The sequence below is a fragment of the Rhinoderma darwinii genome, unplaced genomic scaffold, assembly GCF_050947455.1.
Source record: "Rhinoderma darwinii isolate aRhiDar2 unplaced genomic scaffold, aRhiDar2.hap1 Scaffold_941, whole genome shotgun sequence".
Classification (NCBI taxonomy): Eukaryota; Metazoa; Chordata; class Amphibia; order Anura; family Rhinodermatidae; genus Rhinoderma; species Rhinoderma darwinii.
The window spans coordinates 50,297-122,385 of record NW_027464516.1 but is presented as its reverse complement, the minus strand read 5'-3'; the positions used below and the strand labels follow the sequence as shown (position 1 = coordinate 122,385).

At 47.9% G+C, this 72,089-nt stretch overlaps 1 protein-coding gene across 1 annotated transcript; it reads right to left on the bottom strand.

Moving 5' to 3' along the window:
• Nucleotides 1-12,044: 12,044 nt before the first annotated feature.
• Nucleotides 12,045-56,577, bottom strand: LOC142733365 (solute carrier family 22 member 7-like). The gene is made up of 10 exons (XM_075849531.1): nt 56,200-56,577; nt 44,283-44,386; nt 41,705-41,859; nt 40,759-40,927; nt 38,958-39,081; nt 23,345-23,448; nt 14,839-15,053; nt 14,661-14,763; nt 13,952-14,158; nt 12,045-12,060 (listed from the first exon to the last, which is right to left on the bottom strand). Exons 1-10 carry the CDS (start codon nt 56,575-56,577, stop codon nt 12,045-12,047), a joined length of 1,575 nt encoding a protein of 524 aa, XP_075705646.1.
• Nucleotides 56,578-72,089: the final 15,512 nt, after the last annotated feature.

Below are 72,089 nucleotides of genomic sequence, written 5' to 3'. Positions count from 1 at the left end.
GTGTGGGGGCAGCTATGGGGGCATTATACTGTGTGGGGGCAGCTATGGGGACATTATACTGTGTGGAGGCAGCTATGGGGGCATTATACTGTGTGGAGGCAGCTATGGGGACATTATACTGTGTGGGGGCAGCTATGGGGACATTATACGGTGTGGAGGCAGCTATGGGGACATTATACTGTGTGGGGGCAGCTATGGGGACATTATACTGTGTGGGGGCAGCTATGGGGACATTATACTGTGCGGTGGCATCTATGGGGACATTATACTGTGTGGAGGCAGCTATGGGGACATTATACTGTGTGGAGGTAGCTATGGGGACATTATACTGTGTGGGGGCAGCTATGGGGACATTATACTGTGTGGGGGCAGCTATGGGGGCATTATACTGTGTGGAGGCAGCTATGGGGGCATTATACTGTGTGGGGGCAGCTATGGGGGAATTATACTGTGTGGAGGCAGCTATGGGGACATTATACTGTGTGGAGGCAGCTATGGGGACATTATACTGTGTGGGGGCAGCTATGGGGACATTATACTGTGTGGGGGCAGCTATGGGGGATTATACTGTGCGGGCTGAAGGGTGGGGTTAGAGGCATGGCATCGGTTGTCCCTCTTGGCAATACTTGTTGGGGGCTATGCTATGCTGACGGTACCACCGGTGAATACAATCTATTGCTCCCTGTTATCATCCATTTCTTGCTGGTTTGATGGTGGCGGCAGTTTTTGAGTGACCGGAACTGCAGAAACCTCCTCCCTGTAACCAATACTTTCCTCCAAAACCGTCATAAATCGCAGCAGAATAGCCGCCCCGTGTGTTCACTGCAGATCATTGCGACCTCTCCAGTGATGGGTATGTGGGGTGCGGGGAGACTCGGGGGATTCCTCTGATCATGGACAGGACGGCTGCTGCGATATGTGAGGAGCCACCTCATCTGCCTCTGGATTGTGACGTTCCGGATTATGTAGCAGAGCTGAGCGGCTGGAAATCCTAAACGTATATAATGCAGAGTTATATATCAGGTCACCAGGTCTGAACATGACAGGAAGCGCAAATCATAAACTTCACGCTCAGGCCTCACATCCATAATCAGCGCCCCCGGAAATCAGGACACGCTCCGACTACACCCCTCGGGTCAGGACAGATCATAAATTCCAATGACAGAAAATACCTCCACATGTCTCAGCATGAAGTCAAAAACGTCCAGCGGAACCGTACAAGCCCCGTCCAGACCTATAACAGCCCAGTCCAGACCTATAACCGCCCCGTCCACATCTATAACCGCCCCGTCCAGACCTATAACCGCCCCGTCCAGATCTATAACCGCCCCGTCCAGACCTATAACCGCCCCGTCCAGACCTATAACCGCCCCGTCCAGATCTATAACCGCCCCGTCCATACCTATAACCGCCCCGTCCAGATCTACAACCGCCCCGTCCAGACCTATAACCGCCCCGTCCAGACCTATAACCGCCCCGTCCAGATCTATAACAGCCCAGTCCAGACCTATAACAGCCCAGTCCAGACCTATAACAGCCCAGTCCAGACCTATAACCGCCCCGTCCAGACCTATAACCGCCCCGTCCAGACCTATAACCGCCCCGTCCAGACCTATAACCGCCCCGTCCAGACCTATAACAGCCCAGTCCAGACCTATAACCGCCCCGTCCAGACCTATAACCGCCCCGTCCAGACCTATAACAGCCCAGTCCAGACCTATAACCGCCCCGTCCAGACCTATAACCGCCCCGTCCAGACCTATAACCGCCCCGTCCAGACCTATAACCACCCCGTCCAGACCTATAACAGCCCAGTCCAGACCTATAACCGCCCCGACAAGACCTATAACCGCCCCGTCCAGATCTATAATCGCCCCGTCCAGACCTATAACAGCCCAGTCCAGACCTATAACAGCCCAGTCCAGACCTATAACCGCCCCGTCCAGACCTATAACCGCCCCGTCCAGACCTATAACCGCCCCGTCCAGACCTATAACCGCCCCGTCCAGACCTATAACCGCCCCGTCCAGACCTATAACCGCCCCGTCCAGATCTATAACCGCCCCGTCCAGACCTATAACCGCCCCGTCCAGACCTATAACCGCCCCGTCCAGACCTATAACCGCCCCGTCCAGACCTATAACCGCCCCGTCCAGATCTATAACCGCCCCATCCATACCTATAACCGCCCCATCCATACCTATAACCGCCCCGTCCAGACCTATAACCGCCCTGTCCAGACCTATAACCGCCCCGACAAGACCTATAACCGCCCCGTCCAGATCTATAACCGCCCCGTCCAGACCTATAACAGCCCAGTCCAGACCTATAACAGCCCAGTCCAGACCTATAACCGCCCCGTCCAGATCTATAACCGCCCCGTCCAGACCTATAACCGCCCCGTCCAGATCTATAACCGCCCCGTCCAGACCTATAACCGCCCCGTCCAGACCTATAACCGCCCCGTCCAGATCTATAACCGCCCCGTCCAGACCTATAACCGCCCCGTCCAGACCTATAACCGCCCCGTCCAGACCTATAACCGCCCCGTCCAGATCTATAACCGCCCCATCCATACCTATAACCGCCCCATCCATACCTATAACCGCCCCGTCCAGACCTATAACCGCCCCGTCCAGACCTATAACCGCCCCGTCCAGATCTATAACCGCCCCATCCATACCTATAACCGCCCCGTCCAGATCTACAACCGCCCCGTCCAGAACTATAACCGCCCCGTCCAGACCTATAACAGCCCAGTCCAGACCTATAACCGCCCCGTCCAGATCTATAACCGCCCCATCCATACCTATAACCGCCCCGTCCAGACCTATAACCGCCCCGTCCAGACCTATAACCGCCCCGTCCAGATCTATAACCGCCCCATCCATACCTATAACCGCCCCGTCCAGATCTACAACCGCCCCGTCCAGAACTATAACCGCCCCGTCCAGACCTATAACCGCCCCGTCCAGACCTATAACCGCCCCGTCCAGACCTATAACCGCCCCGTCCAGACCTATAACAGCCCAGTCCAGACCTATAACAGCCCAGTCCAGACCTATAACAGCCCAGTCCAGACCTATAACCGCCCCGTCCAGACCTATAACCGCCCCGTCCAGACCTATAACCGCCCCGTCCAGACCTATAACCGCCCCGTCCAGACCTATAACCGCCCCGTCCAGACCTATAACCGCCCCGTCCAGACCTATAACAGCCCAGTCCAGACTTATAACCGCCCCGTCCAGACTTATAACCGCCCCGTCCAGATCTATAACCGCCCCGTCCAGACCTATAACCGCCCCGTCCAGACCTATAACCGCCCCGTCCAGACCTATAACAGCCCAGTCCAGACCTATAACCGCCCCGTCCACATCTATAACCGCCCCGTCCAGATCTATAACCGCCCCGTCCAGACCTATAACCGCCCCGTCCAGACCTATAACCGCCCCGTCCAGACCTATAACCGCCCCGTCCAGACCTATAACCGCCCCGTCCATACCTATAACCGCCCTGTCCAGATCTACAACCGCCCCGTCCAGAACTATAACCGCCCCGTCCAGATCTATAACCGCCCCGTCCAGACCTATAACCGCCCCGTCCAGAACTATAACCGCCCCGTCCAGACCTATAACCGCCCCGTCCAGACCTATAACCGCCCCGTCCAGACCTATAACCGCCCCGTCCAGACCTATAACCGCCCCGTCCAGACCTATAACCGCCCCGTCCAGACCTATAACCGCCCCGTCCAGATCTATAACCGCCCCGTCCAGATCTTAAACCGCCCCGTCCAGACCTATAACCGCCACGTCCAGACCTATAACCGCCCCGTCCAGACCTATAACCGCCCCGTCCAGATCTATAACCGCCCCGTCCAGACCTATAACCGCCCCGTCCCGATCTATAACCGCCCAGTCCAGATCTATAACCGCCCCGTCCAGACCTATAACCGCCCCGTCCAGATCTATAACCGCCCCGTCCAGACCTATAACCGCCCCGTCCAGATCTATAACCGCCCCGTCCAGATCTATAACCGCCCCGTCCAGATCTATAACTGCCCCGTCCAGACCTATAACCGCCCCGTCCAGACCTATAACCGCCCAGTCCAGATCTATAACCACCCAGTCCAGATCTATAACCGCCCCGTCCAGACCTATATCCGCCCCGTCCAGATCTATAACCGCCCAGTCCAGATCTATAACCGCCCCGTCCAGACCTATAACCGCCCCGTCAAGATCTATAACCGCCCCGTCAAGATCTATAACCGCCCCGTCAAGACCTATAACTGCCCCGTCCAGACCTATAACTGCCCCGTCCAGACCTATAACCGCCCCGTCCAGACCTATAACCGCGCAGTCCAGATCTATAACCGCCCAGTCCAGATCTATAACCGCCCAGTCCAGATCTATAACTGCCCCGTCCAGACCTATATCCGCCCCGTCCAGACCTATATCCGCCCCGTCCAGATCTATTACCGCCCCGTCCAGATCTATAACCGCCCCGTCCAGATCTATAACCGTCCCGTCCAGACCTATAACCGCCCTGTCCAGATCTATAACCGCCCCGTCCAGACCTATAACCGCCCCATCCAGATCTATAACCGCCCCGTCCAGACATATATAGCACTGTCCTAGTGTAATGTTCTGGCATTTAGGGGTTCAGCAGTGATTGTGGGTGTATGATTTTACAGGGGGCTATAATTCTGGGGTGTAGGGTGTCACTGGGGGCTGTGATTGTGAGGTGTCACTGGGGGCTGTGATTGTTGGGTGTCACAGGGGGCTGTGATTGTGGGGTGTCACTGGAGGCTGTGATTGTGGGGTGTCACTGGGGGGCAGTAATGACTACAGACATTTAGTATGAGGCGATTTATTTATATCCACAAGTCCAGCTTTCTGTGGAGAGTGTTCAGTGGACCAGCTGGTTATTCTGAGGCGATGCTGGTTCCTCTGCCCGGAGTGGGTCGGAGTTTTGGTTCTGTGGTGCTTGGCCATTCCCATTAGAAAAGACTTTTGTCACCCGCGGAAGATTCACAACTCTGCAAAAAAATAAAATAAAAAGAATTACAAGCAGCATGGACCTTACAGCAGCCATAAAGTGAGGACACATTGACTTGGTTATTGGGTAATGATGGGTCGGGGCCCCTACTCAGCTGGTCCAGGTCCCTGCAAATCAAACACTGTACTTCTATCCCGGGAGAGGTCCAAGCGGGAGACACAACACCAGCGAGAGACCCAAGATATTAAAGCTTTCCTCTAGGCTCCATTACCACCTCCACCACCCAAGACCACCAGGAATGTCTCTTTTAACCCCTCCACCTCCCAAGATCACTAGGAATGTCTCCATTACCACCTCCACCTCCCAAGATCACCAGGAATGTCTCCATTACCACCTCCACCACCCAAGATCACCAGGAATGTCTCCATTACCACCTCCACCACCCAAGATCACCAGGAATGTCTCTTTTAACCCCTCCACCTCCCAAGATCACTAGGAATGTCTCCATTACCACCTCCACCACCCAAGATCACCAGGAATGTCTCCATTACCACCTCCACCACCCAAGATCACCAGGAATGCCGGTTGTGATGGTGCATTATGTGTGGTTTATTGTGAGTCCTCAGCAGAGAGGGATGACTCTGTATTGAGGTACTATAGGTCGTGTCTCCAGCCTATGGACAATCAGACGAGTCAGAGGTGAAGTCCACAAGACATAAAGTGTTCTCATTGTCTGGGCTCCACAGGGGGTCATCAGGAGGCATCACAGTTATATTCAGCTCAGGTGCAGACCAGCAAACAAAGGTGATCTAATTATCTTCCCCATTGTGTCCTCATCCCGGCTGTGGCAATACACATAATAGAACAAAGGACCATAACTCACTTACAGACAGTAGATATAGAAACTAAAGCCATTATAATGATGGTGACTAGAAACTGCCAAGATGTTCCTCCCCCTGAGTGGATATAAGGGCTTGTCCTGGGGAGGATGGAGATCTTCTGGATTTAGACCTGAAGGAGAGCTGAAGCTGAGGCCAGCACTCTGAAGATGTTCCTGTGACTACCTTATTTTGTGGACTGTGTGTTGTTCCTGCATTGAACGTGACTTGTTCTGTCAACATTGGATGAAATAAACCCTGTTGGAGTTGCCCTGTCGTCTCTGGCTCTGTTGATCGTGTATTAACGTAACGAACCCCATGACAACTGGTGTCAGAAGTGGGATCAACAGAGTGCAGGAGAGATGGACAGAGGTCTGAACACCAGGATGTCTATCGTGAGGAGAGCAATTGTGTTTTACCAGGAGGCAATGGACTGCCTTGGACCAAAGGTTACAGAAGACATTGAATGTTGGGCTTGGGATAAGTCTCTGACTATGGCAAGGAAGGAACAAGTTCTTGTGCGAGCTCGGGAGTTGCACCAGGAGACCATGGATGCTCTGGGATGTTTGGCCTCCAACGATGATAAGTTCTGGGACTGGGACTGGAATTGGTGTCTGGCAACAGCGGAGCGAGAGGTGCCGCAAACATGGTGTGAACGGCCAGCACAGTGTTATAAGGATTGTGCTGCTGCTCCAGGCTCTGATCGCTACAGATCTCCAGAGAAAGCTCCAGAGTGTCCTGAGGTGAGTGATGTGACGTCTGTGGGCAGCTTATACCATAAGACATGGGAGCACCAGGAGGAAGTAAAGGATTCTGGGCTTGATTCAGGACCGGAAGGAGTGCATACAGGGGATGTCAATGTATCTGCAGAAACGGGTCCTGTGGATGATGAAGATGCAGGAGATGTGGCTAGCACTGGTGTGGATGATGAGGACACAGGCGATATAACTAGCACTGGACCTCCTGAAACCTTTGGCACTGAGATCACCAGTGCCAGTTCTGAAAGCCCAACTGAGGTTAAGTCACACGATACAGCCCCACTAGTGAGCAATGATGTTTGTGCTTCTCCTGGCGATGTGTTTCCTGCATTCCCTTCACCCCAGGATTTCCAAGAGGTTGAGGAATCCAGCTGTATTATTACCTTGAGGTCTGATTTGTCTTTGTCCAGTGATGTTGTGGATATTACGGTCAGTATGGCCTCTCCAAGTGCACAGTCTTCCAACATGGATGAGGATGACACTGGAGTGTCAGCGAGTTCTATGGTGGAAGGAGTGTTGGAGGAGCAAGGCTGCGAAGGACAACAAGACACTGGTCCCAACAGCAGTGATGACCTTCATGATGGTGAGACTTCAGACCCTTTTCAAATATGCCCATGGCCCTTGTTTTCTCAAACCGATTGGACTTCTATCTCCCCATCTTCTGCCACCAACTTCTCTGGACTCACTACAATTCTGAACAGTGACTGTATTTTCTGGAATGATCTTTGCCTGGGTGATGGGTCAGATAGCCGGCCAGCATTACCCAATATATGGTGGTGGGATGCACTGGGGAGGAAAGTGTCTGGATGGGAGATTCGGAGCCTGCAGAAACCTGTAAACTGGATAAAAGGTCCCAAGAAACCTCCAGACCCCAGAGACTCCATCTCACGAGCTGGACTGTCCTGGAGGCCACCGGATCAGCTCTTTCAAAGCGAACAGATGACGTGGAACTTTTGTGGAAGTGTCTTGAACTTCGTGGTTGTGTTTCCAGACATTGCTCTTGGCCCCGGATGTACATGTGCACTGGACTTTCTTTACAGCCTGTGGACTGTTCTTATTGAACTGTAATAAGTGGTTTATGAGTGAGGTGGCCAGCGGCCTGTGTAGGCCACATGGCCAGCTCACTTATTATATGAGGGGAGAGGTTGTGATGGTGCATTATGTGTGGTTTATTGTGAGTCCTCAGCAGAGAGGGATGACTCTGTATTGAGGTACTATAGGTCGTGTCTCCAGCCTATGGACAATCAGACGAGTCAGAGGTGAAGTCCACAAGACATAAAGTGTTCTCATTGTCTGGGCTCCACAGGGGGTCATCAGGAGGCATCACAGTTATATTCAGCTCAGGTGCAGACCAGCAAACAAAGGTGATCTAATTATCTTCCCCATTGTGTCCTCATCCCGGCTGTGGCAATACACATAATAGAACAAAGGACCATAACTCACTTACAGACAGTAGATATAGAAACTAAAGCCATTATAATGATGGTGACTAGAAACTGCCAAGATGTTCCTCCCCCTGAGTGGATATAAGGGCTTGTCCTGGGGAGGATGGAGATCTTCTGGATTTAGACCTGAAGGAGAGCTGAAGCTGAGGCCAGCACTCTGAAGATGTTCCTGTGACTACCTTATTTTGTGGACTGTGTGTTGTTCCTGCATTGAACGTGACTTGTTCTGTCAACATTGGATGAAATAAACCCTGTTGGAGTTGCCCTGTCGTCTCTGGCTCTGTTGATCGTGTATTAACGTAACGAACCCCATGACACCTCTTTTAACCCCTCCACCTCCCAAGATCACTAGGAATGTCTCCATTAAACCCTCCACCAACCTAGACCCCCAGGAATTTCACCAATAACCCCTCCACCCCCCAAGACCAGCAGAAATGCCGCCATTAACACCTTAACTACTCTAAACCACTAGGAATGTCTCATTTAAAGGCTATGTTCACCTGAAATCATTGAAAAAAAATAAAACTGTATAAGTGTGATTGGTGCAACTTTCAAAATAATTTTTATTTTTTGAGCTACAGCTGCTTTGTGTCCTGTATATAGAACAGCTGTATCTTGCGCTGTATCCGTCTGGTCCTGTGGGCCTTTGACATGGAGGATCCATCTGGTCTCGATCACATCTACGTTATGAACAGTCAGTGACCCGTCGACAATGAACCCGTTGTTCCCGCGGACCTGAGGGTTATAGGATTCAGTGCAAGTAACTACAAACTGCACTATATACAGGACGCAAAGCAGCTGTAGCTCAAAAAGTAAAAATAATTTGGAAAGTTGCACCAATCACACGGACTGACCTGTTTATTAAAAAAAAATAAAAAAATGATTTCAAAGGTGAACATATCCTTTAACCTTTTGACAACCAGACATTTTTGCATTAATCACTTCACTATCAAGGATATTTGGAATGAACTGGAGGGAGCTGCTCAAGTTCTAGTCTTATGGAGGGGTGCTGACATTTTGGCCAGTTACAGCTGGGTGTTGAGTTGGTTTCACTGGTTTGCAGTGTTTGCTGCCGGGATCACATTACGCTGTAAAACATCAGTTCATTGTAGATGAAGAGTCACCGACAGGACGAAATATTGAGAAAGAAAACCTCAAAAAGTGAAGAATTCCTTTTAATCCTCGGCTAAACTCGCTGGAGGTAACAGCCACATGTGCTATTCTCTCCTCTTCACCACCCCCCCCCCTTTATTGGTGTAGGTAGTATTGTTGAAGGTTGTGGTAGTTGTGTAGGGAGTAGTGGTCTTAATGGTGGTGGTAGTGTCAGGGATCATTACCATGTATATTGTTTGCAAAAATATTATCCTTACATATATATGTATATATATCAGTATATTACACAAAGAACTGGAATGTAGCAAAATGGACCATGTATCAGGGGCACGCCTATAGAGACACCGCCCCTGGAATGCAAGAGGAGTGTACAGAAGAACTTACAGCTGAGGAGCCAATGGGGCTTAAGCACGTCCCACATCTCTAGGGAGGAGATTGTGATTATTTTCTTTGTTCAAATAAAGTTTAGTTCTGACTTCCTACTTGACTGAGGGAGGATATCTACCAACTTGTCTGCCTGGTATATTTTCTCCATGCATGCCCTCAGATTCCAACTTACGGTGGTGGTTATTCGGTGTGAAATAACAGGGAAAATGAAGTTTGCCCTGACAGTAGTAGTTGTACAGGGTGTAATGGTGTAGATAGTGGTATTAATGGTGGTGGTGGTAGTAGTAATGGTGGTGGTGGTGGTAGTAGTAGTAATGGTAGTGGTAGCAGTAATGGTGGTGGTGGCAGTAGTAATCGTGGTGGTGGCAGTAGTAAGGGTGGTGGTAGTAGTAAGGGTGGTGGTGACTGCTTTATTCTAATTTATGTGCTAGAGTTGGCAGAAAAAAATGGTCACTTCTCTAGAACTCATCTTCTGTAAGTTTTTCCACACTGATGATGTTGCCTGACTAACACTGACACACTGCCTGCCTATCCCTACCTAACACTGACATACTGGTAGGCAGGCAGTGTGTTATTGTTAGGTAGGGGTAGGCAGGCAGTGTATTAGTTAGGGGTAGGCAGGCAGTGTGTTATTGTTAGGTAGGGGTAGGCAGGCAGTGTGTTAGTGTTAGGTAGGGGTAGGCAGGCAGTGTGTTAGTGTTGGGTAGGGGTAGACAGGCAGTGTGTCAGTGTTAGGTAGGGATAGGCAGGCAGTGTGTCAGTGTTGGGTAGGGGTAGACAGGCAGTGTGTCAGTGTTAGGTAGGGATAGGCAGGCAGTGTGTCAGTGTTGGGTAGGGGTAGACAGGCAGTGTGTCAGTGTTAGGTAGGGATAGGCAGGCAGTGTGTCAGTGTTGGGTAGGGGTAGACAGGCAGTGTGTCAGTGTTAGGTAGGGATAGGCAGGCAGTGTGTCAGTGTTAGGTAGGGATAGGCAGGCTATGTGTCAGTGTTAGGTAGGGGTAGGCAGGCAGTGTGTCAGTGTTAGGTTGGGGTAGGCAGGCAGTGTGTTATTGTTAGGTAGGGGTAGGCAGGCATTGTGTCAGTGTTAGGTAGGTGGTGTCAGTGTTAGGGGTAGGCAGGCAGTGTGACAGTGTTAGGGGTAGGCAGGCAGTGTGACAGTGTTAGGGGTAGGCAGGCAGTGTGTCAGTGTTAGGGGTAGGCAGGCAGTGTGACAGTGTTATTGGTAGGCAGGCAGTGTGACAGTGTTAGGGGTAGGCAGGCAGTGTGACAGTGTTAGGGGTAGGCAGGCATTGTGTCAGTGTTAGGGGTAGGCAGGCAGTGTGTCAGTGTTAGGGGTAGGCAGGCAGTGTGACAGTGTTATTGGTAGGCAGGCAGTGTGACAGTGTTAGGGGTAGGCAGGCAGTGTGTCAGTGTTAGGGGTAGGCAGGCAGTGTGACAGTGTTATTGGTAGGCAGGCAGTGTGACAGTGTTAGGGGTAGGCAGGCAGTGTGACAGTGTTAGGGGTAGGCAGGCAGTGTGTCAGTGTTAGGGGTAGGCAGGCAGTGTGACAGTGTTATTGGTAGGCAGGCAGTGTGACAGTGTTAGGGGTAGGCAGGCAGTGTGACAGTGTTAGGGGTAGGCAGGCATTGTGTCAGTGTTAGGGGTAGGCAGGCAGTGTGTCAGTGTTAGGGGTAGGCAGGCAGTGTGACAGTGTTATTGGTAGGCAGGCAGTGTGACAGTGTTAGGGGTAGGCAGGCAGTGTGACAGTGTTATTGGTAGGCAGGCAGTGTGACAGTGTTAGGGGTAGGCAGGCAGTGTGACAGTGTTAGGGGTAGGCAGGCAGTGTGACAGTGTTAGGGGTAGGCAGGCAGTGTGACAGTGTTATTGGTAGGCAGGCAGTGTGTCAGTGTTAGGTAGGGGTAGGCAGACATTGTGTCAGTGTTAGGCAGGTGGTGTCAGTGTTAGGGGTAGGCAGGCAGTGTGACAGTGTTAGGTAGAAATAAAAACAAAAAACACGGCGCCACATAGTGCAGGTCAATCGGGTTAGGTAAACTACCGGTAGTAATATATTATGCTCACCAGGTAATACTTGGATAAAGTAATAGAAAAGGTGATCTGTAAGAAAACCCGCAAGTGCTGCTGCCGGGATCCAAATCGGTAAACCATACGGTCAACGCTTGATGAGATAAAGGAGGAAAGGTAGAAAAGGGAGGATCTTGCAAGGCGCTGCTGCGTGGCTGTTGGAATATACTGGCGGTGGTAGATGAAATGATCTGAAAAATATCTGTTTATTGTAAAACAATAGTGGCTACGCGTTTCAATGCTGTACCAGCGTCTTCCTCAGGCCGTTAACATTCCATACAAAGAATGCTTCTTATATATCAGCGGGAATTTGGGTTCACAGGAAGAAAAAAGCCGCCAAGAGGAGAAAGGTCAAAGTGTGACCGTGACGTCATGAACAGCATTTGTGATAAGAAATTTTAAAACAAGTTAGTTTTCATCAAATCTAAAAGAAAGAATGACAGTCAATACAATACCTTATAAAAAATGATAGAAACGAAATCAGGTTGTAAAAGAAGGTAACAATTATACACGATTCGAAAAGTGACCAGACAGGAGATGGATAGAAAAGCATACGTTACGTCTATACTTGTAGAAATCCATTTGTAGCAGCGCGTCTTGTGCCGTCATGTTCTTTATCACAACATATTGAAGTCCAAGCAGAGGAGCCGAATCAAATGAGCTGTAGTTCAATATGTTGTGATAAAGAACATGACGGCACAAGACGCGCTGCTACAAATGGATTTCTACAAGTATAGACGTAACGTATGCTTTTCTATCCATCTCCTGTCTGGTCACTTTTCGAATCGTGTATAATTGTTACCTTCTTTTACAACCTGATTTCGTTTCTATCATTTTTTATAAGGTATTGTATTGACTGTCATTCTTTCTTTTAGATTTGATGAAAACTAACTTGTTTTAAAATTTCTTATCACAAATGCTGTTCATGACGTCACGGTCACACTTTGACCTTTCTCCTCTTGGCGGCTTTTTTCTTCCTGTGAACCCAAATACCCGCTGATATATAAGAAGCATTCTTTGTATGGAATGTTAACGGCCTGAGGAAGACGCTGGTACAGCATTGAAACGCGTAGCCACTATTGTTTTACAATAAACAGATATTTTTCATATCATTTCGTCTACCACCGCCAGTATATTCCAACAGCCACGCAGCAGCGCCTTGCAAGATCCTCCCTTTTCTACCTTTCCTCCTTTATCTCAGTGATAGGCAGGGGTAGGCAGGAGGTGTGTCAGTGGTAGGAGTAGGCAGGCAGTGTGTCAGTGGTAGGCAGGGGTAGGCAGGCAGTGTGTCAGTGTTAGGTAGGGATAGGCAGGGGTAGGCAGGCAGTGTGTCAGTGGTAGGAGTAGGCAGGCAGTGTGTCAGTGGTAGGCAGGGATAGGCAGGAAGAGGCAGGCAGTGTGTCAGTGGTAGGCAGGGATAGGCAGGAGTAGGCAGGCAGTGTGTCTGTGTTAGGTAGGGATAGGCAGGGGTAGGCAGGCAGTGTGTCAGTGGTAGGAGTAGGCAGGCAGTGTGTCAGTGGTAGGCAGGGATAGGCAGGAGTAGGCAGGCAGTGTGTCAGTGGTAGGTAGGGATAGGCAGGAGTAGGCAGGCAGTGTGTCAGTGGTAGGTAAGGATAGGCAGGAGTAGGCAGGCAGTGTGTCAGTGGTAGGTAGGAGTAGGCAGGGGTAGGCAGGCAGTGTGTCAGTGTTAGGCAGGGGTAGGCAGGCAGTGTGTCAGTGTTAGGCAGAGGTAGGCAGGCAGTGTGTCAATGTTAGGCAGGGGTAGGCAGGCAGTGTGTCAGTGGTAGGCAGGCAGTGTGTCAATGTTAGGCAGGGGTAGGCAGGCAGTGTGTCAGTGGTAGGTAGGGATAGGCAGGAGTAGGCAGGCAGTGTGTCAGTGGTAAGCAGGGGTAGGCAGGCAGTGTGTCAGTGTTAGGCAGGGGTAGGCAGTCAGTGTGTCAGTGTTAGGCAGCCAATTGTGCCTGCCTTCCCCTGCCTAACACTGACACACTGCCTGCCTATTCCTATGTAACGGCTCAGACACACGTGGCTTTTTGCCACCACTGGTGATACTGGGAAAGTTCGCTATTCACTGATTCTCAACAACACACAATACATTTCACTCTTCTCACTTTTTCATTGTTTTGCGCCTGTAAGGGAACAGCACCAGTCACTGCGGCCGAGAAATCTCTTCCCATCTGGCTGGATTATAATGTACAGGTCACCCGAGTGATATCTCAGAAACCGAGCAGAGGCTTCCCTCCATGATATCCATATGCTCTAGTAAAAAATGTGGCCAGCGGTTGTCCCTCTATTAATTTCATCATATACGTTACCCGTTCAGCTCCACCTCCTGGATTGTCTCTCGTAACTGGATATTACGCGTCTCCGTTAAGAAGAAAGCGGCAGCGCCGGACACCAATGACATGCAGCTGAACACCACCGAGGGCAAGAGCGTCCAGAAGTCATCCAGCAAGATGACCAGAGGAGCCATAGAACTGCCCAGTCTGGTCATGAAGGAGCAGAAGCCCAAGCCGGTCTGTCTGTGGAAATGAGAGGACAACCTGTTAATGGTGGGTCATCAGAATGTAGTTGGTATAACAACCCCCAACATCAACAACAGACGCCCCTTCCGGCAGAAGTCTAAAAAACGTGTCCATAAGGAACAAAGGAGTCCAACATGGATGCCGGGGACCAGTCTGTAGAGACCAGATACAATCACATGGAGCTTCATGGCAGCAGTAGTAACGTCACACTGGAGTATGTACATGAGATTAGAAGAAAATGGAGGTTTTCTTCTAGAAACAGCGCCCCTTCTGTTCATGGATGTCTCTGGTATTATAGATAAGACCCACTTACATGAATACCAGATACATGGTCAAGAGTGGCTCCGATTCGAAACGATCCAACATCATTAGATAATTCAACATGAGCCCGCAATAAACAAGTCATGCCACATTGGTGGAGGATGGGTAAACCTTGAGAACGCGCCTTCAAAGTCTGTGCAGAGGTCCCATAATAATAGAAATAATGGAGGTCACACACCTGAGGACGGTCGGATACAACTCTGCCGTAAAGAGGAACGCTGTGGTAAACGCTGCTTCCGAAAAGCCTTTCCCCAGGATGGCCACCACGGAGCGCCAATGTCCTGACACCAATGACAGGAAAGGTTAGAGGGGTTACAGTCGGGTTAACTGATGAGAGGTGATAGTAGTGGGGTTACCTGGAGGTGTAAGGCATGTCAGTCCTATGCAAGCCGCAGTGATAATCAGGGACCCTCCTTGGCATCGTTTACGCCCAATGCGATCCAGCAGGAGGTAGACCCCAACCTTTGCTGGGATCTCTATGGCACCAAAGATGAAATGAGTGAGGAATGGACTGAGGCTGAATCCAGTGACATGGAAGCTGATGCCATAATAACTGAAGGCCACACCAAACCTACGAGAAGATGAGACGTTACCAACAAGCCACCAGGCGGCGCAGGTCACATGATACACACTGAACCACGTATCTTCTGAGCAGGTGAAGGGACAGACCTGTTGGTCAGCGTGATCTCGGCGCATGTGCCGAACGCAGCCAAACGGCCCTATTTACCTGCCATAGGCCAAAAGCGTATCCTTTTGACCTCCGTCAGGGTGGCTTACATTGACATACCTTTTTTTTTTTTTTACTGTATATAAAAGCCCAGCAGACTCTGCTCTCCTATAGAATGGGCCACCACAAATAAATGTAAACCACCCGGAATGCGTTTCTTTACATTAGAGTCAGTGAGTGAAGTGCGCCAATGTACGGCCATGACGTTACGTACGTTCAAGCCTTCTGTCAGAGGTATACGGTACAATGGGGGAAACTCCTGAAGTTTACCTCCGGCAGAAGGCCTTGCAATGTGTGAACAGAGCTTCACCTGTTTTTGTTATTTATTGGGGAAGCTTCCTCTATAAGAGACCTGACTCCACTATCCATTATTACTGAGAAATGTGATGAGAGACGTGACTATACTGTATGGGGGCAGCTAAGGCGGCATTATACTATATGGGGGCATCTGTGGGGACATAATACGGTATGGGGGCTTCTGTGGGAGCATTATACTGTGTGGAGGCAGCTATGGGGCATTATACTGTGTGGAGGCAGCTATGGGGGCATTATACTGTGTGGAGGCAGCTATGGGGGCATTATACTGTGTGGGGGCAGCTATGGGGGCATTATACTGTGTGGAGGCAGCTATGGGGACATTATACTGTGTGGAGGCAGCTATGGGGGCATTATACTGTGTGGGGGCAGCTATGGGGACATTATACTGTGTGGAGGCAGCTATGGGGCATTATACTGTGTGGAGGCAGCTATGGGGACATTATACTGTGTGGGGAAAGCTATGGGGCATTATAATGTATGGTGGCATCTATGGGACATTATACGACATGGGGGCATTATACTATATGGGGGTATTATACTATATGGGTGCATCTATGGGAGAATTATACTGTATGGTGGCAGCTATGGGGCATTATACTATATGGGGGCATTATACTGTATGGGTGCATATATGGGAGAATTATACTGTATGGTGGCACATATGGGGCATTATACTATATGGGGGCATTATACTGTATGGGTGGCATCTGTGGGGCATTATACTGTATGGAGGCAGCTATGGGGCATTATACTGTATGGGTGCATCTATGGGGCATTATACTGTATGGGTGCATCTATGGGGCATTATACTGTATGGGTGCATCTATGGGGAATTGTACTGTATGGGTGCATCTATGGGGAATTGTACTGTATGGGTGCATCTATGGGGGAATTATACTGTATGGGGGCAGCTATGGGGAATTATACTGTATGGGTGCATCTATGGGGGAATTATACTGTATGGGGGCAGCTATGGGGGCATTATACTGTATGGGTGCATCTATGGGGGAATTATACTGTGTGGAGGCAGCTATGGGGAATTGTACTGTATGGGTGCATCTATGGGGCATTATACGGTGTGGGGGCAACTATGGGGACATTATACTGTGTGGAGGCAGCTGTGGGGACATTATACTGTATGGGTGCATCTATGGGGGAATTATACTGTATGGGGGCAGCTATGGGGCATTATACTGTGTGGGGGCATCTATGGGGAATTATACTGTGGGGAGGCACTATGGGAGCATGATATTGTGTGGGCTGAACCGGGTGTATATGGGCGGAGATTGGGCATGGCTAAAGGCATGGTTTAAAAGGAAAAAATGGGCCCGTGCCGTATTGGTTGTCCCTCTTTGTGATACTTGAATGTTGGAAGGTATGCGTATGCCCTCCCCTTTCTGTAAGCGCCATCTTAAAGAGACACCATTTATCATGAAGGAATTGTGATGCTGATCCTGACGACTGTAATCATTGACTTGGATTTCCTTGTATGTATCTATGTATCTATGTATTTATGTGTCTATGTATCTATCTATGTATCTATGTATCTATCTATGTATCTATGTATCTATCTATGTATCTATGTATCTATGTATCTATCTATGTATCTATGTATCTATGTATCTATCTATGTATCTATGTATCTATGTATCTATGTATGTATCTATGTATTTATGTGTCTATGTATCTCTCTATGTGTCTATGTGTCTATCTATCTATCTATGTACGTAGTTTAGGAGATTATTTGAGAGTCAGGTCTGTCGGGTAAAGGACTGTAAGAGTAATCAATGAATTCAAATCATTTTCTGGTAATTCCACTTCTAAGATGAATCTGTGTTTATAGGGTTATCCAAGTAGAATGTGGACGGCCGTGGAGCTCAGTCAGTGGCTTATCAGTAGACACACGTTACAGCACGCTAGGAGAATGATAGAAATCCCCTTCCGTTTCTTTCCTGCAGTAACGTAAGCTTTATCCTACTTCTCTTTGCCTATTTCAGTTGGTTGTCAACACTTGAGTCTTGTCGATCCTCGTCGAATGATTGGAGCTTCCTCATAATGTTTTCTGTTAAACCTTTTGTTAGAAATCAGGAAAAGTGTGGGACATCCCTCAGATTCCATTATACGCTACCTGGTGTCTCGTATTAGTTCTTATCTCCCGGCCGGTGAAATTTCTGATCCTCGATAACTTCTAATAGTGGAGAAATGACTCTAACAAGGACTTTGTCAAATTATCTAATAAGGAACCCGGTGAGGATTTTCAGGAGCTGTGGCCCTTCCTCCTCCAAGGAAGATTCCTCTAGTGCACGTTGCAGCACCGGTGGCCGCTGACTGCCAGCATCTCTCTCCTACCGGCAGCAGCGGCCGTCGGTCTGTTTATCCTCGCCGCCTTCCCAGAGATGCCGATGCGCTCCGCTCCCTGCCTCCTCCCTTGTGCTGTGCCTGTAGGGTGCACGCACACCAGTAAAAGTGTCCCCAGCCTATCCCTGCACACCCAGGGCCTTATAAGTGAGCGTGCCCTTTGCCCTAGTGCATGAGGAAAGTTGGACAAACCTAATGTTATCCTGCGAAGGTTCTGTACCCTGAATCCTGAGTCTGTTACCTATCATCAGTATCTGAAGAGAGAAAAACATACACAGCACCACATGGTGCAAGATAAACCATAAAAGCTAGTACTGGCAGGTACAGCTTAATGTAAAAGTCCGTTAGATGAAGCCAGGTTGCAGCTTTCCGTATCCAGGTACCGGCATCAATGTGATTGAGCCGCAGGAGAGTAAGGGTAGTATATTTCAGTGAAATATATATATAAAACTGGATATTTTTTGGAGAGCGCTACTTGATATGAAGAAAAGGCAGATGAGTAATCATGAGTTGATTTATTATGCAACGCGTTTCAACGCAGGACATGCGTCTTCGTCAGGCAAAGAAATCGGTACCGCCAAAACAAGCGGTTAGCCGCCATACAGACAGTAGCGCCGAACACGTGGATACACCAGGAACCAGTGGAACTAAGTGCCTGATGAAGGTCTCCTGACCGAAACGTCGCACGCACTAAGCCTCTGTCATCAAATACAATAAAACCTGAAGAATTTAAAAACTACATTTTGTGTGCCGAATACTTCTTCAAATACGATTGGGTTGGGACCCTATTCGTGCACCTGCCTTGGTCCAGTGCATTCTGAACCACTACCTACCTCAGAGAGTGAGGTCGCTGACCTTCCAGATAAAGAAATTATTGGACCCCAGACCTGTGTCCATTTGCCAGGTCATGCAAGATCTTGGCCTGATGTTATCTTCCATAGATGCAGTTCTGTGGGCCAAATGCATCTCAGGCCACTGCAGATGGATCCTCTCGAAATTTGGAACCGTCAGAGGGACTACCTAGACTAAACGTACAGGAATTCTCAGCAGACCAGGAATGCACTTCACTGGTGGATAGACCGGAGACATGGCAAAAGCATGATTTCTTCTCAGTGGGTGGTCCTCACTACAGATGCATCCATCAGATGGGGGGGGGGGGTGCCCATGTATCAGTATTAGGAAACGTCCATCACTTTTAGGTTGTCATGACTACTAGCCAAGCTTCTGGGTGGCCCTGGTTTGAAATACAGAGCCAATCTATTTTCTCTGTCTGCAACCTATCAAGGCCAAGGGTGGAGCATTGGAGTCTGTTTAGTTTATTGGTTGTTGCTTGGGATTTTCTTGTGAATGCATGTGTCTGATCAAGCTCCTGGTTACTCCCTGTATCACCTTGAATACTTGGACTCTTTGAACTGGACTTCAGCTTTGTCTTTGGATTTACCCTCTGCTCACATATTTGGATATTCTGCTCACAGCTGGTTTTGGCCTCTGTAACTCCTGGTATACTTCTGTTTTGCGATTTGGACTTTTAGTTTCTCCTGGTTTGAACTCTGCTTGTTTATTACCCCTCTGGCTTTCTGGTTATCCATTTTGGTATTGCCTGCAAGTGCACCTCCTGTCCAACACCTTATTCTGTAAAAGCAACCTGGGTCCTATGCGGCCAAATCCAACCTGCCTTGCAGCAGGCTCTGGTGAAGACCATAGAGTAGCCTTAGACTCTGCTGACCAGAGTGGGGATGGACTTGAGGTAGCTGATTTACAATTATGCTTGATCCAGACAATCTCCAGCTGCCTTTGGTGGAGTTGCTCATATAGCAATTCCATAAACTTGCACTCTGGGGAATTGCTCAAGTAGTGACTCCATGACCATCAGGAGGTATAGCTCAAGGTCTCTGGGCTCTCGAGAAGAGGGCGTTATCTTCCAACATGAGGGAACTGAGTGCAGTCTCTATGGCTGTACTCCAATTTCATCAGCTGCTGTTGACCAGAGCTGTGATAGTCCAGCCAGACAATGCCACCACATAAATCGGCAGGGAGGAACATGGTTCCCAGGACTTCTAAGAGAAGTGTGTGTGTGTGGGGGGGGGGGGGGGTTGGACCGTGGGAGAGGCATACACAGAAGAGATGTCCGCGATTCACATAAAAGGCGAGCTCAACATGTGGGCAGACCATCTCAGTCACTTTCATCTATTTACGCGCAAGATGTCCCTCCATCTGGAAGTGCTTACGCAACTGGTGAAGAGATGGGTTCTTCCGGACATTGATCTGATAGCAACAAGACCCAATGCCAAAGCCAAGAGATTCTGCTCAATTCACTGTCACTACAGACCATACGCTCTAGGTGCCTTCTCCATCCTGTGGAATTTTCAGCTGCATATATGTGCCCTCCCTTGCCGATGGTCTCAAGAGTCCTGGCAAAGGTCAGGCAGGACCAAGCCTTCATAATAGCCATCATACCATTCTGGTCGAGGAGAGCCTGGTTTCTCCTGCTCCTGAGAATGAGTCAGGGAACCTACTGAAGGCTTAAACTCAGTCCGGACCTAGTGTTACAGAACAGCTGATTGCCTGAGAACCTGAAAGTATTCGGCATGACAGCATGGAAGTTGTCAGGCTCTTTATTAAGAACTATGGGCCTATCAGACCCACTGGTCTCTAGACTGCAGGCTGCGCCCAGGAAACGGCAACAAAATATATCCGTATTGTGGCCATCCTTAAAAACAGGATCAGAGAAAGCTTGTAGCAAAGGAACCATTAATTGGACAAATCCTCGAATTTTTGCAGGACAAATTCTAAAGAAGCTGGCCCAAAGTACTATCAGAGTCAATTTCCGCTTTCTGAGCCTTCCTGAACAGATCGCTGTCTAGAGAACCTTTAATTAAACAGTTCCTAGTGTCCATTCAACACCTCCCACCATATAGGGTCGACCCCCTTCCCAAAATGGGATTTACCTTTAGTTTTGAGAAGACTCTGACACCTTTTTGAGCCACTAAAAGAAGCAGATGTAATGATCCTGTCTGAGAAGGTGGCGTTCATGGTGGCAATTACTAAAGTCAAGCGGGTCAGCGAGCTACAGGCCTTGACTGCCAGAGAGACTTATTTATACTTTCATGAGGATAAAGTGGTACTTCGGACCGTGCCTTCATTTAGGCCGAAAGAGATGGTCCTGCCAGATTTCTGTGCCGATTCTACCTCAGAGGAGATGAGGCAGTTACAGACACTGCGTGTAAGACGTTGTTTGAGGATCTATTTATCCGGGACTGAAGATTTCGGAGGGTGGATCCTTTATTTGTGCTCACTTGTGGCCCAAGGAAGGGAGAGCAAACCTCCAAATCCACCATTGCGAGGTGGATAAGAAGTACTTGCTGAAGAAGCGAAAGAAGATCTCCCCAGAAGGCGTCCCTGCTCATTCGACTGGAGCCACAGGTACTTCATGGGCAGAAAGAGCTCAGTAAGTAACTGGTAGTATCTGCCCGGAGGCATCACGGAGCACACCAAATACCTTCATCCGTCGTTACAGATTAGACTTCTCTGCGGGAGAAGATTCTGCCTTTGGTCATTCATTTCTAATGTCGGGGTCATCCCATCCTGAAGTGGTCCACAACCACAACCGCTCACACCATGAATATTATTTTCTTACACCTAGTTCTACATCTCGGTGTAGTCTTTAGATGACAGAAGGGAGAGGAGGACTTAAGGCCTTTATAAGGTTAGTTCAATTACATTTAACTCTTTGTGTCATCTGTCCACAACACGTAGTAGGGGGATAAATCCCCATATGTATGGGCTGCTGATGGAAATTCAGCCTTTCCTCACACGTGGACAACCGAGCACTCGCACTGATGATCTGATGGATTGACTGGTTGAGCAGTTTCTATCCCCACCCACGATTTAGCCGATACAGGCCGATCCCGCTACATGAGAACTCTGCTTTGCGATGTCTGGTGATTCGTATCCAATTAAAGCCATGGCATTTGGGTTAGGTGGTGCTCGGCAATGGACGTCCTTCTAAAGGACCCTGTAGAGTACAGTAATGTGGTTAGGCATTGTGAAAGAAGCCCCAATATGCTGACCAGGTGTCCAGGTGCCGAGGTGACGACGTCTCAGGAAGGGCAAGTCTCCTCCTATAGTGGGACAAGGAGATGTGAGATACTTTCAGTGATGGTAACCCTTCGTTGTGCTCCAGGTCCCCTGTGAAGATTATACCTCTAAATGTTCTCCTATAATCTTAGCCCTGTCACCTAACGTTATAGCCCCCTGGGGGTCGTCTGAGTACATTGCGCTAAAAGAAAGGAGCTTGCGGATTGTATATTGTGAAACGTTCTGTAAATGGATTGTATTTTGCTTGTGCTCACTTGTCTCCCTGCTGGGTGTAGTGCTAGCAGCAGAATCACCTGTAGGAGCCAATGTATAGGGGGCAGAAGTGCATGGTGGGAAATGTGCTTGGTATATATCATCAGTTGTGTGTCTGTGTAACCAATACACGTGAAAGGTGTGTTACGCGTTTAGCCGGGTACAACCTGAAGAACAACGAGAATATGGGAGGATCCTGAAGGTGGCAGAGATGACAGGCTCTACAGCAGAGATGACGGGCCTGGGGCAGAGATAACGGGCCCGAAGCAGGACTGAACCTGAAGAAAAACGAGAATATGGGAGGATCCTGAAGGTGGCCGAGATGACGGGCTCTATAGCAAAGATGGCGGGCCCGGGGCAGAGATGACGGGCCCGAAGCAGGACTGAACCTGAAGAAAAACGAGAATATGGGAGGATCCTGAAGTGGCCGAGATGACGGGCTCTATAGCAAAGATGGCGGGCCCGGGGCAGAGATGAACCTGAAGGTCCTGGATTGACTGTCTTGTATGAGCGAATTGTTAACCCATTGTGTCTTGCATCGGGTCTCGTTGTGTCTGGCTCCAGTGTTATACCAGAAATGTCCAACACTCTGGTATTAGGGGTCGGCAACCTAGTGTCAGCCATGACCTGGGAGCACCCTGGTTTACAGAAGGGGCACAGTCTTCTCCTCCACCACCCAGCACCTCCAACAAGGCCAGATCAGTTTTTTGCCATATACATATAACACGTAGAGACTGACGGATTGATGCACATGGGGCTTATTCTTTCCTGTTTTGAAAATCAACATCAGCAAATTGAAGTAAATAATTAGCAAATTGATTTCCATTGTAGTCCCACAGCTGGCGAGTCTAAGGACCAACACGCTGACCTGTAATAAAGGTGAGCACTTGTCAGTCCAGGACGTGTAATAGTGGGACCTCGGAACGAATATGGACAGTCTGACGCTCATGACCAATATAACACACAGCAGATGCTAAAGTCGCAGGAGGGGGCACCACGACATCAATGTAATCACTCCAGACCCCTCACCGTCTCTGCCCCACTCTCCACCATCACATCCCCATACAAAAAGTTCACATTCAAGAAGAAAGGGTGAAGGGGTCTCCTACCACATGACCCCCAGACACAAGGTGTTCTTCCTGAGCTGACGGGTCCGCACGAGATCCCAGAAATTATACTTCCTGCTTTCCACTGACACGGTCTTCTGCAAAACCTGGTGAGAAAAAAAACTCAATTATCCTTCAACCTGTACATAATACTCTGCACCCCAACTTCTCATCCGCTCCCCACCATGTCCTCTATACCCTGTACATAATACTCTGCACCCCAACTTCTCATCCGCTCCCCACCATGTCCTCTATAGCCTGTACATAATACTCTGCACCCCAACTTCTCATCAGCTCCCCACCATGTCCCCTATACCCTGTACATAATACTCTGCACCCCAACTTCTCATCCGCTCCCCACCATGTCCTCTATACCCTGTACATAATACTCTGCACCCCAACTTCTCATCAGCTCCCCACCATGTCCCCTATACCCTGTACATAATACTCTGCACCCCAACTTCTCATCCGCTCCCCACCATGTCCTCTATAGCCTGTACATAATACTCTGCACCCCAACTTCTCATCAGCTCCCCACCATGTCCCCTATACCCTGTACATAATACTCTGCACCCCAACTTCTCATCCGCTCCCCACCATGTCCCCTATACCCTGTACATAATACTCTGCACCCCAACTTCTCATCCGCTCCCCACAATGTCCCCTATACCCTGTACATAATACTCTGCACCCCAACTTCTCATCCGCTCCCCACCATGTCCTCTATAGCCTGTACATAATACTCTGCACCCCAACTTCTCATCCGCTCCCCACCATGTCCTCTATAGCCTGTACATAATACTCTGCACCCCAACTTCTCATCCGCTCCCCACCATGTCCTCTATAGCCTGTACATAATACTCTGCACCCCAACTTCTCATCCGCTCCCCACCATGTCCCCTATACCCTGTACATAATACTCTGCACCCCAACTTCTCATCCGCTCCCCACCATGTCCTCTATACCCTGTACATAATACTCTGCACCCCAACTTCTCATCCGCTCCCCACCATGTCCCCTATACCCTGTACATAATACTCTGCACCCCAACTTCTCATCCGCTCCCCACCATGTCCTCTATAGCCTGTACATAATACTCTGCACCCCAACTTCTCATCCGCTCCCCACCATGTCCTCTATAGCCTGTACATAATACTCTGCACCCCAACTTCTCATCCGCTCCCCACCATGTCCCCTATACCCTGTACATAATACTCTGCACCCCAACTTCTCATCCGATCCCCACCATGTCCTCTATACCCTGTACATAATACTCTGCACCCCAACTTCTCATCCGCTCCCCACCATGTCCCCTATACCCTGTACATAATACTCTGCACCCCAACTTCTCATCCGCTCCCCACCATGTCCCCTATACCCTGTACATAATACTCTGCACCCCAACTTCTCATCCGCTCCCCACAATGTCCCCTATACCCTGTACATAATACTCTGCACCCCAACTTCTCATCCGCTCCCCACCATGTCCCCTATACCCTGTACATAATACTCTGCACCCCAACTTCTCATCCGCTCCCCACCATGTCCTCTATACCCTGTACATAATACTCTGCACCCCAACTTCTCATCAGCTCCCCACCATGTCCCCTATACCCTGTACATAATACTCTGCACCCCAACTTCTCATAAGCTCCCCACCATGTCCCCTATACCCTGTACATAATACTCTGCACCCCAACTTCTCATCAGCTCCTCACCACGTCCTCTTTACCCCGAACATAATACCCTGCACCCCAACTTCTCATCAGCTCCCCACCATGTCCCCTATACCCTGTACATAATACTCTGCACCCCAACTTCTCATCAGCTCCCCACCATGTCCCCTATACCCTGTACATAATACTCTGCACCCCAACTTCTCATCCGCTCCCCACCATGTCCTCTATACCCTGTGCATAATACTCTGCACCCCAACTACTCATCCGATCCCCACCATGTCCTCTATACCCTGTGCATAATACTCTGCGCCCCAACATCTCATCAGCTCCCCACCAAGTCCCCTATACCGTGTACATAATACTCTGCACCCCAATGTACCACACACACACAGTACTGACCCCCATGTACCACACACAGTACTGACCCCCATGTACCACACACACATTACTGAACCCCATGTACCACACACACACAGTACTGACCCCCATGTACTACACACAGTACTGACCCCCATGTACCACACACACATTACTGAACCCCATGTACCACACACACAGTACTGACCCCTATGTACCACACACAGTACTGACCCCCATGTACCACACACATTACTGACCCCCATGTACTACACACAGTACTGACCCCCATGTACCAAACACAGTACTGACCCCCATGTATCACACACACAGTACTGACCCCCATGTATCACACGCACAGTACTGACCCCCATGTACCACACACACAGTACTGACCCCCATGTACCACACACACAGTACCGACCCCATGTATCACACACACAGTACTGACCCCCGCATGTACCACACACACAGTACTGACCCCCATGTACCACACACACAGTACTGACCCCCATGTACCACACACACAGTACTGACCCCATGTATCACACACACAGACTGACCCCCATGTACCACACACAGTACTGACCCCCATGTATCACACACAGTACTGACCCCCATGTACCACACACAGCACTGACCCCCATGTATCACACACACAGTACTGACCCCCCATGTACCACACACAGTACTGACCCCCATGTATCACACACACAGTACTGACCCCCCATGTACCACACACAGTACTGACCCCATGTACCACACACAGTACTGACCCCCATGTACCACACACACAATACTGACCCCCATGTACCACACACAGTACTGACCCCCATGTACCACACACAGTACTGACCACCATGTACCACACACACAGTACTGACCCCCATGTACCACACACAGTACTGACCACCATGTACCACACACAGCACTGACCCCCATGTACCACACACACAGTACTGACCCCCATGTACCACACATAGTGTACTAACCCCCATGTACCACACACAGTGTACTGACCGCCATGTACCACACACAGTACTGACCCCCATGTACCCCACACACATTACTGACCCCCCATGTATCACACACACAGTACTGACAACCATGTACCACACACACAGTAATAACCCCCATGTACCACACACAGTACTGACCCCCATGTACCACACACACAGTACTGACCACCATGTATCACACACACAGTACTGACCCCCCATGTACCACACACAGTACTGACCCCCATGAATCACACACACAGTACTGACCCCCGTGTACCACACACAGTACTGACCCCCATGTATCACACACACAGTACTGACCCCCATGTACCACACACAGTACTGACCCCCATGTACCACACACAGTACTGACCCCCATGTATCACACACACAGTACTGACCCCCATGTACCACACACAGTACTGACCCCCATGTATCATACACACAGTACTGACCCCCATGTATCATACACAGTACTGACCCCCATGTATCACACACACATTACTGACCCCCATGTACCACACACACAGTACTGACCCCCATGTACCACACACACAGTACTGACCCCCATGTACCACACACAGTACTGACCCCCATGTACCACACACCGTACTGACCCCCATGTATCACACACAGTACTGACCACCATGTACCACACACACAGTACTGACCCCCATGTACCACACACACATTACTGACCCCCATGTATCACACACACAGTACTGACCCCCATGTACCACACACAGTACTGACCCCCATGTATCACACACAGTACTGACCCCCATGTATCACACACACAGTACTGACCCCCATGTATCACACACACAGTACTGACCCCCATGTATCACACACACAGTACTGACCCCCATGTACCACACACACAGCACTGACCCCCATGTACCACACACCGTACTGACCCCCATGTATCACACACACATTACTGACCCCCATGTACCACACACACAGGACTGACCCCCATGTATCACACACACAGTACTGACCCCCATGTATCACACACACAGTACTGACCCCCATGTATCACACACACAGTACTGACCCCCATGTTTCACACACAGTACGGACCCCCATGTACCACACACACAGTACTGACCCCCATGTTTCACACACACAGTACTGACCCCCATGTATCACACACACAGTACTGACCCCCATGTACCACACACACAGTACTGACCCCCCATGTACCACACACACAGTACTGACCCCCATGTACCACACACACAGTACAGACCCCCATGTACCACACACAGTACTGACCCCCATGTTTCACACACAGTACGGACCCCCATGTACCACACACACAGTACTGACCCTCATGTATCACACACACAGTACTGACCCCCATGTACCACACACACAGTACTGACCCCCATGCACCACACACAGTACTGACTCCCATGTATCACACACACAGTACTGACCCCCATGTACCACACACACACAGTACTGACCCCCATGTACCACACACAGTACTGACCCCCATGTATCACACACACAGTACTGACCCCCATGTATCACACACACAGTACTGACCCCCATGTACCACACACACAGTACTGACCCCCATGCACCACACACAGTACTGACTCCCATGTATCACACACACAGTACTAACCCCCATGTACCACACACAGTACTGACCCCCATGTATCACACACAGTACTGACCCCTCATGTACCACACACAGTACTGACCCCCATGTACCACACACACAGTACTGACCCCCATGTACCACACACACAGTACTGACCCCCATGTATCACACACACAGTACTGACCCCCATGTATCACACACACAGTACTGACCCCCATGTATCACACACACAGTACTGACCCCCATGTACCACACACACAGTACTGACCACCATGTATCACACACACAGTACTGACCCCCATGTATCACACACACAGTACTAACCCCCATGTACCACACACAGTACTGACCCCCATGTATCACACACACAGTACTAACCCCCATGTACCACACACAGTACTGACTCCCATGTATCACACACACAGTACAAACCCCCATGTACCACACACAGTACTGACCCCCATGTATCACACACAGTACTGACCCCCATGTACCACACACACAGTACTGACCCCCATGCACCACACACAGTACTGACTCCCATGTATCACACACACAGTACTAACCCCCATGTACCACACACAGTACTGACCCCCATGTATCACACACAGTACTGACCCCCATGTATCACACACAGTACTGACCCCCATGTATCACACACAGTACTGACCCCCATGTACCACACACAGTACTGACCCCCATGTATCACACACAGTACTGACCCCCATGTACCACACACACAGTACTGACCCCCATGTACCACACACACAGTACTGACCCCCATGTATCACACACAGTACTGACCCCCATGTACCACACACACAGTACTGACCCCCCATGTACCACACACAGTACTGACCCCCATGTACCACACACACAGTACTGACCCCCCATGTACCACACACACAGTACTGACCCCCATGTATCACACACACAGTACTGACCCCCATGTACCACACACAGTACTGACCCCCATGTACCACACACAGTACTGACCCCCATGTACCACACACAGTACTGACCCCCATGTACCACACACACAGTACTGACCCCCATGTATCACACACACAGTACTGACCCCCATGTATCACACACAGTACTGACCCCCATGTATCACACACACAGTACTAACCCCCATGTACCACACACAGTACTGACCCCCCATGTATCACACACACAGTACTGACCCCCATGTATCACACACACAGTACTGACCCCCATGTACCACACACACAGTACTGACCCCCATGTATCACACACAGTACTGACCCCCATGTATCACACACACAGTACTGACCCCCATGTATCACACACACAGTACTGACCCCCATGTATCACACACACAGTACTGACCCCCATGTATCACACACAGTACTGACCCCCATGTATCACACACAGTACTGACCCCCATGTATCACACACACAGTACTGACCCCCATGTATCACACACACAGTACTGACCCCCATGTATCACACACACAGTACTAACCCCCATGTACCACACACAGTACTGACCCCCATGTATCACACACACAGTACTGACCCCCATGTATCACACACACAGTACTGACCCCCCATGTACCACACACACAGTACTGACCCCCATGTACCACACACAGTACTGACCCCCATGTATCACACACAGTACTGACCCCCATGTATCACACACACAGTACTGACCCCCATGTACCACACACAGTACTGACCCCCATGTACCACACACAGTACTGACCACCATGTACCACACACACAGTACTAACCCCCATGTACCACACACACAGTACTGACCACCATGTACCACACACAGCACTGACCCCCATGTACCACACACAGTGTACTGACCCCCATGTACCACACACAGTACTGACCCCCATGTACCCCACACACAGTACTGACCCCCCATGTACCACACACAGTACTGACCCCCATGAACCACACACACAGTACTGACCCCCGTGTACCACACACAGTACTGACCCCCATGTATCACACACACAGTACTGACCCCCATGTACCACACACACAGTACTGACCCCCCATGTACCACACACCGTACTGACCCCCATGTACCACACACAGTACTGACCCCCATGTACCACACACACACACAGTACTAACCCCCATGTACCACACACACAGTACTAACCCCCATGTACCACACACCGTACTGACCCCCATGTACCACACACAGTACTGACCCCCATGTATCACACACAGTACTGACCCCCATGTACCACACACAGTACTGACCCCCATGTACCACACACACACACAGTACTAACCCCCATGTACCACACACACAGTACTAACCCCCATGTACCACACACCGTACTGACCCCCATGTACCACACACAGTACTGACCCCCATGTATCACACACAGTACTGACCCCCATGTATCACACACAGTACTGACCCCCATGTATCACACACAGTACTGACCCCCATGTACCACACACAGTACTGACCCCCATGTATCACACACAGTACTGACCCCCATGTACCACACACACAGTACTGACCCCCATGTACCACACACACAGTACTGACCCCCATGTATCACACACAGTACTGACCCCCATGTACCACACACACAGTACTGACCCCCCATGTACCACACACAGTACTGACCCCCATGTACCACACACACAGTACTGACCCCCCATGTACCACACACACAGTACTGACCCCCATGTATCACACACACAGTACTGACCCCCATGTACCACACACAGTACTGACCCCCATGTACCACACACAGTACTGACCCCCATGTACCACACACACAGTACTGACCCCCATGTATCACACACACAGTACTGACCCCCATGTATCACACACAGTACTGACCCCCCATGTACCACACACACAGTACTGACCCCCATGTACCACACACAGTACTGACCCCCATGTATCACACACAGTACTGACCCCCATGTATCACACACACAGTACTGACCCCCATGTACCACACACAGTACTGACCCCCATGTACCACACACAGTACTGACCACCATGTACCACACACACAGTACTAACCCCCATGTACCACACACACAGTACTGACCACCATGTACCACACACAGCACTGACCCCCATGTACCACACACAGTGTACTGACCCCCATGTACCACACACAGTACTGACCCCCATGTACCCCACACACAGTACTGACCCCCCATGTATCACACACAGTACTGACCCCCATGTATCACACACAGTACTGACCCCCATGTACCACACACAGTACTGACCCCCATGTATCACACACAGTACTGACCCCCATGTACCACACACACAGTACTGACCCCCATGTACCACACACACAGTACTGACCCCCATGTATCACACACAGTACTGACCCCCATGTACCACACACACAGTACTGACCCCCCATGTACCACACACAGTACTGACCCCCATGTACCACACACACAGTACTGACCCCCCATGTACCACACACACAGTACTGACCCCCATGTATCACACACACAGTACTGACCCCCATGTACCACACACAGTACTGACCCCCATGTACCACACACAGTACTGACCCCCATGTACCACACACACAGTACTGACCCCCATGTATCACACACACAGTACTGACCCCCATGTATCACACACAGTACTGACCCCCATGTATCACACACACAGTACTAACCCCCATGTACCACACACAGTACTGACCCCCCATGTATCACACACACAGTACTGACCCCCATGTATCACACACACAGTACTGACCCCCATGTACCACACACACAGTACTGACCCCCATGTATCACACACAGTACTGACCCCCATGTATCACACACACAGTACTAACCCCCATGTACCACACACAGTACTGACCCCCATGTATCACACACACAGTACTGACCCCCATGTATCACACACACAGTACTGACCCCCCATGTACCACACACACAGTACTGACCCCCATGTACCACACACAGTACTGACCCCCATGTATCACACACAGTACTGACCCCCATGTATCACACACACAGTACTGACCCCCATGTACCACACACAGTACTGACCCCCATGTACCACACACAGTACTGACCACCATGTACCACACACACAGTACTAACCCCCATGTACCACACACACAGTACTGACCACCATGTACCACACACAGTACTGACCCCCATGTACCACACACAGTGTACTGACCCCCATGTACCACACACAGTACTGACCCCCATGTACCCCACACACAGTACTGACCCCCCATGTACCACACACAGTACTGACCCCCATGAACCACACACACAGTACTGACCCCCGTGTACCACACACAGTACTGACCCCCATGTATCACACACACAGTACTGACCCCCATGTACCACACACACAGTACTGACCCCCCATGTACCACACACCGTACTGACCCCCATGTACCACACACAGTACTGACCCCCATGTACCACACACACACACAGTACTGACCCCCATGTACCACACACACACACAGTACTGACCCCCATGTACCACACACACAGCACTGACCCCCATGTACCACACACAGTACTGACCCCCATGTACCCCACACACAGTACTGACCCCATGTACCACACACACAGTACTGACCCCCATGTATCACACACACACAGTACTGACCCCCATGTACCACACACAGTACTGACCCCCATGTATCACGCACAGTACTGACCCCTCATGTACCACACACAGTACTGACCCCCATGTACCACACACAGTACTGACCCCCATGTATCACACACAGTACTGACCCCCATGTACCACACGCACAGTACTGACCCCCATGTACCACACACAGTACTGACCCCCATGTATCACACACACAGTACTGACCCCCATGTATCACACACACATTACTGACCCCCATGTACCACACACACAGTACTGACCCCCATGTACCACACACAGTACTGACCCCCATGTACCACACACACAGTACTGACCCCCATGTATCACGCACAGTACTGACCCCCATGTACCACACACACAGTACTGACCCCCCATGTACCACACACACAGTACTGACCCCCCATGTACCACACACACAGTACTGACCCCCATGTACCACACACAGTACTGACCCCCATGTACCACACACACACAGTACTGACCCCCATGTACCACACACAGTACTGACCCCCATGTATCACACACAGTACTGACCCCCATGTACCACACACACAGTACTGACCCCCATGTATCACACACACAGTACTGACCCCCATGTACCACACACAGTACTGACCCCCATGTATCACACACACAGTACTGACCCCCATGTATCACACACAGTACTGACCCCCATGTATCACACACACAGTACTGACCCCCATGTACCACACACAGTACTGACCCCCATATACCACACACAGTACTGACCCCCATGTACCACACACACAGTACTGACCCCCATGTATCACACACACAGTACTGACCCCCATGTACCACACACAGTACTGACCCCCATGTACCACACACACAGTACTGACCCCCATGTACCACACACACAGTACTGACCCCCATGTACCACACACACAGTACTGACCCCCCTTGTACCACACACAGTACTGACCCCCATGTACCACACACAGTACTGACCCCCATGTATCACACACACAGTACTGACCCCCATGTATCACACACACAGTACTGACCCCCATGTATCACACACAGTACTGACCCCCATGTACCACACACACAGTACTGACCCAAATGCACCACACACAGTACTGACCCCCATGTATCACACACACAGTACTGACCCCCCATGTACCACACACCGTACTGACCCCCATGTACCACACACAGTACTGACCCCCATGTACCACACACACAGTACTGACCCCCCATGTATCACACACACAGTACTGACCCCCATGTACCACACACACAGTACTGACCCCCATGTACCACACACACAGTACTGACCCCCATGTATCACACACACAGTACTGACCCCCATGTATCACACACAGTACTGACCCCCATGTACCACACACAGTACTGACCCCCATGTACCACACACACAGTACTGACCCCCATGTATCACACACACAGTACTGACCCCCATGTACCACACACACAGTACTGACCCCCATGTATCACACACACAGTACTGACCCCCATGTATCACACACAGTACTGACCCCCATGTACCACACACACAGTACTGACCTCCATGTATCACACACACAGTACTGACCCCCATGTATCACACACACACAGTACTGACCCCCATGTACCACACACAGTACTGACCCCCATGTATCACACACAGTACTGACCCCCATGTACCACACACACAGTACTGACCCATATGCACCACACACAGTACTGACCCCCATGTACCACACACACAGTACTGACCCCCCATGTATCACACACACAGTACTGACCCCCATGTATCACACACAGTACTGACCCCCATGTACCACACACACAGTACTGACCCCCATGTATCACACACACAGTACTGACCCCCATGTACCACACACACAGTACTGACCCCCATGTACCACACACACAGTACTGACCCCCATGTATCACACACACAGTACTGACCCCCATGTACCACACACAGTACTGACCCCCATGTACCACACACACAGTACTGACCCCCATGTACCACACACACAGTACTGACCCCCATGTACCACACACACAGTACTAACCCCTCATGTACCACACACAGTACTGACCCCCATGTACCACACACAGTACTGACCCCCATGTATCACACACAGTACTGACCCCCATGTACCACACACACAGTACTGACCCCCATGTACCACACACACATTACTGACCTCCATGTACCACACACACAGTACTGACCCCCATGTATCACACACAGTACTGACCCCCATGTATCACACACAGTACTGACCCCCATGTATCACACACAGTACTGACCCCCATGTATCACACACACAGTACTGACCCCCATGTATCACACACACAGCACTGACCCCCCATGTACCACACACACAGTACTGACCCCCCATGTTCCACACACACTGTACTGACCCCCCATGTACCACACACACAGTACTGACCCCCCCATGTACCACACACACAGTACTGACCCCCATGTACCACACACACAGTACTGACCCCCATGTACCACACAGTACTGACCCCCATGTACCACACACACAGTACTGACCCCCATGTACCACACACACAGTACTGACCCCCATGTACCACACAGTACTGACCCCCCCATGTACCACACACACAGTACTGACCCCCATGTACCACACACAGTACTGACCTCCATGTATCACACACACAGTACTGACCCTCATGTATCACACGCACAGTACTGACCCCCATGTACCACACACAGTACTGACCCCCCATGTATCACACACACAGTACTGACCCCCCATGTACCACACACCGTACTGACCCCCATGTACCACACACACAGTACTGACCCCCATGTACCACACACACAGTACTGACCCCCCATGTACCACACACACACAGTACTGACCCCCATGTACCACACAGTACTGACCCCCATGTACCACACACAGTACTGACCCCCATGTACCACACACAGTACTGACCCCCATGTACCACACGCACAGTACTGACCCCCATGTACCACACACAGTACTGACCCCCATGTATCACACACACAGTACTGACCCCCATGTATCACACGCACAGTACTGACCCCCATGTACCACACACAGTACTGACCCCCCATGTATCACACACACAGTACTGACACCCCATGTACCACACACCGTACTGACCCCCATGTATCACACACAGTACTGACCCCCATGTACCACACACAGTACTGACCCCCCCATGTATCACACACACAGTACTGACCCCCCATGTACCACACACCGTACTGACCCCCATGTACCACACACACAGTACTGACCCCCATGTACCACACACAGTACTGACCCCCATGTACCACACACACAGTACTGACCCCCCATGTACCACACACCGTACTGACCCCCATGTACCACACACACAGTACTGACCCCCATGTACCACACACACAGTACTGACCCCCATGTATCACACACACAGTACTGACCCCCCATGTACCACACACCGTACTGACCCCCATGTACCACACACACAGTACTGACCCCATGTACCACACACACAGTACTGACCCCCCATGTATCACACACACAGTACTGACCCCCATGTACCACACACAGTACTGACCCCCATGTACCACACACACAGTACTGACCCCCATGTACCACACACACAGTACTGACCCCCATGTATCACACACACAGTACTGACCCCCCATGTACCACACACAGTACTGACCCCCATGTACCACACACCGTACTGACCCCCATGTACCACACACACAGTACTGACCCCCATGTTTCACACACAGTACGGACCCCCATGTACCACACACAGTACTGACCCCCATGTACCACACACACAGTACTGACCCCCATGTACCACACACACAGTACTGACCCCCATGTATCACACACACAGTACTGACCCCCCATGTACCACACACAGTACTGACCCCCCATGTACCACACACCGTACTGACCCCCATGTACCACACACCGTACTGACCCCCATGTACCACACACACAGTACTGACCCCCATGTATCACACACACAGTACTGACCCCCCATGTACCACACACACCGTACTGACCCCCATGTACCACACACAGTACTGACCCCCATGTACCACACACACAGTACTGACCCCCATGTAACACACACACAGTACTGACCCCCATGTATCACACACCGTACTGACCCCCATGTATCACACACACAGTACTGACCCCCCATGTACCACACACCGTACTGACCCCCATGTATCACACACACAGTACTGACCCTCATGTATCACACGCACAGTACTGACCCCCATGTACCACACACAGTACTGACCCCCATGTATCACACACACAGTACTGACCCCCCATGTATCACACACACAGTACTGACCCCCCATGTACCACACACCGTACTGACCCCCATGTACCACACACACAGTACTGACCCCCATGTACCACACACACAGTACTGACCCCCATGTATCACACACACAGTACTGACCCCCATGTATCACACACCGTACTGACCCCCATGTACCACACAGTACTGACCCCCATGTATCACACACACAGTACTGACCCCCATGTATCACACACAGTACTGACCTCCATGTACCACACACAGTACTGACCCCCATGTACCACACACAGTACTGACCCCCATGTACCACACAGTACTGACCCCCATGTACCACACACCGTACTGACCCCCATGTACCACACGCACAGTACTGACCCCCATGTACCACACACAGTACTGACCCCCATGTATCACACACACAGTACTGACCCCCATGTATCACACGCACAGTACTGACCCCCATGTACCACACACAGTACTGACCCCCCATGTATCACACACACAGTACTGACACCCCATGTACCACACACCGTACTGACCCCCATGTACCACACACACAGTACTGACCCCCATGTACCACACACACAGTACTGACCCCCATGTACCACACACACAGTACTGACCCCCATGTATCACACACACAGTACTGACCCCCCATGTACCACACACCGTACTGACCCCCATGTACCACACACACAGTACTGACCCCATGTACCACACACACAGTACTGACCCCCCATGTATCACACACACAGTACTGACCCCCCATGTACCACACACCGTACTGACCCCCATGTACCACACACCGTACTGACCCCCATGTACCACACACACAGTACTGACCCCCCATGTACCACACACACCGTACTGTCCCCCATGTACCACACACAGTACTGACCCCCATGTACCACACACACAGTACTGACCCCCCATGTACCACACACACAGTACTGACCCCCATGTACCACACACACAGTACTGACCCCATGTACCACACACAGTACTGACCCCCATGTACCACACACACAGTACTGACCCCCATGTATCACACACACAGTACTGACCCCCATGTATCACACACACAGTACTGACCCCCATGTACCACACACCGTACTGACCCCCATGTATCACACACCGTACTGACCCCCATGTACCACACACAGTACTGACCCCCATGTACCACACACAGTACTGACCCCCATGCATCACACACACAGTACTGACCCCCATGTACCACACACACAGTACTGACCCCCATGTACCACACACACAGTACTGACCCCCATGTACCACACACACAGTACTGACCCCCATGTATCATTCACAGTACTGACCCCCATGTACCACACACAGTACTGACCCCCCATGTACCACACACAGTACTGACCCCCCATGTACCACACACCGTACTGACCCCCATGTACCACACACACAGTACTGACCCCCAATCTTCCCCAACATCAGACGGCCGGGCTGTATCCTGTAAAAATATCTATTATGAACATGAGGTATTAGTTTATATTTAGGCCAAAATATCCATCTCGCCACTCCCTTCTCATCGTCTTGGAAGTCCCTAGAATATTACAAGCAAATCACTGAAAAAGGAATGATATTTATTTATAGAAGCCTTATCTATGGGCAATGATGATACTGAGCAGCCGCCCCCTCGTGGATGATGGGTGTGGTAGTGGCTGTTCACCAGTATTGGCCCCTGTGTAACCTCCCTCCATGTAGCGTTGTGTTTTGTCTTAATCCTGCTGGGACTGGTGGTTTATCTGTCGTGGATCAGTAAGTTTGGACTTTTCAGTATTTCTCTACACACCAACTACTCATTGACTTCCCACCATGTCCCCTCCACCCTCTACATGATGCTCTGCACCCCAACATGTCCCCTTCATCTGTACATAATACTCTGCTCCCACACTTTCCACATATGCCCCCAACATGTCCCCGTCCTGCACTGTGGTTGACTATGGTTTGTCCTTCTCCACGATTCACCGGCTGGGGGTTTTACCTCTGGTGAAATCTTCTGGATGAACCCCGGCCTCCCGTTCATCTCTGCACACCTGGACAGGTACTTGTGAGCCGCGGGTGAGTCTTGTTTTGTGAGGAGCCAGCGAGCCGACTCAGGGACCCACCTATAGGAAGATCATGTACAGTCATGGAATAGGAACTGTCTGCCGGTGATGATGGGCAATTGGATAAAGGGTTTGGATTAATTGTTACCAGTGCTCATTATGTGTCTCCCTCCCCCAACCAGGGTCGTATTCATGACAAGGCACGCGTGGGCCGGTTCCTATGATGGTAGAATTTCAGGGTGGGACTTTGCTGACCTATTTTTTTTTATAATAGTGTAGTGTCAGTGAGGGGAGGGGGGTCCGGGGCTTGAAATGGACTCGGAGAAGAGGTTTCTTGACTAAAGGTGGAGCAGGACCCACGGGCTATGTGCAGACATCGGAGGCCAGGCCTGGATAGATGTAGTGTGCTGAGCCCGGCATGACCGCCCCTCTCCCCTTACTGCGTCCAGTGGGGGTTTAGAGTCTGGGTTCTGAATTCATTTTGTGGGTCTGAGTCTGAGCACATGTTCGTAGATAAATGCAGTAAGTGTGTGTGTGTGTTTATATCGGCTGAGTTTATCAGTATCTAAGCGTCTAGTGGGTGGGAGTACATGTGCTTCCATGTCTGTATGCATTGTATGCAATGACGGATCACCATTGCTCCCGGGGGCCCATGGCCACCCAAAGTACAATGCGTTTTACAAAAACCGAGTTAAAACAGCATTGTGTATGTCCTGTGAAGGACCTGCAGACAAAGGTCACATGACCGCAGGACCTACAACAGCAGCAAGAGAGAAGATCGTGAGGTGAGCTGCGAGGTAAGTATAAGGGGATCATGGATTTGTTTAAGGGGTCTGTATTTAGGGGGCTTGGTCTGGGATCTGTATTAGTTTAAGGGGTCTGAGGTCTGTATTTAGGGGTCTGGTCTGGGCTCTGTATTAGTTTATGGGGTCTGTATTTAGGGGTCTGGTCTGGGGTCTGTATTAGTTTAGGGAGTCAGGTCTGGGGTCTGTATTTAGGGGTCTGTTGTCTGTATTAGTTTATGAGGTCTATATTTAGGGTGCTTGCTCTGGGGTCTGTATGAATTGGACTTTATTAGTCTGAGTATAAGGGGTTGTCCGGGCACATCGATAGGTCATTAGTATGAAATACCGGTCTGTGCCCGGACAACCTCTTTAATGTATGGGTCTGGGCCTTGGTGTCTGAATTTGTGTGTTTCTATAGGGGCTGGACATCGCTGCAGAAGTGATGGGCAAAGATGTCTCATCAGGAGAAGTCGCCATAACGGTCTGCGTCAGATGGAGAAGAAAAGAGAACGACTCCCATCAGAGAAGACGTCACTTGTGAGTCACTGGATCTATAGGGGATCTGTCACCTCTCCTGACATGTCTGATGTAGGAAGTCCTTATATTCCACATTAAGTCTTTGTGTACCCAGAACTAATAGACAAATGTGTGTTACCATTCCCATTGTCAGGAGGATGTGTCCCTACACAGTGTGATACTGTGAGCGATGGTTGGAGACTGTCAGTATGTAGGGACACAGCCCGTTGACAAGAGGAATTGTAACAACCATTTGCCAATGCTCGCACAGAAAGGTGGCGTTCACTATAGACACGGCAAAGCGGCAGTGGGGAGGGGGGCAAGTTTGTGGAACAGCCCAGGGCCTTACTTAATCCGCCACTGATTGTATGGGACTATTTTGCATGCACCGTATCTTATTATTTGTATAAAATATCGTAACAGAATGTGCACTCACCACCAGGTGACAATAGCAAGTAGACATGGCGAGGTGGTGGCCAGCAGAAGACCGCGCCAGTCCCTTATCAGGTAAGCCAACAAGGCAAGGATCATGTACCCGGCCGTCCACGACAGACTGCTGATGGTGCCGCAGAAGGTGCGATGAGATACGTCCGTCCACTCCAGGGCTGCGGGGAAACATGCAGTGCTGGTTACTTCATATAAGAGGGTGATGTGGACAATAAGACAAAACTTCCCCCGTTCATGAGACGTGAAGAGTGTTACACAGTGATACGTAGGGAGTCAGCGCACTGGATTCTGGTCATGACCTCATAAAAACTCCATGCAGATTCCTGATCTACCCCCAGCCCAACATGGTCTCACCCCTCTGTCCAGAAAACCAGATGGAGCATTGAGACTCGGGGTAACAATGGCCCAGCTGTTCATGGGACTGGCTCCCGCCGCCTCGTCGTCTACTGTCTTTAGGCCTTATTCACACCAGCGTATTTCACGTCCGCGTTACGCGTGTTAAAACAACGGACATCACACGGACCTATGCAATCCAATGGGGACATTCAGTGTCTTTCATGCAGCGTCTGTCTGCTGCCTGCCCTCACTGCATGTCCTATACTTGTGCGCTTTTTGTGCATCACGCACCCATTGAAGTCAATGGGTGCGTGAAAAAAACGGACAGCACATGGACATCATCCGTTTGTTGTACGTGTTTTTCACGCACCAGTTGCTAAAGAAATGACGAGGAAAAAAGAAAACACCTCCTTCAGTTTTTCTTGCTGCCGTAAAAAACACGTGACGCAGACGCGCACCGTACACGCATGCGACACGGAACTGCAACGCAGGAACAATGCTGCGTTTTTTAGGCACTCTAAATGGACACGTTCGTGTGGATTAGGCCTTACAATGTCACAAATAAATGTCCGGTACTCACACACAGCGACTGAACGTACCTAAAGTGATGGAGATCAGAGTCATCCCCATGAGGCCAACACCGCAGAGCAGCCGGCAGATGGAGAACATGACGTAGGAGACGGAGAGCGCAGACGTCACCCCAAACACCGTGCTCACCAGGAAAGAAACCAGCAGAATCCTCCTCCGTCCAAACCTGTGAAAAAGACACCGAATCACAGAAGAGTGACAGACGGGATGGACATGTCTACTGACGAGACCACAACTGATCCATCACTGCTCATCTACTGACGAGACCACAACTGATCCATCACTGCTCCTCTACTGACGAGACCACAACTGATCCATCACTGCTCCTCTACTGACGAGACCACAACTGATCCATCACTGTTCATCTACTGACGAGACCACAACTGATCCATCACTGCTCCTCTACTGACGAGACCACAACTGATCCATCACTGCTCCTCTACTGACGAGACCACAACTGATCCATCACTGTTCATCTACTGACGAGACCACAACTGATCCATCACTGCTCCTCTACTGACGAGACCACAACTGATCCATCACTGCTCCTCTACTGACGAGACCACAACTGATCCATCACTGCTCCTCTACTGACGAGACCACAACTGATCCATCACTGTTCATCTACTGACGAGACCACAACTGATCCATCACTGCTCCTCTACTGACGAGACCACAACTGATCCATCACTGCTCATCTACTGACGAGACCACAACTGATCCATCACTGCTCCTCTACTGACGAGACCACAACTGATCCATCACGGCTCCTCTACTGACGAGACCACAACTGATCCATCACTGCTCATCTACTGACGAGACCACAACTGATCCATCACTGTTCATCTACTGACGAGACCACAACTGATCCATCACTGCTCCTCTACTGACGAGACCACAACTGATCCATCACTGTTCATCTACTGACGAGACCACAACTGATCCATCACTGCTCCTCTACTGACGAGACCACAACTGATCCATCACTGTTCATCTACTGACGAGACCACAACTGATCCATCACTGCTCCTCTACTGACGAGACCACAACTGATCCATCACTGCTCATCACAGGGGCAACATGGTCCTATACTGACCCATGTGTTCTCCTGCGACAAGGAGTCAGGGTCTTATAACTACACAGGGAATATCGGTACCAGACCCATGAGTAATGTTGGGGGGTTTCTCAGGCTCCACGTCTGATGGGAGCCATAATGGCGGCTATATTGGTTGTCACCCACTTTCGCTTTCCCAGAAGCAGATATAACTCATATACCTTTATGTTCAGTGAGATCTCTGGAGAGATGCTCTTAATGTCAGGAGCCCCAATAATAATCTCTGGTTGTAGCAACGTCAGGTGCTCCAGGAGACACATAAGCCCCAATCCCGTAATGGGGCCCCCAGAATCTCCCACGTGAAGACTGGATCCCCTGTAGCTAAATATTAAGGTTTGGATCCATAGTTCCAGAACAGGTGGATTATATGGGATGGACACAATAACTGAGGAGACAAGAACCTATGAAGATGTAGAAAGGGAACCCCCAAACTCAATCTGGAGGAGGTTCCTGGTGTAGTAAACGATCAGTGTCCCTGTGATCTGATAACCACTGATACAATTCTGACCAAAATTATTTGTCAAATAATGCTGTACCACGTGGGGTGAACCTGAGAGGAGGAGTGCCCAGCATTCAATAGAGGACCACAATATTCATGGCGGCCGAACTCATTATTCCTGATCCAAGGACACAAAAAGCAGAGGACCAGGTGTGTACATAACATGACATCACAGTGCAGGTGTGCAGATCACATGACATCACAGTACAGGTGTGCAGATCACATGACATCACAGAACAGGTGTGCAGATCACATGACATTACAGTACAGGTGTGCAGATCACATGACATCACAGAACAGGTGTGCAGATCACATGACATCACAGAACAGGTGTGCAGATCACATGACATCACAGTACAGGTGTGCAGATCACATGACATCACAGTACAGGAGTGCAGATCACATGACATCACAGTAAAGGTGTGCAGATCACATTACATCACAGTACAGGAGTGCAGATCACATGACATCACAGTACAGGTGTGCAGATCACATGACATCACAGTACAGGTGTGCAGATCACAGGACATCACAATACAGGTGTGCAGATCACATGACATCAAAGTACAGGTGTGCAGATCACATGACATCACAGTGCAGGTGCGCATATCACATGACATCACAGTACAGGTGTGCAGATCACATGACATCACAGGTGTGCAGATCACATGACATCACAGTACAGGTGTGCAGATCACATGACATAAAAGTACAGGTGTGCAGATCACATGACATCACAGTACAGGTGTGCAGATCACATGACATAAAAGTACAGGTGTGCAGATCACATGACATCACAGTACAGGTGTGCAGATCACATGACATCACAGTACAGGTGTGCAGATCACATGACATCACAGTGCAGGTGTGCAGATCACAGGACATCACAGTGCAGGTGTGCAGATCACATGACATAATAGTACAGGTGTGCAGATCACATGACATCACACTACAGGTATTTGCGTTTGCAGCTCACCGGTCTGAGAGGAATCCACAGATGAGGGACCCGGTTGTGAGGCCCATGAAAAAGAAGGTGGCCGCTGCCTGGTTCAGCCACTTCTTGTCACAGACCAGGTCCCACTGTAAGAGTCAGAGAAAAATCCTCAGTCTTTATAGATGAACGGCCTCATCCACCAATACAAACATTTAGAGGGTGTGTCTGTGACACCAATAATCACTGTACCCTGTAGTGTCAACATATAAGAAGCAGGGAGGTCGGTATATACGTTTAATCAGTTAGATTAGGGGTTGTAGTTGGGCTTTTAGGCCTCCAGGTGGAGTATTAGGGTCTGTTCACAGTTTATTATGTTTATAGCCAATGACAGTGCGACGTTTCGGTCAATACCATGACCTTCCTCAGGCGATATAGAATTCACAAACCTATATTATATAAGTATAAGACCCGTTACAGCAGGTACAGAATGTCATCAGTAACATGGAGAAAGCAAAGATACTATTTGTCATAGGTTACAAATAGTCAAAAAAAGGAAAAGACAATAATCTCGTCATGTGGAATGTATTACAGATGAACTCCACGTGACAAAATGATTTTCTTTTCCTTTTTTTGTCTATTTGTTACTGATGACATTCTGTACCAGCTGTTACGGGACTTATACTTATATAATATAGGTTTGTGAATTCTATATGCCTGAGGAAGGTCATGGTATTGACCAAAACGTCGCACTGTCATTGGCTACAAACATAATAAATTATTTATCTGCAAAACAATTTCCACTTTGGTGTGCACAGTGCTTTTCCTCTATTGGATCGGGTTGGGACTTATGCACCCACGCCTTAACCTAGTGCTATCCGAACCTTGCTACAAGGGTCCGTTCACACGCACTGTTTTCAGGCGTAATTCGGGCATTTTACACCTCGAATTACGCCTAAAAGAAGGGGTCCATTACGCCTACAAACATCTTCCCAGCGCTTTCAATGGGTCTTACGATGTTCTGTTCAGACGAGGTGTAATTTTACGTGTCGCTGTGAAAAGACGGCCCGTAATATTACGCCCGCGTCAAAGAAGTGCAGGACACATCTTGGAACGTTTTTGGAGCCATTTTTCATTGACTCCATTGAAAAACAGCTCCAAAAACGTCCGTAAAAGACGCCGCGAAAAACGCGAGTACATGCAAAAACGTCTGAAATTCAGGAGCTGTTTTCTCTTGAAAACAGCTCCGTAATTTCAGACGTATTTTGCTACTGAGTGTGAACAGACCCCTAGTGTCCGGCATAGGCTGGGCTTATTAGGGCGGGGTCATCAGTGTTTGCGGAACGAGTAGGAAAGTTCCCGCTTATTGATGAGCAATTTTCCAGAAATTAGTTTTGATCCGAATAAAGTCCCCTGATAGCCCCATGTGGGATACAGTCCTAGAAGACATCAGAGAGTTAAACAAGGCAATCGGCATTTGCGACAAAAAACAAAACCAAAAACATAATCACCTCCTCTCCTGGTCTCCCGATGCGTCTCTGCTGGAACGTGGCTGCGGCGATCACATGGGACAGATATCTCATCTCATAGTTGTGGGTTTGTTTGATGTTTAATCTCTTTTCCCCTTTTTTTTTCTAGCTGGCAAAATGGCATTTGGTGCTCACAAGTGGCCATCATTTTGACTATTTCTGCGCCGCGAACCCCAAAAGTTTCAGCGAATCAAAAAACTTTTCGGAAATTCGGATCAAATTTGATTTGTGCCGAGTCGGTTTGCTCATCTCTATTCCCACTAATCTCTAGTCGGGAGTTAAAACTGTTGGTAACATAAAACATGTGTGGGTTCCTGGTGGGGGTGGATTCCCAGGAGCACAATGACTTTCTATGATTTTTGTGCCCTTGAGCCTGGTGTGGGCGGTTAAAGGTAAGGGTATGTTGACACGCAGTAGCAAACTACGTCTGAAAATACGGAGCTGTTTTCAGGCGAAAACAGCTCCTGATTTTCAGACGTTTTTGTAGCAACTCTCGTTTTTCGCAGCATATTTTATGGACGTTATTGGACCTGTTTTTAATGGAGTCAATGAAAAACGGCTCCAAAAACGTCCCAAGAAGTGACATGCACTTCTTTTTCGTGCGCGTCTTTTTACGCGCCGTATTTTGACAGTGACGAGTAAAATTACATCTCGTGGGAACAGAACTTCGTAAAACCCATTGAAAGCAATGGGCAGATGTTAGTAGGCGTAATGGAGCCGTTTTTTCAGGCATAATTCAAGGCGTAAAACGCCCGATTTAGGTCTGAAAACAGTGCGTGTGAACATACCATTAGGAGACTTTACCACAGGTAGTAAAAAGGTGATGCTGATGGAGACTGAATTTAAGGACCTTATCCCTGTGATGCACAGGTTGTTTTAAATAAATATACTATTGGGGAAAATGTTTTATATTTTGCATATTTAATTTGCATACAGTACTGTGCAAAAGTTTTAGGCAGTTGTGGAGAAATGCTGTAAAATAAAATTTTTTTCATATATAGAAGTGTTAATAGTTTTTTTTCTTCCATTAATAAAATACAAAGTGAATGAACAGAAGAGAAATCTAAATCACATCAATATTTGGTGTGATCGCCCTTTACCTTCAGAACAGCATCAATTCTTTTGCACAAATGTCCTGGATTTTGTAGGATTATAGTCCGGTGTATGATTAACCAATTCTACCAAACAGGTGATGACGATCATCATCTTCATATGTAGGTGAGACACAGTCATTAACTGTAACAGAAACAGCTGTGTAGGAGGCCTAAACTGGGGAGGAACAGCCAAACTCTGCTACAAAGGTGAGGTTGTGGAAGGCAGTTTCATGTCACAGGCCCATCATGGCAAGACTGAGCCCAGCAACAAGACACAAGGTAGTTATACTGCATCAGCGAGATCTCTCTCAGGCAAAGATTTCACAGCAGATGGGGGTTTTAAGATGTGCTGTTCAAGCTCTACTGAAGAAGCATAAATAAATGGGCAACGTTGAGGACCGTAGACGCAGTGGTCGGCCAAGGAAGCTTAGTGCAGCAGATCAAAGACACATCATGTTACTTCCCTTCTAAATCAGAAGATGTCCGGCAGAGCCATCAGCTAAGAACTGGAAGAAAGCAGCGGGAACCAGGAACCCTCATCTACTGTGCGGAGAAGTCTGGCCAGAAGTGTCTTCATGGAAGAACTGTGTCCAAAAAGTCAAACATTTAATGTGGAAACAAGAGCAAGTGACTTAACAATGCACCAAAACATAGGAACTGCGGGGCAGAAAAATGGCAGCAGGTTCTCTGGACTAACGAGTCACAATGTGAAATATTTGGTGTAACAGAAGGCAGTTTATTCTCTGGAGGGCTGGAGAGCGGGACCATAATGAGAGTCTGCAGGCAGCAGTGAAGATGGTGGAGGGTCCTGGAGAGCGGTACAATAATGAGGGTCTTCAGGCAGCAGTGAAGATGGTGGAGGGTCCTGGAGAGCGGTACAATAATAAGGGTCTGCAGGCAGCTGTGAAGCTGGTGGAGGGTCCTGGAGAGCAGTACAATAATGAGGGTCTGCAGGCAGAAGTGAAGATGGTGGAGGGTCCTGGAGAGCAGTACAATAATGAGGGTCTGCAGACAGCAGTGAAGATGGCAGAGGGGCCTGGAGAGCGGTACAATAATGAGGATCTGCAGGCAGCAGTGAAGATAGTGGAGGGTCCTGGGGAGCGATACAATAATGAGGGTCTGCAGGCAGCAGTGAAGATGGTGGAGGGTCCTGGTGAGCGGTACAATAATGAGGGTCTGCAGGCAGCAGTGAAGATGGTGGAGGGTCCTGGAGAGCGGTACAATAATGAGGGTCTGCAGGCAGCAGTGAAGATAGTGGAGGGTCCTGGAGAGCAATACAATAACGAGGGTCTGCAGGCAGCAGTGAAGATGGTGGAGGGTCCTGGAGAGCGGTACAATAGTGAGGGTCTGCAGGCAGCAGTGAAGATGGTGGAGGGTCCTGGAGAGCGGTACAATAATGAGGGTCTGCAGGCAGCAGTGAAGATGGTGGAGGGTCCTGCAGAGCGGTACAATAATAAGGGTCTGCAGGCAGCAGTGAAGCATGGTGGAGGGTCCTGGGGAGCGGTACAATAATGAGGGTCTGCAGACAGCAGTGAAGATGGTGGAGGGTTCTGGAGAGCAGTATAATAATGAGGGTCTGCAGGCAGCAGTGAAGCATGGTGGAGGGTCCTGGAGAGCGGTAAAATAATGAGTGTCTGCAGACAGCAGTGAAGATGGTGGAGGGTCCTGGAGAGTTTTACAATAATGAGGGTCTGCAGGCAGCAGTGAAGCATGGTGGAGGGTCCAGGAGAGTTTTACAATAATGAGGGTCTGCAGGCAGCAGTGAAGATGGTGGAGGGTCTTGGAGAGCGGTACAATAATGAGAGTCTGCAGGCAGTAGTGAAGATGGTGGAGGGTCCTGGAGAGCGGTACAATAATGAGGGTCTGCAGGCAGCAGTGAAGCATGGTGGAGGGTCCTGGAGAGCGGTACAATAATGAGAGTCTGCAGGCAGCAGTGAAGATGGCAGAGGGTCCTGGAGAGCGGTATAATAATGAGGATCTGCAGGCAGCAGTGAAGATAGTGGAGGGTCCTGGGGAGCAGTACAATAATGAGGGTCTGCAGGCAGCAGTGAAGATGGTGGAGGGTCCTGGAGAGCGGTACAATAATGAGGGTCTGCAGGCAGCAGTGAAGATAGTGGAGGGTACTGGAGAGCAGTTCAATAATGAGGGTCTGCAGGCAACAGTGAAGATGGTGGAGGGTCCTGGAGAGCGGTACAATAATGAGGGTCTGCAGGCAGCAGTGAAGATGGAGGAGGGTCCTAGAGAGCAGTACAATAATGAGGGTCTGCAGGCAGTAGTGAAGATGGTGGAGGGACCTGGGGAGCGGTCCAATAATGAGTGTCTGCAGACAGCAGTGAAGATGGTGGAGGGTTCTGGAGAGCGGTATAATAATGAGGGTCTGCAGGCAGTAGTGAAGATGGTGGAGGGTCCTGGAGAGCGGTACAATAATGAGGATCTGCAGGCAGCAGTGAAGATAGTGGAGGGTCCTGGGGAGCAGTACAATAATGAGGGTCTGCAGGCAGCAGTGAAGATGGTGGAGGGTCCTGGAGAGCGGTACAATAATGAGGGTCTGCAGGCAGCAGTGAAGATAGTGGAGGGTCCTGGAGAGCAGTTCAATAATGAGGGTCTGCAGGCAACAGTGAAGATGGTGGAGGGTCCTGGAGAGCGGTACAATAATGAGGGTCTGCAGGCAGCAGTGAAGATGGTGGAGGGTCCTGGAGAGCGGTACAATAATAAGGGTCTGCAGGCAGCAGTGAAGCATGGTGGAGGGACCTGGGGAGCGGTCCAATAATGAGTGTCTGCAGACAGCAGTGAAGATGGTGGAGGGTTCTGGAGAGCGGTATAATAATGAGGGTCTGCAGGCAGTAGTGAAGATGGTGGAGGGTCCTGGAGAGCGGTACAATAATGAGGATCTGCAGGCAGCAGTGAAGATAGTGGAGGGTCCTGGGGAGCAGTACAATAATGAGGGTCTGCAGGCAGCAGTGAAGATGGTGGAGGGTCCTGGAGAGCGGTACAATAATGAGGGTCTGCAGGCAGCAGTGAAGATAGTGGAGGGTCCTGGAGAGCAGTTCAATAATGAGGGTCTGCAGGCAACAGTGAAGATGGTGGAGGGTCCTGGAGAGCGGTACAATAATGAGGGTCTGCAGGCAGCAGTGAAGATGGTGGAGGGTCCTGGAGAGCGGTACAATAATAAGGGTCTGCAGGCAGCAGTGAAGCATGGTGGAGGGACCTGGGGAGAGGTCCAATAATGAGTGTCTGCAGACAGCAGTGAAGATGGTGGAGGGTTCTGGAGAGCGGTATAATAATGAGGGTCTGCAGGCAGTAGTGAAGATGGTGGAGGGTCCTGGAGAGCGGTACAATAATGAGGATCTGCAGGCAGCAGTGAAGATAGTGGAGGGTCCTGGGGAGCAGTACAATAATGAGGGTCTGCAGGCAGTAGTGAAGATGGTGGAGGGTCCTGGAGAGCGGTACAATAATGAGGGTCTGCAGGCAGCAGTGAAGATGGTGGAGGGTCCTGGAGAGCGGTACAATAATAAGGGTCTGCAGGCAGCAGTGAAGCATGGTGGAGGGACCTGGGGAGCGGTCCAATAATGAGTGTCTGCAGACAGCAGTGAAGATGGTGGAGGGTTCTGGAGAGCGGTATAATAATGAGGGTCTGCAGGCAGTAGTGAAGATGGTGGAGGGTCCTGGAGAGCGGTATAATAATGAGGCAACAAAGGAATGGGTGGTTGGATCCGGCGCTGGGTGGAATATAAAATGGAAGCGGTTTCCAAGTTTAATAGTCCAATTCGATAAAATCCAATAGTATGGAGTCCTGGTGTGAAGAAAGCGAGGGGGGAGATATCCTCAGAGCCTACGGGTTTCGGACGGCTACGGCGTCCTTAGACTTGGCTGTGGTATATTTTGAAGTGAGCGCGCTGTCATTTTTATATCCTGGATCCGGTAGGGCAGCTGACTTTTTATTGCGTTCCAAGGTTTTGTTGGACCTTTGGAACGCAAACCGGAAGTTGTGGTGCGATCTGCGCTGTGCGATAGTTTAGCCTTGATGTCGGGTGAGTATTGGTCTAGTTGGAAATAGGGTCCGACTGTCTTTATGTGTTTAGTATTTAAAAATAGTTAATCATTAATAGAGAAGACTTTTAGTGGGATGTTATACGTTCTGGATATGTCCTTGATTTGATTGGCTGTTTGTTTGCGTTCCAGGTCTAGTGTTGTATGGGACGCACGTCAGCAGCCGGAGGACCGGGATCCCACGTCTGGTGTCACTGATGGATTTAGCCTGAGTTCTACGACTAGGGTGAGTAAATAGCAAAGGTATATTATGTCCCTCATGTAAAATCTAAGGTAAAGATCGGACAAGTAGATATGGGAGTACATGAATGCTATGACTAGACGCAATAACGGGGAAATGGACCCGATAGGCATGGATATATATAGTATATGTAGGATCCTGGATATATATGTATAGTTACCCGCTTTTTGGGGTAAATATATGGCACGTTGGCAGGAATATATTATTAATGGCAGGACGCTCAATATATTATGGCGAGGATAGAGGGTAGAGTGAGGAAAGTGAGGACAGGACAACAACTATAACAAAAATAAAATGCAATAAGAAAAAACGAAGGCTTTACTATGTAACTAAATTTACCCCAAAAAGCGGGTAACTATACATATATAATCCAGGATCCTACATATACTATATATATCCATGCCTATCGGGTCCATTTCCCCGTTATTGCGTCTAGTCATAGCATTCATGTACTCCCATATCTACTTGTCCGATCTTTACCTTAGATTTTACATGAGGGACATAATATACCTTTGCTATTTACTCACCCTAGTCGTAGAACTCAGGCTAAATCCATCAGTGACACCAGACGTGGGATCCCGGTCCTCCGGCTGCTGACGTGCGTCCCATACAACACGAGACCTGGAACGCAAACAAACAGCCAATCAAATCAAGGACATATCCAGAACGTATAACATCCCACTAAAAGTGAAGATGGTGGAGGGTCCTGTAAGTTTGGGGGCTGCAGTTCAGCACATTTAGTTGGGGATTTGGTCGGGATTATTGTTGTCCTCAATGCTGAGAAATCCCGGCAGATAATTATCCATCATGTGATAACATCAGGGAGGCGTCTGATTGGCTACAAATTTATTCTGAAGCAGGACAATGACCCCCAACATCCGGCCAATGTCATACAGAACTATCCTCAGTGTAAAGAAGAACAAGCCCTGGAAGTGATGATGTGGCCCCCACAGAGCCCTGGTCTCTACATCATGGAGTCTGTCTGGATTATATGAAGAGGCAGCGACATCCACAGAAGATCTGCACTCACTGCTCCAACATGTGGAACCTCCCGGCCGAGTTCCTGCAGAAACTGTGCGAGTACCTGGAAGAAGTGATGCTGAAGGCAAAGGGCGGTCACACCAAATACTGATCTGATTTACATTTCTCTTCTGTTCATTCATTTTGTATTTTATAATCACTTCTATATATGAAAACATTCTTACTTTACAGCATTTCTCCACAACTGCCGAAAACGTTTGCCCAGTGCTGTATATTTTTTTTCTCATGTGAATATTGTGAGTTATAAAGGTTGTTTTATAATAAATGCGGCTGCTACGGCCGTTCACCCAATACGGAATGTTTTATTGTAGGTATTATTGGGTGGGCGGCGATGATAGTCGGGGATACTTACAATTGTATGACTGTTATTCTTTTTATCAGATCACTCTACCCTCCTCTTATTCTCGCGGGGGTGGTCTATGTGTGACATCACTGTCATTGGTTACTTGTGTGACATCGCTGTCATCGGTTACATGTGTGACATCGCTGTCATCGGTTATATGTGTGACATCACTGTCATTGGTTACATGTGTGACATCACTGTCATTGGTTACTTGTGTGACATCGCTGTCATCGGTTACATGTGTGACATCACTGTCATTATTTACATGTGTGACATCACTGTCATTGGTTACATGTGTGACATCACTGTCATTGGTTACATCTGTGACATCGCTGTCATTGGTTACATGTGTGACATCGCTGTCTTTGGTTACACGTGTGACATCGCTGTCATTGGTTAAATGTGTGACATCACTGTCATTGGTTACATGTGTGACATAGCTGTCATTGGTTACATGTGTGACATCGCTGTCATTGGTTACATGTGTGACATCGCTGTTATTGGTTACATGTGTGACATCGCTGTCATTGGTTACATGTGTGACATCACTGTCATTGGTTACATGTGTGACATCACTGTCATTGGTTACATGTGTGACATCGCTGTCATTGGTTACATGTGTGACATCGCTGTCATTGGTTACATTTGTGACATTGCTGTCATTGGTTACATGTGTGACATCGCTGTCATTGGTTACATGTGTGACATCACTGTCATTGGCTACATGTGTGACATCACTGTCATTGGTTACATGTGTGACATCACTGTCATTGGTTACATGTGTGACATCACTGTCATTGGTTACATATATGACATCACTGTCATTGGTTACATGTATGAAATCACTGTCATTGGTTACATGTGTGACATCGCTGTCATTGGTTACATGTGTGACATCGCTGTCATTGGTTACATGTGTGACATCGCTGTCATTGGTTACATGTGTGACATCGCTGTCATTGGTTACATGTGTGACATCGCTGTCATTGGTTACATTTGTGACATTGCTGTCATTGGTTACATGTGTGACATCGCTGTCATTGGTTACATGTGTGACATCACTGTCATTGGCTACATGTGTGACATCACTGTCATTGGTTACATGTGTGACATCACTGTCATTGGTTACATGTGTGACATCACTGTCATTGGTTACATATATGACATCACTGTCATTGGTTACATGTATGAAATCACTGTCATTGGTTACATGTGTGACATCACTGTCATTGGTTACATGTGTGACATCGCTGTCTTTGGTTACACGTGTGACATCGCTGTCATTGGTTAAATGTGTGACATCACTGTCATTGGTTACATGTGTGACATAGCTGTCATTGGTTACATGTGTGACATCGCTGTCATTGGTTACATGTGTGACATCGCTGTTATTGGTTACATGTGTGACATCGCTGTCATTGGTTACATGTGTGACATCACTGTCATTGGTTACATGTGTGACATCACTGTCATTGGTTACATGTGTGACATCGCTGTCATTGGTTACATGTGTGACATCGCTGTCATTGGTTACATTTGTGACATTGCTGTCATTGGTTACATGTGTGACATCGCTGTCATTGGTTACATGTGTGACATCACTGTCATTGGCTACATGTGTGACATCACTGTCATTGGTTACATGTGTGACATCACTGTCATTGGTTACATGTGTGACATCACTGTCATTGGTTACATATATGACATCACTGTCATTGGTTATATGTATGAAATCACTGTCATTGGTTACATGTGGGACATCACTGTCATTGGTTACATGTGTGACATCGCTGTCATTGGTTACATGTGTGACATCGCTGTCATTGGTTACATTTGTGACATTGCTGTCATTGGTTACATGTGTGACATCGCTGTCATTGGTTACATGTGTGACATCACTGTCATTGGCTACATGTGTGACATCACTGTCATTGGTTACATGTGTGACATCACTGTCATTGGTTACATGTGTGACATCACTGTCATTGGTTACATGTGTGACATCACTGTCATTGGTTACATATATGACATCACTGTCATTGGTTACATGTATGAAATCACTGTCATTGGTTACATGTGTGACATCGCTGTCATTGGTTACATGTGTGACATCGCTGTCATTGGTTACATGAGTGACATCACTGTCATTGGTTACATTTGTGACATTGCTGTCATTGGTTACATGTGTGACATCGCTGTCATTGGTTACATGTGTGACATCACTGTCATTGGCTACATGTGTGACATCACTGTCATTGGTTACATGTGTGACATCACTGTCATTGGTTACATGTGTGACATCACTGTCATTGGTTACATATATGACATCACTGTCATTGGTTATATGTATGAAATCACTGTCATTGGTTACATGTGGGACATCACTGTCATTGGTTACATGTGTGACATCGCTGTCATTGGTTACATGTGTGACATCGCTGTCATTGGTTACATTTGTGACATTGCTGTCATTGGTTACATGTGTGACATCGCTGTCATTGGTTACATGTGTGACATCACTGTCATTGGCTACATGTGTGACATCACTGTCATTGGTTACATGTGTGACATCACTGTCATTGGTTACATGTGTGACATCACTGTCATTGGTTACATGTGTGACATCACTGTCATTGGTTACATATATGACATCACTGTCATTGGTTACATGTATGAAATCACTGTCATTGGTTACATGTGTGACATCGCTGTCATTGGTTACATGTGTGACATCGCTGTCATTGGTTACATGTGTGACATCGCTGTCATTGGTTACATTTGTGACATTGCTGTCATTGGTTACATGTGTGACATTGCTGTCATTGGTTACATGTGTGACATCACTGTCATTGGTTACATGTGTGACATCACTGTCATTGGTTACATGTGTGACATCGCTGTTATTGGTTACATGTGTGACATCACTGTCATTGGTTACATGTGTGACATCACTGTCATTGGTTACATGTATGAAATCACTGTCATTGGTTACATGTGTGACATCACTGTCATTGGTTACATGTGTGACATCACTGTCATTGGTTACATGTGTGACATCACTGTCATTGGTTACATGTGTGACATCACTGTCATTGGTTACATGTGTGACATCACTGTCATTGGTTACATGTGTGACATCACTGTCATTGGTTAAATGTGTGACATCACTGTCCAGCCTAAGTGACACAAATGAGACTGTAACGTCCATCTAGTGTCTATGAGCAGAATAAGACTAAAACAAGTCACATCCCGGATGTCAGAAACATGAAAGAGAAATAGAAATATTAGTTCCAGCGTTTCCCTCTTGCGATCTCCTACAGTGTCGTATTGTGTGTGTTAATTCTGACAACCTCTGATGACCTCCACTACCGTACAGCGCCTTAAATGGTTTAAAAAGAGGATGACTTGGTAATGAATGAAAGAAGCCCAAACAGAGAACATTTAGTATTTTACGATTTTCTTTTGTAACTTATTTCCCTTATTTTGGCTTAAAAATACGGATGCCGAATAGTGACGGAATCTGCGCGCTCCGAAAGTGGCCTAAGACTTCTGGAAAGACTGTTACGTATGTGAATTTCTCTAATTAGAAAACATTCTTATGTTCTAAATTGCTTCATGTTGTAGCAGATATTAGACTTCTATAGTATTTTCATGGCGGTACTACCTGTGTGACGGTGGTGGAGAAGAAGGTGGAGCGGTCGTACTCCCACCCCTGATCACAGTTCTGCACCTCGGACCCGTTCACCGTCCCCCGGGATCTGTTCAGGATCAGGTGAGGTTGTGGCTCCGAGAACATCTTACAGGAGCTGAAGGTCCCATCAGGTTCTTGGGGGATGTTGATGAGCAGGAGGTCTTCCTGGCTGAGGTTCCCTGGGTTCCTGTGGCTGGAGATGGCGCAGTGATGGGGCGGAACAGCTGAGATGAAGATGTGCAATAAGAAGTGGAGGGGAAGGATAACCCTTGGAAGGCAGAGGATCATAAGGGACAAAATCTGGAATTTCCCAAAACCTCCAACTTCCGAGAGAACATCCTCAAAATGCATTGTGGAGATTGTGAGGAAGAATTCCAGAGTACGATGACCATGAAAAGGGACAGTAGAAGAGGCAGGTTCTGCAGTGTTGCACAGCACGTCCCCAGATAATGGCTGGGTGTGTTTTCTGAGGCCTTCATCCAAAGTAAAGTTCCTAATTCCTATTCACTGCCCACTGCCGTTGGCAATTTCCAAGTGGTAAGACTTGTGTCATAAGACATTCATCTAATCATACAGCATGGACATTGTTCATTGAGGAGTTCATGGCACACGCCACACCGTGACAAATCTTATCAATCACTTAGACCTTCACCAGTCATGACTGTCCCAGAAATGGTGAAGCCGAAAGACCATTCAGCCTCCAATCAAAGTCCATGGAAAGGGAATGTCTCATCAGGGTCAAAAGGTTTAGGAGAATAACAGGACAATTGTCCTTAACGAAGAAGGAAATTCTGTTATAAAACAAACGTTATTTTTAGTCCTGAGGTGAAGACCTGGAGGACTCCATGCTGGGTATGAGATGGCCACAGTAATGAAATGTTATGACATTATGGGCTCCGGATGACATTCACAATCTGCTGGGCCCTTCAGGCTACGTTATAAATACATAGAATTATATGGCAGACGGACAATGCAGCAGATCACAGTCCGCACACTCCTGACTTGGGGGCGCGATGCAGTCCTGTCACTGATCCAGACACCTCCAGAACGTTTATCTCTCATTTTAAATGACCAGTAAGGCATAAAAGACTGATCCTATAAATATCCATGGAGGCCTCATACAGCCCCCTCCATCATGAAATGCCTCCAGTGCTTAGAGCCTGTGTACAATACATTTGGGATAAGGAGCAGGTTTAAGCTTCAATGTCTGGCTGGGAGGCAGCTTGCTGCAGCAGAACTATCAATTCAGCAAGGACAGCTACAGACCCAATGGTCCGCCAATGATGGTTACTAAATGACTGAACTATTAGTGGTCACCAGGGCCTGGCTAAAGACGTCATGAGTCCAAAAGGTCTTACCAGTGTTAGAGATGACACCACTGCTATGGCTACTAGACTACTAGGAAAGGACATAGATTGGGGTGGGGTGTTAGAGAGTCTCTCATTATCAAGGTTGTCCTTCACCCCACAATGAAGGGCCTTCACCAAGCGTGCACTATCCTCTGCTTGTCAGCCTATATGATAAGTCATCGAGCAGGTTTGGGAGGCATCAATGAGGGTTCCCTAAAGTGGAGGTGGCACATGGAAGAGACTATGTTGGAAAACGTAAACCATAAGTTTGTGAGTCCAAGACCCACATGAAAATGGGTCGGGTGAAGTGAGGGAATTTTGCGTAGGGGGCAGTGGCATTGTTGTGCATCTGTACATTGGGAGAATCTGGTGCGGTTAACGCAGGCTCCTGTGTGAACGAGGGTCCAAACCACTGCTTTACCAATGTTATACGCTGATTCCATATTTTGATATCTCTGTTTACATACCCAGTCATTAAGGGTTCGCAAACGAACTAGGACTGGGAGTATTCTGTTTAATACGTTTTTAAATACACGGTTGGGCTTTTCACAGTGGTGATTGTACCCCTGTTTTTAGATAGCTATGAAATAAAAATTATACATTTTACTCATTTATCACTTCAGTGAATTTTCAAATGTTCATATTTGTGGGAGCACAATATATATCGTTAAAATACAGTGAATCAAGACCCACATGAGTAACATGTCGCCATTAGCTACACATCCCATGATGCACCTGTCATGATATCCGGGATGATTGGGGACCACATACCATCACATCAGTCAAATGTGTGCAGATTCAGATGTGGTCATGGTCATGAAGCAGGATGATATTGAGGACCAAACGGTTCAGTCAGATAAGCTTCCCATTGCTGGCATTGAAGTGAAGCGTCAGATAAGGAGAATGGTTCCCGAGGTGGCACATGGTGGAGACATTTATGGTGTTGTAGCTCATGGCTGATGGGTGACTCAGTGTTTGATCTGCATGTCCCAGTTGAGTTCTGATTAGAAATGTCTAACTCACGGGGTCTATAAGGGAGGACGGCGCTACCGTGTGTGGGATTCATATGACACGATCCTGGGATTTCATTATCGGTGGAGCCCCAACATCACCGCCCAGGTACTGCCAGTTGTAATAAACTCTGTTATATAATATTCTTATTATGTGATATATTGTGACGTAAATTTAACCTCGTGTGCCCTGCACTCGTTTGAAGGGAGCATTGCATGACGAGGCCAATGTAATGAATGAAGACGTTGTGAGGAGGCCAATGAGTGTCACATGGATGTGATCTGATCATCTGCTAATCTTGTTATCAGTCTCTGTGATAGATGCGCCAACACTAGACGTTAAATTAATGGAGGGGGCAGTGGATCCCTATTATATAGTCTAGAGTGGGTCACCGAGCTGCAGGGACAGTTTTAGGCAATGGCACATGGACTGGACTCCCCTGGAGCCTAACAGATCTTTTATCTCAGGAGCCTGTAGTCAAAGACTGTCTGAAGCCTAAACTCCACTCATTACGTAGCACATGTAGGAAGGAGGGATGTGAGATCAAGTGCAGCTATAATGGAGATGAGCCCCAGTGAAGGCCACATTCCAGGATAGTAGCCCAAGACACGACAAAAACCATATGAAAGTCGTTATATTAAAAAGGCAAAATAAAATCCAAAAGAGAAAGAGGGTCTGGAATACAGATTTATGACAGTCTTTACACGTAATCCAGGACTGAATTGTCGCCAGGATTAATGTCATGTTACAACATCGAAGGTCTCTGCTCTGGAGATAGTGGGGGTCTCGGCTCTCTGCACTGGAGATAGTGGAGGTATCGGCTTTCTGCTCTGGAAAAGTGGGGGTATCAGTGCTCTGCTCTGGAGATAGTAGGAGAATCAGCTCTCTGCTCTGGAGAAAGTGGGGGTATTGGCTCTCTGCTTTGGAGATAGTGAGGGCATTGGATCTCTTCTCTGGAGATAGTGGGGGTATCAGCTCTATGCTCCGGAGATAGTGGGGGTATCAGCTCTATGCTCTGGAGATAGTGGAAGCATCAGCTCTATGCTCTGGAGATAGTGAGGGCAACAAGTCTCTGCTGTGGAGATAGTAAGGTATCAGTGCTCCACTCTGGAGATAGTGGTGAATCAGCTCTCTGCTCTGGACATTATGGGGGTATCAGTTCTCTGCTCTGGAAATAGTGAGGGCATCGGATCTCTGTTCTCGAGATAGTGGGGTATCCGGTTTCTGCTCTGGAGATAGTGATAGCAACAGCTCTCTGCTCTGGAGATAGTGGGGTATCAGTGCTCTCCTCAGGAGATAGTGGAAGCATCAGCTCTCTGTTCTGGAGATAGTCAGAGCATTTGTTCTCTGCTCTGGAGATGGTCAGGGCATCAGGTCTTTGCTCTGGAGATAGTGGGGGGGGGAGTATCAGGTCTCTGCTCTGAAGATAGTGGCGGTATCAGGTCTCTCCTCTGGAGATACTGGGGGTATCAGATCACTGCTCTGGAGATAGTGGGGGTATAAGCACTCTGCTCTGGAGATAGCGAAGGGATTGGGTTTCTTCTCTGGAGCTAATGGGGGTATCAGGTCTCTGCTCTGGAGATAGTGGGGGCATCAGCTCTCTGCTCTGGAGAGAGTGGGGGCATCAGCTCTCTGCTCTGGAGAGAGTGGGGGCATCAGGTCCTCCTCTAGAGATAGTGGGGGCATCAGCTCCTTGCTCTGGAGATAGTGGAAGCATCAGCTCTATGCTCTGGAGATAGTGAGGGCAACAAGTCTCTGCTGTGGAGATAGTAAGGTATCAGTGCTCCACTCTGGAGATAGTGGTGAATCAGCTCTCTGCTCTGGACATTATGGGGGTATCAGTTCTCTGCTCTGGAAATAGTGAGGGCATCGGATCTCTGTTCTCGAGATAGTGGGGTATCCGGTTTCTGCTCTGGAGATAGTGATAGCAACAGCTCTCTGCTCTGGAGATAGTGGGGTATCAGTGCTCTCCTCAGGAGATAGTGGAAGCATCAGCTCTCTGTTCTGGAGATAGTCAGAGCATTTGTTCTCTGCTCTGGAGATGGTCAGGGCATCAGGTCTTTGCTCTGGAGATAGTGGGGGGGGGAGTATCAGGTCTCTGCTCTGAAGATAGTGGCGGTATCAGGTCTCTCCTCTGGAGATACTGGGGGTATCAGATCACTGCTCTGGAGATAGTGGGGGTATAAGCACTCTGCTCTGGAGATAGCGAAGGGATTGGGTTTCTTCTCTGGAGCTAATGGGGGTATCAGGTCTCTGCTCTGGAGATAGTGGGGGCATCAGCTCTCTGCTCTGGAGAGAGTGGGGGCATCAGCTCTCTGCTCTGGAGAGAGTGGGGGCATCAGGTCCTCCTCTAGAGATAGTGGGGGCATCAGCTCCTTGCTCTGGAGATAGTGGGGACATAAGGGTTATGCTCTGGAGATAGTGGGGTATCAGCTCTCTGCTCTGGAGTTTATGGGGGTATCAGCTCTCTGCTCTGGAGATAGTGAGGGCATCGGATCTCTGTTCTCGAGATAGTGGGGTATCCGGTTTCTGCTCTGGAGATAGTGATAGCAACAGCTCTCTGCTCTGGAGATAGTGGGGTATCAGTGCTCTCCTCAGGAGATAGTGGAAGCATCAGCTCTCTGTTCTGGAGATAGTCAGAGCATTTGTTCTCTGCTCTGGAGATGGTCAGGGCATCAGGTCTTTGCTCTGGAGATAGTGGGGGGGGGGAGTATCAGGTCTCTGCTCTGAAGATAGTGGCGGTATCAGGTCTCTCCTCTGGAGATACTGGGGGTATCAGATCACTGCTCTGGAGATAGTGGGGGTATAAGCACTCTGCTCTGGAGATAGCGAAGGGATTGGGTTTCTTCTCTGGAGCTAATGGGGGTATCAGGTCTCTGCTCTGGAGATAGTGGGGGCATCAGCTCTCTGCTCTGGAGAGAGTGGGGGCATCAGCTCTCTGCTCTGGAGAGAGTGGGGGCATCAGGTCCTCCTCTAGAGATAGTGGGGGCATCAGCTCCTTGCTCTGGAGATAGTGGGGACATAAGGGTTATGCTCTGGAGATAGTGGGGTATCAGCTCTCTGCTCTGGAGTTTATGGGGGTATCAGCTCTCTGCTCTGGAGATAGTGAGGGCATCGGATCTCTGTTCTCGAGATAGTGGGGTATCCGGTTTCTGCTCTGGAGATAGTGATAGCAACAGCTCTCTGCTCTGGAGATAGTGGGGTATCAGTGCTCTCCTCAGGAGATAGTGGAAGCATCAGCTCTCTGTTCTGGAGATAGTCAGGGCATTTGTTCTCTGCTCTGGAGATAGTGGGGGGGGGGTATCAGGTCTCTGCTCTGAAGATAGTGGCGGTATCAGGTCTGTCTTCTGGAGATACTGGGGGTATCAGATCACTGCTCTGGAGATAGTGGGGGTATAAGCACTCTGCTCTGGAGATAGCGAAGGGATTGGGTTTCTTCTCTGGAGCTAATGGGGGTATCAGGTCTCTGCTCTGGAGATAGTGGGGGCATCAGCTCTCTGCTCTGGAGAGAGTGGGGGCATCAGCTCTCTGCTCTGGAGAGAGTGGGGGCATCAGGTCCTCCTCTAGAGAAAGTGGGGACATAAGGGTTATGCTCGGGAGATAGTGGAGTATCAGCTCTCTGCTCTGGAGATAGTGGGGTATCCGGTTTCTGCTCTGGAGATAGTGGGGGCATCGGGTCTCTGCTCTGGACATAGTGGGGTAACAGTGCTCTGCTCTGGAGATAGTGGGGTATCAATGCTCTGCTCTGTAGATAGTGGGGGCAACAGGTCTTTGCTCTGGAGATAGTGGGGGCATCAGCTCTCTGCTCTGGAGATAGTGGGGGCATCAGCTCTCTGCTCTGGAGATAGTGGGGGCATCAGCTCTCTGCTCTGGAGATAATGGGGGCATCGGGTCTCTGTTCTGGAGATAGTGGGGGTATCAAGTCTCTGCTCTGGAGATATTGGGAGCATCAGCTATCTGCTCTGGTGACAGTGGGGGCATCAGGTCTCTGCTCTGGAGATAGTGGGGGCAACAGGTCTCAGCTCTGGTGATAGTGGGGGCATCAGCTCTATGCTCTGGAGATAGTGGGGCATAAGGGTTCTGCTCTGGAGATAGTGGGGCATCAGCTCTCTGCTCTGGAGATAGTGGGGGTATCGGCTCTCTGCACTGGAGATAGTGGAGGTATCGGCTTCCTGCTCTGGAGATAGTGGGAGTATCGGCTCTCTGCTCTTTAGATAGTGGGTCTATCAGTGCTCTGCTCTGGAGATTGTGGGAGTATCATGTCTTTGCTCTGGAGAAAGTGGGGGTATCGTCTCTCTGCTCTGGAGATGGTGGGGGCATCGGGTCTCTTCTCTGGAGATAGTGAGGGAAACAGGTATCTTCTCTGGAGATAGTGGTGAATCAGCTCTCTGCTCTGGAGATAGTGGGGGCAACAGGTCTTTGCTCTGGAGATAGTGGGGGTCTCGGCTCTCTGCACTGGAGATAGTGGAGGTATCGGCTTTCTGCTCTGGAAAAGTGGGGGTATCAGTGCTCTGCTCTGGAGATAGTAGGAGAATCAGCTCTCTGCTCTGGAGAAAGTGGGGGTATTGGCTCTCTGCTTTGGAGATAGTGAGGGCATTGGATATCTTCTCTGGAGATAGTGGGGGTATCAGCTCTATGCTCTGGAGATAGTGGAAGCATCAGCTCTATGCTCTGGAGATAGTGGAAGCATCAGCTCTATGCTCTGGAGATAGTGAGGGCAACAAGTCTCTGCTGTGGAGATAGTAAGGTATCAGTGCTCCACTCTGGAGATAGTGGTGAATCAGCTCTCTGCTCTGGACATAGTGGGGGCAACAGGTCATTGCTCTGGAGATAGTGGAGGCATTGGATATCTGCTCTGGAGATAGTGGGGATATTAGCTATCTGCTCTTGAGATAGTGGGGATATTAGCTCTCTGCTCTGGAGAGAGTGGGGGCATCAGCTCCTTGCTCTGGAGATAGTGGGGACATAAGGGTTATGCTCTGGAGATAGTGGGGTATCAGCTCTCTGCTCTGGAGATAGTGGGGTATCCGGTTTCTGCTCTGGAGATAGTGGGGGCATCGGGTCTCTGCTCTGGACATAGTGGGGTATCAGTGCTCTGCTCTGGAGATAGTGGGGTATCAGTGCTCTGCTCTGGAGATAGTGGGGTATCAGTGCTCTGCTCTGTAGATAGTGGGGGCAACAGGTCTTTGCTCTGGAGATAGTGGGGGCATCAGCTCTCTGCTCTGGAGATAGTGGGGACATCAGCTCTCTGCTCTGGAGATAATGGGGGCATCGGGTCTCTGTTCTGGAGATAGTGGGGGTATCAAGTCTCTGCTCTGGAGATATTGGGGGCATCAGCTATCTGCTCTGGTGACAGTGGGGGCATCAGGTCTCTGCTCTGGAGATAGTGGGGGCAACAGGTCTCAGCTCTGGTGATAGTGGGGGCATCAGCTCTATGCTCTGGAGATAGTGGGGGCATAAGGGTTCTGCTCTGGAGATAGTGGGGCATCAGCTCTCTGCTCTGGAGATAGTGGGGGTATCGGCTCTCTGCACTGGAGATGGTGGAGATATCGGCTTCCTGCTCTGGAGATAGTGGGAGTATCGGCTCTCTGCTCTTTAGATAGTGGGTCTATCAGTGTTCTGCTCTGGAGATTGTGGGAGTATCATGTCTTTGCTCTGGAGAAAGTGGGGGTATCGTCTCTCTGCTCTGGAGATGGTGGGGGCATCGGGTCTTTTCTCTCGAGATAGTGAGGGAAACAGGTCTCTTCTCTGGAGATAGTGGTGAATCAGCTCTCTGCTCTGGAGATAGTGGGGGCAACAGGTCTTTGCTCTGGAGATAGTGGGGGTCTCGGCTCTCTGCACTGGAGATAGTGGAGGTATCGGCTTTCTGCTCTGGAAAAGTGGGGGTATCAGTGCTCTGCTCTGGAGATAGTAGGAGAATCAGCTCTCTGCTCTGGAGAAAGTGGGGGTATTGGCTCTCTGCTTTGGAGATAGTGAGGGCATCGGATCTCTTCTCTGGAGATAGTGGGGGTATCAGTGCTCTCCTCCGGAGATAGTGGAAGCATCAGCTCTATGCTCTGGAGATAGTGAGGGCAACAAGTCTCTGCTCTGGAGATAGTAAGGTATCAGTGCTCCACTCTGGAGATAGTGGTGAATCAGCTCTCTGCTCTGGACATAGTGGGGGCAACAGGTCATTGCTCTGGAGATAGTGGAGGCATTGGATATCTGCTCTGGAGATAGTGGGGATATTAGCTATCTGCTCTTGAGATAGTGGAGATATTAGCTATCTGCTCTTGAGATAGTGGGGGTATCGGCTCACTGCTCTGGAGATATTTGGGTTATCAGTGCTCTGCTCTGGAGATAGTCGGGACATCAGGTCTCTGCTCTGGAGATAGTTGGGACATCAGGTCTCTGCTCTGGAGATAGTGAGGGCAACAGGTCTCTCTGTTCTGGAGATAGTGGGGGCATTAGGTCTCTGTTCTGAATATAGTCAGGGCATCAAGTCTCTGTTGTGGAGATAGTGGGGGTATCAAGTATCTGCTCTGGAGATATTGGAGGCATCGGGTCACTGCTCTGGAGATAGTGGGGGTATCAGTTTTCTGTTCTGGAGATAGTGGGAGTATCATGCCTTTGCTCTGGAGATAGTGGGGGTATCGGCTCTCTGCTCTGGAAATAGTGAGGGCAACAGGTCTCTGCTCTGGAGATAGTGGGGGCATCAGCTTTCTGCTCTGGAAATAGTAAGGTATCAGTGCTCTGCTCTGGAGATAGTGGTGAATCAGCTCTCTGCTTTGGAGACAGTGGGGGCAACAGGTTTTTGCTCTGGAGATTGTGGGGGCATCAGATCTTTGCTCTGGAGATAGTGGAGGCATTGGCTATCTGCTCTGGAGATAGTGGGGGTATCAGCTATCTGCTCTGGACATAGTCGGCATCAGGTCTCAGCTCTGGAGATAGTGGGGGCATCGGGTCTTTGATCTGGTGATAGTCGGCATCAGGTCTCAGCTCTGGAGATAGTGGGGGCATCAGGTCTCAGCTCTGGAGATAGTGGGGGCATCGGGTCTTTGCTCTGGTGATAGTGGGGGCATCAGCTATCTGCTCTGGAAATAGTGAGGGCATCGGATCTCTGTTCTTGAGATAGTGGGGTATCAGGTTTCTGCTCTGGAGATAGTGATAGCAACAGCTCTCTGCTCTGGAGATAGTGGGGTATCAGTGCTCTTCTCAGGAGATAGTGGAAGCATCAGCTCTCTGTTCTGGAGATAGTCAGGGCATTTGTTCTCTGCTCTGGAGATAGTCAGGGCATCAGGTCTTTGCTCTGGAGATAGTGGGGGGGTATCAGGTCTCTGCTCTGAAGATAGTGGCGGTATCAGGTCTCTCCTCTGGAGATACTGGGGGTATCAGATCACTGCCCTGGAGATAGTGAGGGTATAAGCACTCTGCTCTGGAGATAGCGAAGGGATTGGGTTTCTTCTCTGGAGATAATGGGGGCATCGGGTCTCTGCTCTCAAGATAGTGGTGGTATCAGCTCTCTGCTCTGGAGATCGTGGGGGGGTCTCAGGTCCCTGCTCTGGAGATAGTGGGGGTATCGGGTCTCTGCTCTGGAAATAGTGGGGACATAAGGTTTCTGCTCTGGAAATAGTGGGGTATCAGCTCTCTGCTCTGGAGATTTTGGTAGCATCAGCTCTCTGCTGTGGAGATAGTGGAGGTAGCGGCTCTCTATTCTGGAGATAGTGGGGTATCGTCTCTCTGCTCTGGAAAAAGTGGGGATATCAACTATCTGCACTGGAGATAGTGGGGTTATCAGCTCTCTGCTCTTGAGATAGACATCTTCTTGTATATAGTGATATGGAGCATGCTGGTATAACCTGGGTATCTTCTGTATATAATTATATATGTACAGCTGGTATAAGTTATACATCTTCCTGTATATAGTGATATGGAGCATGCTGATATAACCTGGGTATCTTCTGTATATAATTATATATGTACAGCTGGTATAAGTTATATATCTTCTTGTATATAGTGATATGGAGCATGCTGGTATAACCTGGGTATCTTCTGTATATAATTATATATGTACAGCTGGTATAAGTTATACATCTTCTTGTATATAGTGATATAGAGCATGCTGGTATAACCTGGGTATGTTCTGTATATAATTATATATGTACAGCTGGTATAAGTTATACATCTTCTTGTATATAGTGATATGGAGCATGCTGGTATAACCTGGGTATCTTCTGTATATAATTATATATGTACAGCTGGTATAAGTTACACATCTTCTTGTATATAGTGATATGGAGCATGCTGGTATAACCTGGGTATCTTCTGTATATAATTATATATGTACAGGTGGTATAAGTTATACATATTCCTGTATATAGTGATATGGAGTATGCTGGTATAACCTGGGTATATTCTGTATATAATTATATATGTACAGCTGGTATAAGTTATATATCTTCTTGTATATAGTGATATGGAGCATGCTGGTATAACCTGGGTATCTTCTGTATATAATTATATATGTACAGCTGGTATAAGTTATACATCTTCTTGTATATAGTGATATAGAGCATGCTGGTATAACCTGGGTATGTTCTGTATATAATTATATATGTACAGCTGGTATAAGTTATACATCTTCTTGTATATAGTGATATGGAGCATGCTGGTATAACCTGGGTATCTTCTGTATATAATTATATATGTACAGCTGGTATAAGTTACACATCTTCTTGTATATAGTGATATGGAGCATGCTGGTATAACCTGGGTATCTTCTGTATATAATTATATATGTACAGGTGGTATAAGTTATACATATTCCTGTATATAGTGATATGGAGTATGCTGGTATAACCTGGGTATATTCTGTATATAATTATATATGTACAGCTGGTATAAGTTATACATCTTCTTGTATATAGTGATATGGAGCATGCTGGTATAACCTGGGTATATTCTGTATATAATTAAATATGTACAGCTGGTGTAAGTTATACATCTTCTTGTATATAGTGATATGGAGCATGCCGGTATAACCTGGGTATCTTCTGTATATAATTATATATGTACAGCTGGTATAAGTTATACATCTTCCTGTATATAGTGATATGGAGCATGCTGGTATAACCTGGGTATCTTCTGTATATAATTATATATGTACAGCTGGTATAAGTTATATATCTTCTTGTATATAGTGATATGGAGCTTGCTGGTATAACCTGGGTATCTCCTGTATATAATTATATATGTACAGCTGGTATAAGTTATACATCTTCTCGTATATAGTGATATGGAGCATGCTGGTATAACCTGGGTATCTTCTGTATACAATTATATATGTACAGCTGGTATAAGTTATACATCTTCTTGTATATAATGATATAGAGCATGCTGGTATAACCTGGGAATCTTCTGTATATAATTATATATGTACAGCTGGTATAAGTTATACATCTTCTTGTATATAGTGATATGGAGCATGCTGGTATAACCTGGGTATCTTCTGTATATAATTATATATGTACAGCTGGTATAAGTTATACATCTTCCAGTATATAGTGATATGGAACATGCTGGTATAACCTGGGTATCTTCTGTATATAATTATATATGTACAGCTGGTATGAGTTATACATCTTCCTGTATATAGTGATATGGAGCATGCTGGTATAACCTGGGTATCTTCTGTATATAATTATATATGTACAGCTGGTATAAGTTATACATCTTCTTGTATATAGTGATATGGAGCATGCTGGTATAACCTGGGTATGTTCTGTATATAATTATATATGTACAGCTGGCATAAGTTATACATCTTCTTGTATATAGTGATATGGAGCGTGCTGGTATAACCTGGGTATCTTCTGTATATAATTATATATGTACAGCTGGTATAAGTTATACATCTTCTCGTATATAGTGATATGGAGCATGCTGGTATAACCTGGGTATCTTCTGTATATAATTATATATGTACAGCTGGTATAAGTTATACATCTTCTTGTATATAATGATATAGAGCATGCTGGTATAACCTGGGAATCTTCTGTATATAATTATATATGTACAGCTGGTATAAGTTATACATCTTCTTGTATATAGTGATATGGAGCATGCTGGTATAACCTGGGTATCTTCTGTATATAATTATATATGTACAGCTGGTATAAGTTATACATCTTCCAGTATATAGTGATATGGAACATGCTGGTATAACCTGGGTATCTTCTGTATATAATTATATATGTACAGCTGGTATAAGTTATACATCTTCCTGTATATAGTGATATGGAGCATGCTGGTATAACCTGGGTATCTTCTGTATATAATTATATATGTACAGCTGGTATAAGTTATACATCTTCTTGTATATAGTGATATGGAGCATGCTGGTATAACCTGGGTATGTTCTGTATATAATTATATATGTACAGCTGGCATAAGTTATACATCTTCCTGTATATAGTGATATGGAGCATGCTGGTATAACCTGGGTATCTTCTGTATATAATTATATATGTACAGCTGGTGTAAGTTATACATCTTCTTGTATATAGTGATATGGAGCATGCTGGTATAACCTGGGTATCTTCTGTATATAATTATATATGTACAGCTGGTATAAGTTAAACATCTTCTTGTATATGGTGATATGGAGCATGCTGGTATAACCTGGGTATCTTCTGTATATAATTATATATGTACAGCTGGTATAAATTATACATCTTCTTGTATATAGTGATATGGAGCATGCTGGTATAACCTGGGTATGTTCTGTATATAATTATATATGTACAGCTGGTATAAGTTACACATCTTCTTGTATATAGTGATATGGAGCATGCTGGTATAACCTGGGTTTTTTTCTGTATATAATTATATATGTACAGCTGGTATGAGTTATACATCTTCCTGTATATAGTGATATGGAGCATGCTGGTATAACCCGGGTTTTTTTCTGTATATAATTATATATGTACAGCTGGTATAAGTTATACATCTTCTTGTATATAGTGATATGGAGCATGCTGGTATAACCTGGGTATGTTCTGTATATAATTATATATGTACAGCTGGTATAAGTTACACATCTTCTTGTATATAGTGATATGGAGCATGCTGGTATAACCTGGGTATCTTCTGTATATAATTATATATGTACAGCTGGTATAAGTTATACATCGTCTTGTATATAGTGATATGGAGCATGCTGGTATAACCTGGGTATGTTCTGTATATAATTATATATGTACAGCTGGTATAAGTTACACATCTTCTTGTATATAGTGATATGGAGCATGCTGGTATAAATTGGGTATGTTCTGTATATAATTATATATGTACAGCTGGTATAAGTTACACATCTTCTTGTATATAGTGATATGGAGCATGCTGGTATAACCTGGGTATCTTCTGTATATAATTATATATGTACAGCTGGTATAAGTTATACATCTTCTTGTATATAGTGATATGGAGCACGGTGGTATAACCTGGGTATCTTCTGTATATAATTATATATGTACAGCTGGTATAAGTTATACATATTCCTGTATATAGTGATATGGAGTATGCTGGTATAACCTGGGTATATTCTGTATATAATTATATATGTACAGCTGGTATAAGTTATACATCTTCTTGTATATAGTGATATGGAGAATGCTGGTATAACCTGGGTATATTCTGTATATAATTATATATGTACAGCTGGTATAAGTTATACATCTTGTATATAGTGATAAGGACCATGCTGGTATAGCCTGGGTATCTTCTGTATATATGTATAGCTGGTATAAGTTATACATCTTCTTGTATATAATGATATAGAGCATGCTGGTATAACCTGGGTATCTTCTGTATATAATTATATATGTACAGCTGGTATAAGATATACATCTTCCTGTATATAGTGATATGGAACATGCTGGTATAACCTGGGTATCTTCTGTATATAATTATATATGTACATCTGGTATAAGTTATACATCTTCTTGTATATAGTGATATGGAGCATGCTGGTATAACCTGGGTATCTTCTGTATATAATTATATATGTACAGCTGGTATAAGTTATACATCTTCTTGTATATAGTGATATGGAGCATGCTGGTATAACCTGGGTATCTTCTGTATATAATTATATATGTAGAGCTGGTATAAGTTATACATCTTCTTGTATATAGTGATATGGAGCATGCTGGTATAACCTGGGTATCCCCTGTATATAATTATATATGTACAGCTGGTATAAGTTATACATCTTCTTGTATATAGTGATATGGAGCATGCTGGTATAACCTGAGTAACTTCTGTATATAATTATATATGTACAGCTGGTATAAGTTATACATCTTCTTGTATATAGTGATATATGGAGCATGCTGGTATAACCTGGGTATCTTCTGTATATAATTATATATGTACAGCTGGTATAAGTTACACATCTTCTTGTATATAGTGATATGGAGCATGCTGGTATAACCTGGGTATCTTCTGTATATAATTATATATGTACAGCTGGTATAAGTTATACATCTTCTTGTATATAGTGATATGGAGCATGCTGGTATAACCTGGGTATCTTCTGTATATAATTATATATGTACAGCTGGTATAAGTTATACATCTTCCTGCATATAGTGATATGGAGCATGCTGGTATAACCTGGGTATCTTCTGTATATAATTATATATGTACAGCTGGTATAAGTTATACATCTTCCTGTATATAGTGATGTGGAGCATGCTGGTATAACCTGGGTATCTTCTGTATATAATTATATATGTACAGCTGGTATAAGTTATAAATCTTCTTGTATATAGTGATATGGAGCATGCTGGTATAACCTGGGTATCTTCTGTATATATTATATATATACAGCTGGTATAAGTTATATATCTTCTTGTATATAGTGATATGGAGCTTGCTGGTATAACCTGGGTATCTCCTGTATATAATTATATATGTACAGCTGGTATAAGTTATACATCTTCCTGCATATAGTGATATGGAGCATGCTGGTATAACCTGGGTATCTTCTGTATATAATTATATATGTACAGCTGGTATAAGTTATACATCTTCTTGTATATAGTGATATGGAGCATGCTGGTATAACCTGGGTATGTTCTGTATATAATTATATATGTACAGCTGGTATAAGTTACACATCTTCTTGTATATAGTGATATGGAGCATGCTGGTATAACCTGGGTATCTTCTGTATATAATTATATATGTACAGCTGGTATAAGTTATACATCTTCCTGTATATAGTGATGTGGAGCATGCTGGTATAACCTGGGTATCTTCTGTATATAATTATATATGTACAGCTGGTATAAGTTATAAATCTTCTTGTATATAGTGATATGGAGCATGCTGGTATAACCTGGGTATCTTCTGTATATATTATATATATACAGCTGGTATAAGTTATATATCTTCTTGTATATAGTGATATGGAGCTTGCTGGTATAACCTGGGCATCTTCTGTATATAATTATATATGTA

Excerpts from the sequence above, each read along its gene's own strand:
- LOC142733365 (XM_075849531.1), bottom strand. The coding sequence starts at position 56,577 with ATGCATTTTGAGGATGTTCTCTCGGAAGTTGGAGGTTTTGGGAAATTC. Across the intron at positions 15,054-23,344 it reads TTGTGTCTGGGGGTCATGTG|GTTTGGTGTGGCCTTCAGTT; the intron begins GTAGGAGACCCC and ends ATCTTCTCGTAG. Across the intron at positions 14,764-14,838 it reads GACATGCCTTACACCTCCAG|GACATTGGCGCTCCGTGGTG; the intron begins GTAACCCCACTA and ends CATTGGTGTCAG.